General features: G+C 39.0%; 1 protein-coding gene and 1 long non-coding RNA gene across 2 annotated transcripts; one reads left to right on the forward strand and one right to left on the reverse strand.

Moving 5' to 3' along the window:
- Window positions 1–4,965: 4,965 nt before the first annotated feature.
- On the forward strand, window positions 4,966–50,302 carry si:ch211-127i16.2 (probable flavin-containing monoamine oxidase A). The gene is made up of 12 exons (XM_023286216.3): window positions 4,966–5,207; window positions 5,317–5,404; window positions 7,598–7,778; window positions 8,280–8,394; window positions 9,386–9,543; window positions 10,538–10,627; window positions 17,040–17,124; window positions 25,652–25,752; window positions 34,881–35,039; window positions 39,372–39,458; window positions 41,971–42,071; window positions 48,266–50,302. Exons 1-12 carry the CDS (start codon window positions 5,090–5,092, stop codon window positions 48,594–48,596), a joined length of 1,614 nt encoding a protein of 537 aa, XP_023141984.2. The 5' UTR covers window positions 4,966–5,089; the 3' UTR covers window positions 48,597–50,302.
- On the reverse strand, window positions 26,541–51,149 carry LOC129347318 (uncharacterized). Its single transcript, XR_008599348.1, has 3 exons — window positions 51,029–51,149; window positions 50,844–50,939; window positions 26,541–27,192 (listed from the first exon to the last, which is right to left on the reverse strand). It is a non-coding gene; the product is annotated as an uncharacterized LOC129347318 (long non-coding RNA).
- Between the last annotated feature and the right edge of the window lie 5,495 nt (window positions 51,150–56,644).

Raw genomic sequence — 56,644 nt, forward strand, 5'->3', positions numbered from 1 at the left:
TTTCAGATCGACATGCTATACAGTGACGTTTTTTGGAGCGACATGCTATACAATGACGTTGTTAGAGCGACATGCTATACTATCACGTTTTTTGGGTGACATGGTATACTATGACGTTTTTAGAGCGACATGCTATACTATGACAATTTTAGAGTGACATGCTATACTATGATGGTTCTTGAGCCACATGCTATACTATGACGTTTTTTGGGCGACATGCTATACTATGACGTTTTTAGAGCGACATGCTATACTATTACGTTTTTAGAGCGACATGCTATACTATGACAATTTTAGAGTGACATGCTATACTATGACGTTTTTTGGGTGACATGCAATACTATGATGTTTTTAGAGCGACATGCTATACTATAACGTTTTTAGAGTGACATGCTATACGATGACAATTTCAGAGTGACATGCTATACTATGCCTTTTTTTGGGTGACATGCTATACTATGACGTTTTTAGAGCGACATGCTATACTATGACGGTTCTTGAGCCACATGCTATACTATGACGTTTTTTGGGCGACATGCTATAATATGACGTTTTTAGAGTGACATGCTATACTATGACGTTTGTTGAGCTACACGCTATACTATGACGTTTTTAGAGCGACACGCTATACGATGACGTTTTTCGAGTGACATGCTGTTCTATGACATTTTTAGAGCGACATGCTATACTATGACGATTTTTTGCCAACATGCTATACTATGAACTACAGGCCATACTATGTTATTCTTGAAAAGTATACTATACTTTGACATTTTCTGAACTACATCCTATACTATGGCATTATACACAGAGTGCTTTGGTTACCTGTTGATTTATAATCTAGATTTTTTTCTCTTTTGTTTTTTGACAGGATTACCACAAACCTGACCGTGAACACCGTTGACACCCACCTGAGGGAGACGCTGCCTAAGATCTCAAGGCTGCTTGGTCATGGTCTTTCTGGTCCTGCTCCAGAACGCCTTTATCAACTACATCTTCTTTTGAAGAGGCCCTCAGACGCTGCAATCTCTGACCTTAAGGAGGAACTGCTACTTTCACTCTGTAACGAGATGGCGGTTATTTTAAAGACCCAGCTCCTGGCGGCTATGAGTGAAAGTTTAACACCCATCAAAACGGAACTACAGACAGTTAAATCTGAGCTGTCGGTCAGTATTTCAAACATCAAGTCCGACCCGGGCGTCCTAAAGCACGCTGTGGGTGAAACAGAAACTTCACTCTCCACATCACCGACGACATCGTCACACTCCAAAGCAGAGCACCTGTCTGCTGAACTTTTAAACGTGGACAATAAATGTGAAGAATGTGAGCAGCGGAACAGATGTGATCAGAGGGAAGTCATTTTCTTTTTTCTTTTCTTTCTGGTTGACTTGATGCTGTCAGATGCAGATGTTGGAGCTGATTCTGATCTTTCAGGATAAAAAGCTGCTTTTCCTTCACAGATTTTTCAGGAAATTATTCTCTCAGGTTTTCTCTGCTATTTATATTTGTATTATCTGTGATTATTTCATTATTTCATTATTGTAAAATAAAGTTTGAGGCATAAAGACATTTAGTTTTTTTAATCCTGAAATCTTTGATGTAGCAGAACTAAACTTCCATTTTCCTTCTTGTACTTCTGATACTAGAACTAAACGTATCTTCAGCACAGATCATCTGGATTTAATGAATCAGCAGCAACATCACAACAACAAATGAGACAATTTTCAACAAATTAATTAAACTGATGTCATTTAAAACTATCAGAGTCTGTTTTAGTGTCAAATTAATGCTGATTACTGACAACTAGAACATTAACGTTACTGTTTTAATCACATTTAAGTTTTCTGAACGTTACATTAATGTCAACCAGCCACAGTTTTATGAACTTAATGAACCACATTACAGGAACAGAACACACTTCAGCTGTTTACATGAAACTCAACACATTAGATTGATGCTACGTTAGCTTTAATCAAGCTACGACTGAGCAGCTAGCTCGGTTAGCATCGCTAACATTAAAGCTAATATTTACTATGCTAACTTTCTTCTCTGGTCAACACACACTGAAACAAACTCCACCAACTTCTGGAGTGCATGGCACACATTATATCTGACACTAAAGCTGCATATAAAGTGCATTAAAAGCGGCACCGATACGAATGTAAACATTTACTTACCGAACTATCAGAGTCCTTTCAGTGTCTGCTGGTAGAATCAGCTGAAGGTAGAAAACTGGTTCAAACAAGCCAACGGGCAGGAAAACTATCTGTGGAAAATGTTCTGCTGCTGCACCGATAAATAAACCAACAGTTATTAAATCAGAATTAATCCAAACAAGGAGAGCAGAGTCTCTGCTGCTTCCTCCATAGGCCCTGTCAATCATTCCAGACCAGACTGTCAATCAAGTAGTCCCGCCCCCTGGCTTCGCAAAACTTTCACGCTTTATAAAAAAAAAATCAATATTGATTTATTTTAAGATCGGCCACCTGATCTCTCATTTTGACCATGAAAACTCACGATAAAAATGTATGTACAGTCTATGCACCGTACTCTGTTTGGCTCCACACTTCCTGATGACCACTTCCGGTCTCAGAAAATGAAAAAACGGACCTTGTTTTGTTTCTCTCTTACTGATTTTACTTTCTTGTTATTCTAAATATAAAACGAAAATCGAAGCGTTTTTTAAAAAAATTGTATATCCCTTTTTGATCATGAAAAGGAAAAACGCCTTGTATTTCAATTTTAATTTTTGTATTTTAAAACGAAAATCAAATAACCACTCGTTTTTTGTTTTTCAATACCCGTTTCAGAACGGAAAATCCAGTTACCAAAATATACACAGACCGTAATTGCTAAGTATTTTGGTAATCAGTTAATTTGTTTGAGTCATTTTAGAGATAAAACCGGGCAGAAGTCTCAGATTCAATATTCTCAAATTTTAATATTTTCTGGTTTCTTTTCTCCTCGATAATATTTAATTGGCAATTGACAACTATTTTGATTAAAAAATGTAAATAATAATTTTGAGTCATTTTAAAGAAAAAAAAGTCAAAGTCTCTGATTCCATAATCCCGGTTTCTTTAATCCTCTCTGACATTAAACTGTATGTTTTAGGGTTGTGGACAAAACAAGGACATTTGAAGACGTCACTTTGAGCTTTAAGAAACACTGATCGATATTTTTCACCATTTTGTGACATTTTATAGACCAAACAACCAATCAATTAACAGAAATAAACCCTGAGAGTATTCAACATTAAATATAATGTCTTGTGGAGAACAGGCCACTGGAATCCATTTTCACTCACAATTTAGCCAACTCAAGTCAACAACCACTGACTAAAAGCGATGTACCAGATTCATTTGCCTTTTTTTTCTAGTTGAAGGTTTCATCAGTAATTTTAGCAGCGTGTTAAAGTTCGGACTCTCTGGGATTAATGTTTCTGGAGCTAGAAAACTGCTTCAGTGAAGGCAGACAGAAAAAGACACAAGGAAACAGGCAATCCAAACAAACACAACAGGGAGCTTCACTGTTTGGCCATGAGGAAATCAAACATACTAGTCCGACTTGTTCCACAAACTGTTGCTTGGTTTGGTTTTTAGTTACTGTATGACAGAATCCTGCTTTGCAAGAAATTCATCTTCCTTTTTTTGAACAAATATGTGAATGGCATTGTCATTTGATAAACAACTGTGGAGAAAACAAATGTAGCTCAGCGTATTTCTTTAAATTGTACATCACAGGTTGCAAAATGCTGAGAAGTTTTAACAAATAAATACATTAAAAGACACTTATAAAAAGTACTTAATAGAGCATATGAATACATGTTACTAGAGTTACATTGTTACACATTAACATTTATGTTTCTGTTATTTTGTTTGTTTTCCAGATATTATATTATATTATTTATTATTTTTATTATTATTATTATTATTATTATTTGTACATAACATACACATACATAGCACATGCCTGTGCTCAGCGCAAGTTCATTTTGTTTTTTGGGTACATCTACATTAAATGGCCACATTTTATGTTTATTTCTGATCATCAATAACTAATAAACAAATGCTGCATTTCTAAAAAAAAAAAAAAAAAAAGGTGCATTTCTAACAATGCCATATGGGAAGATGAACAGCCTTGGCGACGTACTGTGTGCTCTCAGTGCTTTTCTCATTTATTTATTTATAATTCAAATTAACATATTTATATATTTAGAAAGATTTGTTCTTTATGTTTTTATACAAAGACTTTATTACAAAAAATCATCAGCTAGAGGTACAGCTGAAATTGTTCTCAACTCTTCCTCAAACATTTGTTTCCAGGTTTACTTTTTATCCTGAGATTGGGGTCAAAAAATGTATGTTGGTAATTTTCCAGAGGTATTGTTTAGCATCTGCATTAGTAATAACATACATTTCAGTCTTAGCATATTCTCCAAACTCAAAGTCCTATTTCTTTTTTATTCGTGCAATGCTCTCCCATGTACTGCTGCACTGGCAGAGTATTTTTGGTACTGATTTACTATTAATTGCTCCATTCTCTGTATAAATTATAGATTTTTCAGTGGGCGAAGTATGTTTCAGCTGAAGTTTTACAACAAAAAAATTGTAAATTGTAAATATTCTACTCTTTAAAAGCAATGCAGACACATAAACACACTCAAAAAGGAATTCCAAAACATATTAATTGTTAACAATTAACAAAATGACAAAAAAAACAAAAAACCTATTAACTTCATTGTTATTTAATTACTCGTTTAAAATAGTTTTTCTGAACTTTTTTCTTGAACACAGCATCACAAATGCAAAGGCTTTCCATCTGACAATGTCTCCAGTGTTCAGAAATCAAAAGCCTCTCTTTGGCTTTATTTGCTGGAACTTGCACAGCCGATTCCCTGCCAAGTAGGTCACAAGCTCAGTTGATCACAGTTCCAAAGTGCACTATTATGAAAGCCGCCCAGGCTTTGCAAGATAACCTAATTGATACAGAGACAAAGTGGGAATACAAGCTGGATTTGCGTTTCTGACTCCACGGTTTACTAGCACTCACTTAGTTGGTACCAAAAAAACATCACTTGAACTCCAATATGACTGCTGAAATTTGGGACGTTGTTATTGTTGGCGCTGGACTATCTGGATTGAGTGCAGCTCATTTGCTCAGAAAAAGGAATGCCAAGTTGAGAATACTAATTCTGGAAGGAAAAGGTATGTAAAATTAGGTTATAATTGAAAGCATTTGGAAACCTGAAATGTTGAAGTAATGAGGTAGCGCATCGCTCTTGACAAAACTGCGTCTGGTGTTCTTGTTCTGCAGGTCGGGTGGGAGGTCGCACAGTGACCTCTGAAATACCAGCAGCCAATGGTGTCGATTGCTGGGACTTTGGAGGGCAGTGGGTTGGAAGGTAAAGCAGATCTTAGAACTTTAACTGAGTTCACAGACGTATTTAAAGAGCCCATATAGTGTTTAATTTCCTTTCTGCTTATTTGTATGTATGGAAGGTCTGCAAATGCACAAAGCCCAAAGTCCACAGCCAAGTGATTTGTTATCTCCCGCTGAAAACATTGCTCCTTATCTGCCTGAAACACTTTGTTTCAATTCCAGGCTTTACTTCTGTTGCTTATTTACATCACTGTGTAACATGTTTGCTTAACACCTGCCTAGCGGCTATTTCAAACAATGAATGAGCAGTTTCCCTCCTTGCTAATCCTTACTAAGTTGTTGGTTAAAAAGAAATGCTAATTTAATGTAAAGACAAAATGAACACAATCAGTCTACTGGAGAAGATAAGGTTAAGGACTTTGCTCAAGGACTCAACAGTAGCAGCACAGTGGTGCTTGGGCTTGAACCCACAACTTTGTGCTCAGAAACCCAGAGCCTGAGTCAACATTGCCCAAAAAAGACCCAACTCATGCCATATAAGTGTATGTAATGTGCATATGGATTGATATTTTCACTTTTGTTTAATTTACATAAAGTCATAAAATAGCAGTTTTCCTGTAAAAGCCAGGAGAAGCTGTTGCAATGGCAACTGCATTCAATGGCAATACAGATAAAAAAAGAGCAGCTGGCAAGAAAAGCATAGCATTTGTGTGTTTTCAGATCTTGGCATGTGTGTCATACTCAATTTTTTTTCAAGATTCTTCTATTTTTTTTATGCCTTTGTATGTGTGTCTGTTTTCAATTATTCATGGACACCTCTTTGTTAGTCGTTTTTTTTTTTTATCTTAGGTCCAGCTGCCAGTCTTTACCAAAACTTCCCCATCTCTCGAGGTCCTCAAGAATTATTGTACTGTAACTCAGCGAAAGTAGTGTTTGAAGAGGAGAAAAAGTCCTTCATAATAATTTACAACGCAGCTTCCTCTGATCAAAGTAAGAAACTGTAACATATTTCCACCCAGAGCTGTCGAGCGAGTACTGTAGGCTACAACCTCCAGTCAACCAATGACAACAGCGCAGCTCGCACAGAGAACTTGCAAAGTGCATTGTTCAACAGCTCTTTGATGGCAGTTTAATTGAAAGAGGAGGGAGCATCTCTCAGGTGCTTTACATCTACTTTTCCCGCTGTTCAAGAGCTCACTTACGGTATGTTGTTGACTTAAGCACACTTCTACAAAGTCTGTAAATACATTATACTGATCTGCCACAGCAACCACCTGCCTAACATTGTGTAGATCCTCTTTGAGCCACCAAAACAACTCTGAACCATCATGTCATAAGACCTCTGAAGGTGCTGTGTGGTTTCAAAGACCAAGATGTTAGCAGCAGATTGTTCAAAGTCCTTGAAGTTGTGAAGTTCTTACAGATTAAGATCTGGGGAGATCAGATCAACACCTTGAACTCTTTGTCTTGTTCCTCAAATCACTCCTGAGCTATTTTTTTCAGTGTGGGAACATGCATTATCCTGCTGAAAGAGGCCACTGCCATCAAGGACGAATGTTGTCGTGCATTTTTAGAAAGGTGGTACACTTCAAAGTAACATCCACGTGATTGCCTAGACCCAACGCTTCTCAGCAAACATAACCTCCCTTCTTCTCATAGGTAAAAAAAGCACATGTACCTGGCCATCCATGTGATTTATCAGACCAGGTGATCTTCTTTTACCATTTCACGGTCCAGTTCTGCTGCTCACATACCCATTGTGGGCACTTAAGGTGGTGGACAGGGCACCTCTCTGTCATAGAAAGCATTAAAGTTTTTCAACAATTTACTCTCCAAAATGGCAAATCCTTACATTTCCCCATTTTACCTTCTTCCAACACATCAGATCAACAAGGATAAGGATAAATTTTATTGATACCACAGTGGGGAAAGTTCATTGTAAGAGCAGCTCCAAAAGAAAAAGTATAAAGGCAGTGCAAGAGTAAATAAGAAAAAACAAACATGGTGCAAAAAAGTAATACTGGAGCATGCAAAAACAACTGTCTGTTTACTTGCTTATACCATTGCAACACTATAATAATTGTCACTAACTTCTCCTGTTAATGTTGTGGCTGATTAGTGAATGCAGTTATCATCAGAGAAGTCTTCCAATTCGACAGTATATCTTGAAACACTATGAACAACTTTTTAAAAAACAGCCTACTTTCTCTTTCAGCACCCAAACCCACATCTTGGAGCTCATTGAAGAGCTGGGCTTAGAGGTCTACCCACAATTCAGTACTGGCAAGAGGGTGCACCACATGGGTGGGCCAACTTCCAAAGTTCGCACCTACAGGACCAGTATCCCTGCTCTATCCCCAGCAGTGTTACTGGACTTCACCCAGCTCCTGTGGAAGGTGAGACAACAGACATGCACAGCAAAATTCTGTCTTCCTCGATGCTTGGAAATGTCTTATCAGCTAAATAACTCCAATTCTCAGAGGACAAATACTCGCAAAAATAAAGAGTGGTTTAATTCTGTGCATAGAAAGTAAAAGATGATAAATGCACATCCGATTTTCCAAAGATATATTCTATAATCAGCTTTATGGCCAATATTCTAACCGTGCTGGAAATGTTTATATGAATAATGAATACGGCAATGGTATTTTGCAGTGTGCTTTTGGATTGAAAGGATAAGTGAACATTTATCATACAGCAAAGTACCACAAAAATTCTAGTCCAGGATAAATGGTTAGAGTAGCAGTGGGAAGTAAAGAATGTGGGGGGAAACTGTACTGGCAAAATGATATTTGGCAGCCTCCAGCTATTCCGTTGTTATTATCTGTATCAATGGGATGCTTTTGGTTCACACTGGTAAATCGTCATGTGTGGGTGTGATTGTACTCTGCACTCAGATCGATAGACTGTGCGCAACAGTGTGCGTCCAGGATCCTTCGAGGACTCCCAACGCCGTGCAATTGGACAGTATGACCCTGCAGACGTATGTCGAGCAACACGCGTGGACTTCAGGTCAGTTTAAAGTTCTACCTTTAACCTCCTCACCTTTTCTGTTGTCATCAGGTGGATGTGTTGAGTTCCTCCTGCTTGAAGTCGGTCGCAGACACTCAGTACAGTGTTTCTCACATCCTCAATAAATCAAGTTTGATTGCCTTGATAACATGTCTGTATGGTGTTTTTTTTTTCTCTTCCCGAAAACACACAAAGAGCAAAATAAGCAGCTAACTCCATGGATTAAACAGCAGTGTACCAATTACAGTCTTAAAAACACTGATTCACGCATGCATGGAGAGAGATGAAGGCTTCATAGATCTGTAAATTGTGGGCAAAACATTAGTGCAGAGTTACTTTTAAGTCATTTTAAGGCAGGAATGGATTCATATCATGGAAAAAAAATTACTTTGTTATGCAGAAATTAGTTTTTAGAGGTTTTAGGGGTTAAATCACCCACCGAAGAGGGACTTTAATTACATTTTATGTGACAGCAGTTGAGAAGAGACTTCAAAAAACATTAAAATGAATAAAATATGAAGTCTAACATGGATCCTTAGCAATTCCAATAAAGTATGTGGAAGAATGCCATGCTGTAATGCTCACAGTGACAGTACTGGTCATCACAGGTTACCGTGCATTCATCCTCTGGGAGAAAATTTCCTGTTAGACATCATTCAACCAGATTTTGCAGTGCTTAGACATTACAGTTCATGCTCTCTAGTGTATAAATTTTCTAAGTATAGAGTGTTATTCATGATTAGATCAAAAGACTCACTGCAGGACCAGATTTAATTGGTTGCAAACTATAAAAAGAAAGTACATTTGTCTAGATGATTACAGAAATGTTAATTATCATCCTTCATTTGACAGAACACTCTGCCCATTCATTTTTTTTACATTCTACAGTACAACGATTAGTTTGGTACAACTTTGCAGAACACCGTCAATTCAGCCAAATGTGTATTATTACTGCATGTGTGAGAGCTCCGCTATGTATTCATCTCCCCAGACCTAAAAGAGGAAGTGGAACTGAGTTGCCGGGCTGTGTTTGGCATGGAGCCATCCCAGATGTCCTTCTTGTTCTTCCTCATGTATGCTGCAGCAGCTGGAGGGCTACTGCCTCTTCTGGAGAGCACTCCAGGTTCTGCACAGGAGTTAAAGATAAAGGTACACTACTCATATCACTCCCCTGGAAGTATATTGTTGACTCAAATGCTTTTTCTAAAACTGGAGCACCACACCGGATTTCTGTTTTACTTCAGTTAAACTTAGCATCAACCCCCCACCCCTCATGACAGTGTGCACATGTCCTTTCAAACATTTCTTTGTCCTCAGACCATGCATTGGGACCATACAGACACTTGAAGCCACGGTCTCGTATTGGATTTGTCCTACTTTCCTTTGTCCTAACTCATCATGAAACGTCTGATACGCTGCCTATTTTTTGTGCTTTTGCTTTTGAACCTTTATTCTCTCTTTCCCACACTGTCAGAGGGTTAAGAAAAAAAAGGGGGCTGAATGCCAAAAAGGGCTGTCAACACTAATGGAACAACAAGGGCTTTCAGAAAATGGCAGCGAGACTTTTGATTTCAAACTGGTGCATTAGTGCACTTTCTCCACTTTTTCTTTCAACTGCAGCAGTTTTCTCATGGTGGCATTCCACCTAAACGAATTACCGTGAGGAGCACTGTAAGTAAGACAACACCATGGATGCAGTAAAACCAGCATTAAGTGAACTGGGATGGCCCCTGCTCGAGTCTGTTGTTGACCATAAAAGAGTCAAGGCTAAGAAAGACACTGCTGCGGTATTTTATCTGATTTTGTCATCAGCAAAAGTGTAAAAACACATATTGGAAGCTTTTATGTTATTCTTTTTCACAGTTACTAGTATTAGCCAGTTCTCTAACTTATGCAGAATAACCAGGATAATGTTTTGGAAACTTGCTGATTTAAATGTCATTTTCTAATTGCTTGAGCACCACCAAAACAAAGAGCTTCATTGCATGTAGGGTGTCCTAGCAGAAGTCCAGCAGGTAAATAGATTACATCAACCACTATCATTGAATGATCAGTAGGGATTATCTGGGAATGCTCATAAATGCACGGTGGACGTCGGGGAGTTTGAAGCCCACCTTGTATTGTAATATCTGTCTCTCCACAGGGAGGCACCCAACAGCTTTCGGAGCGTCTGGCGGACGGTGTTGGGTGGAAGAATGTCCGGCTGGGTTCTGCTGTGACAGCCATATGGCAGGTAGAGTACAGTAACGGCTCACTCAGGGATTGATGAGGCGCGACACAGAGATAACAGCTTCCTCAGTGGGGAAACAGGCTGTCTCCTGTGAAGGCGCTGTCTGTTCCGCCTGAATGTCTCCCTTATCCACAGCTGAGAGACCAAGGAGGCTCCACGCAGCCTTAAGTGCACGGCCCCTCATCAATAGCATCTTTAGTGGGCCTATTCATCGACTGTTAGAGGATGTGACATCAAATTTTGAAGCTCTGATTAGATATTAAATGCATTAGATTATGTCATCAGTAAGTAGTCTGTCAACAAGCAGAATGCAAAGAATTAACTGGCTGCAGCCACTAAAGTGGGAGGATTTGGCGCTTATTTCAATGTCATTGTAAATCCACTATCTTTAGGTGTTTCACAGGCAATTAGAAGGCATCACCTTTGGTTTTGGGGAACCGTGAAGGTCATTTCTTGAAGTTTTTGGACTCTTTATTAGAGCGGGAAAAAAAAGTTTAATTGACAACAACCGATGAAGCCAACTGATACAAAATAAACCTGCAGGCACTTTGCTAATTGATTGATCTTCTAAGTAATTTCTTGCTAAAATTGACCTAAAACAACTGTCTCTGACCTTTCAAATGTCAACACTGCTGCATTTTTAAGCATAAAGTTATTATCGTCAGTTTTTAGAAAGCAAAGTGTATAAACAACCAATTTTAAGATTTCACATTTGGTTTTTGGGAACCAGTGACTGGCAGTTTTGCTAATTTTTCGAGAATAGTTAATATATTAGACAAGGGAATTATGAGAAGGAGTGAAAATTATTAGTCACAGCCCTGACTTTATACACTAAATAGTTAAAAAAATGTATATTTAAAATAATGAACTGCAGTCCTACTCCTTTGTGGACTATTTATGACAAGAATAGCAATGAGAAAAAGGGAAAAAGTGAGGAGTAAGATGTTTTTTCTATTCCCACTTTATCGTATACCCAGTGAACTATAGCCCATGCTAGTGTTCTATCTGATTAATTATATGCCAACTGATTCATAATTTAAGTCTTTTTCTGAGCAAACACTTACTCAAAACACCTTTGAAATCAAAAAATTCAAGTGTTCTTTTTAGTTTTCTAAGACAATAAAGTTAATACCTTTGGATTTTAGATAGTTGACTGCATAAACAACCAATTTCAAGAGTTAAACAGTGATGGGCAGTTTTACAGATTTTTCTGGAATGATTAATATATTAGGAAAGGACATTATGAAGACTGAAAAATATTAGCTGCAGCACTGACTCTATACGCTAAATAAATCAACAACTGAAAAAACACAGTCCCACTCTTTTGTACACTAATTTAAAGAATAACAATGAGAAAAAGGGAAAAAATGAGGAGTTAAATATGTTTTCGGTTCCCACTTTATCATGTACCCAATAAACTATAGCCCATACTAGCATGCTAACTGATTCATGAAATACCAAAAAAGTAATTATTTAAGTCATTTTCTCAGCAAAATTTCACCTTGTTTTTTTTGGGAAACAGTGATGGGCAGATTTGCAAATTTTTTTTTAGAATGATTAATATATTGGAAAAGGAAATTATGAGAAAGAGTGAAAATTACGAGCTGCAGCACTGACTTTGTACAATACAACAAAAAAAAATATTTACAAAATAATGAACTGTGTGTTTTTCTATCCCCACGTTACCATGTATGCAGTAAACTATAGCCCACACTAGCATGCTAACTGATTCATTATATGTCAAATGATTAATTCTTTAAATAATTTTCTGAGCAAAAATTCATCCAAAATACCTTAGAAATGTGAATATTCATGTGTTGTTTTTATGTTTTCCATGAGAGCGTACAAACAACCAATTGCGAGGTCGCCTTGGGTTTTTTAGGACAACTGTAATGGGCAGATTTGCTAATTTTTCTTGAATGATTAACATATTAGAAAAAGAAATTATGAGAAGGAGTGAAAACTACTAGCTGCAGTTCTGACTTTGCACATTAGATAAATCAAAAACTGAAAAAATATATATGTATATTGGGAAAAATCAACTGAAGTAATACTCCTTCGTACACTAGTCATGATAAGAATAAGAATGAGAAATAAGTGAAAACAAAGAGTAGAGTATGTTTTTCAATGCCCACTTTATCATGCAGCCAGTAAGATATAGCTCATACTAGGGATACGGCTATGGGTGAGAGGCAGGCCACATCCTTGACATTTTGCCAGTCTATCAAATTGCTAGCACATATTGACAGGCAAACACATTCACACTGACATTCACAGCTCCTGGCAATTTAGAGTTTCCACTTCACCTAAGCTGAAGTGGAGCACAGTGAGGAAACCCACACAGGCACGAGGAGAACATCAAACTTCACACAGAGTTGTTCTATTTGGCGAGATTGGGTTCACACAAAGGACCTTCTTGCCAAGAGGCAATTGTGCTGTGCACATACAAATCACAACTGTAACAACAAAACGTAAGTGAAAATAAAATTGCATGTGCAGAAGCTTTTAAAACAAACAGAATATTTAGAGACAGTCTGTTCAAACTTGCTCGGACCCTTTTGTTTTTTTTTTTTTGTTTTTTTTGTTTTTTTTACAGACTTGAGCTGAGATCTGATTCAAAGAGTTAAGGGTTGTAACGATAATGCTGCACGATATGAACTCAGAGCAGCTTTACTAGTTTAAAGTGGGCACTTCATGTCTGTCCTTTTGATAGTACACTGTTAAGGCTTCAGGAGTCATGGTTAAAGTTATTAAAAGGGAGGTGATAGTCTGTAAAAATTCAAGTGAAAAACTCAAGCTTCAGCCTACTCTGGAAGCCTTTTTCGTTAAATTAACTTAACCAGCACTGTTGTATGGGCCATCAAATAGGCATCTTAGAGGTGTAATATGCAAATGGTTTGACTAAGCCAGACTTTATTTGTGTTAGCTAGCTTAACAAAACCTAAAACGTCAATCAGAGACAACATCCACATGACAGTTTATTTTGCTATCCAGGTTTTCTACACCATCGCTGTGTGTTCCCATAGAAGAAGTTGTTGGAGAGCTATGAAGAACATAAACATTTAGAACTGCAAAAAACATTATTACTGCAAATGATGCAAGAGATGAATGCTTGTAGAAAATTGTTAATCGTTTAAGGTAATATATCTATTCTCCCACTTGATGCCTGACGCTGATTTCTAACAGAACGACTGCACATGAACGGTCTACTACAACTATGGTGATGCACAGCGGCCCTAAAAAACATTTTATAAAATCACTGTAAAAAAGTGAATATATTACAGATATGTTCGAAAACCCAGTGAATAAATTCTTTTTATCATCACAATTTTATTCCACTGAAAAGTCAGGAAAGATCTGTATTACTGCTTTATTTCACATTATTCGTGTGTGCAGTGAGCACGTCTTTGAAAATTCTTTCCTCGAATGAATGAAGCACCATTTTCAATCCAGTATCCACTTTATGTGAACCGAGGGAGGTTACATAGAGGGCCAAGGTGCGGATGACGCAATATCAGTTTGAAAATAGCCCAAAGACGTAGGGTGATGGCACCAAATAAAGGCGTTGAGAACATAAGCTGAGTAGTCGCCGACAACCCAAGCTGTATTTTTTTCCATTTTCACCAATCATGCAACAACTTCCACAGACACGGGGAAGCTAAAGATAAGATAAAGCATATTCCATCCATACCGTCCTCTCCATGCCACCTGTGCCAACATTACAAGTCGGTGTCAAACACACGGCTTTGGTTGCCATTATGTGTTTACATTCTTGCTTCTCTCACCATCACTCCCCTGCAGATAACACCATGCAGGTCATGGAAGACAGCAAGGTTTTGTCGGTGGGGGCTAGCATGTAGTCTGTCACGTGTCTCAGCCAAGTCACAGCAGGAATTTATGACTCTGTAATTATCTAAACACACATGGTGTCTATCTTGAGGAGGAATATTGTCGAGTTCTTTTGAACTGTAGATCACAAGAAGACGTCAGTAGAATAAAAATAGACACCTGGAAATATGTATAATATGTCATGTATATATGCAACGTTGACAAGTTACATGTCAGAATAGGGAAGCAAGATAGATAATAGTTTTGCAAAATGAGTCAATCCATTATACAAGAATGTACTGTATATAACGCTGTCACACTGCTGGTATCAATGGATCTGAGATAAAGCAACTAAGATGTGACTGAGGGTTAAAAAAGACATATTGTATTAAGCATTTAGGTATTCAAGCCTCTTATTTTACATAGCAATTGAACAAACTAACATAATTATAAGGATTATTTTTCATATTTGGATGTGAATCCTTGCAAATGTTTGTTCTTCATGGACATTATCAGATACTGAGTTTCCTCCCTCGAGCTATTTTGCTGGATCTTTGCAGTCGAATTCAGTTACTTCCTGTTTGTGGGTCTTTCTGCCTGGATAAATGAAAAGCTGCTCACGTAAGTTGATGTCAGTTGAATGATACTCCATTTCTTTGCCTGAGGAAGGTTGGCTTACCTTCACAGTATGTTTTGGGTCATCATACATCTGTATTGTGAAGTGCTGACTGATCAGCAATTGACTTAATCGGAGCAGGAAATATATGTCTAAGGACTTTAAATTCATCCTGCGACTTCTATCAGCAGCCACATCATGAATAAACGCCCAGTTCCATCGGCAGCCACACACATGTCCATGCATTAACTCTGCCTGCCTCTGCCATGTTTGGCAGATGATGTGGGTTGCATCATTCTGGTAATTGTTGGTTGGTTCCATCTGTTCAAAAAATGTTCTCGCCAGTTTCAGGAGGGTTTTTTTTTTTGGATGTTTTCTGACCTTTCAGTTCTGGAGTGTATCCAGTGGTTCTGGATTTACATTCATGAAGGCATCTCTTGCTACTAGACTTTAGCAATGATACCGCTTACTGTACCTGTCAGATGTTCAGGTTGTTCTCTTCTTGGACAGCGCACAGAGACTCACACACTTGTGGAGAATGTGGTGAGGGATGATTCATCTGATCATATCACCCCTTTTCCTGTCTCTTTAAAATGGTGCCTGTGGTTTTCACACTATAAGATCTTTCTCCATGTGTTCACTGCCCTCTTTTTCCTTGTGTGTCACACCAGTTACATCAGGTTATCAGGTGTTCACTGTCATCTATGGTTTCCAACCCAGTTTGCGGGTTTCTTTCACATAGATATGGAAGCAAATGCCGTTTTATTGCCAGTTACTTTGGCTGTCTTTGTGGTGAACCCTCTTTCAATGTTGCTTGAATCTTTTCCTCTTGCCATCTTAATGCAAAAACTGGTATTTCTTAACACCACAGAGCATTCCTGGCTGTTTACTGTTTGGCTGAACTGGCACTGTACTTGTGGGGATGCAATAACTGTGTTTCTTCACTCATTTGTTTGGGTTTTTTATAGGTATACTCTTATGTTCTACTCCTGTGTTCCACTATGCCATTTTGTTTGTCATGTCCTGATTAGTTATGTTCCTCCCTATGTTTTAAAAATTGAAAAACAGATATTAAAAAGAGAGACTGTTGACTTGCCTAAATGTTATGAAGAGGGTCTCTTGATCAAGAATCAAATAATTCTGTGATCACCCACTTCAGTTTGTCTTCCAGGTCTTTAGTTGTTTCAAGGCTTTCCCCCCTTTTTTTGTTCCAAATTGTGGCTTTGGCCACTCTTAAAGTTTTTTTTTAATCTCTCTTTCTGACAGATCTGTTTTCTTTTCTCAGCCTTATGACAGCCTCCTTCACTTGCATCAATACCCATTTGGACTGCACATTGAGAGCTGCCACGAACAGCTACCAAACACAGATTAAACACTTGGAGTCAGTGCTGGACCTTTAATCTCCTTAATTTGTCAAGAAATAGGGAGGAAATTGGCAACACCTGGCCATTAAACCGCTTATCAGTTGGTTGTTCAATTACTTCTGAGCATGTGAAAATGGAGGGACTACGGGAGAAAAAAAAATGTCTGTAATTTCTAAACGACTAATGCAATATTTTTGTTAAACCACTTGAATTAAAGCCACACTTTAATCATATTTTAATTGAACTGCAGTTCAAATCCATTGTGTTGGTGTACAGAGGTGACATTAAAAAAGATTGTGTCACTGCCCAAATACTTAAGAATCCAAACGTATTTAACGTTGAGTCTTGGTAGTAAGAATTTGGTTAATTCAGCAGATATAATTTCAAATATGCACAATTACATCTGGGTTCCGCAAGTGGAAAGAAGTAATTACTCCACTCATGTTTATCACAGTTTCTGCTGTCACACTCTATTTGGAATCCATTGCATCCAAAAATCAGTTAGAAAATTACAGCATCGCCACAGCAAACAAGCTGGAATTTACAAGCAAATGTGTGCAATTTGCTTATTGAATAAAACTGTATTTCTGTTTATATGTTTGAACAGGATGCTGAGTGGGCCCGGGTGACGACTGCTACCGACACCTTCTTGTGCAGAGCTGTGATTGTCACCTGCCCCCCTCATTTAGCAGGTCAGTGTGCGTCTCCCACCTCTGTCGACTCGCTAAATGAAATTCTCACTGATGCAGAAGGCAAATATCCTCCTCTCTCATCACGTCAGTCAAATGTGGCAAACTGTGCATCCATGCAGATAAATCTGTGATTTTCCTAAATCTTTTTTTGGCTCCCGGGTGTGGCAGGCAGTCACTTTGGCTGAAGTAGAAAACTCAGTCTGAGGTCAGGCCCTGGGCTCAGAATTCCCGTGGATTGGATGATGAACCAGAGCAGGACGCCGAGGCCAAAACTTTAAGTGGGAGCTAATGTGACATTTGCTACGGTTGGATGAAAGTGACAAACATGTTTTAACCAACCGCATTTCAATCAAGCTACCAAGATTGGAAAATATACACTACTGTTGAAAAGTTTGGGGTCACTTGGAAATGTTCTTATTTTTCAAAGAAAAGCAGTTTTTGTCAAAGATGGTAACATTAAATAAATAATAAATACAGTTTACACATTGTTAATATGGTAAATGACTGTTCTAGCTGGAAACAGCTGATTTTTAATGGAATATCTCCATAGGGGTACAGAGGAACATTTCCAGCAACCATCACTCCTGTGTTCTAATGCTACATTGTGTTAGCTAATGGTGTTGAAAGGCTCATTGATGATTAGAAAACCCTTGTGCAGTTATGTTAGCACATGGATAAAAGTGTGAGTTTTCATGGAACACGTGAAATTGTCTGGGTGACCCCAAACTTTTGAACGGTAGTGTAGGTGCCTATAGGTAACACAGAACCTATAAAATTAAAAGCATGCCATGTTGAATGAATGAAACCTCAAAATACATTACTATAAATATCATCTGTTTATTCTCGGCTGTGTCCATCCATGTGAACTGACATCATGTTGTGCAGCGAAGCAGAGAAAACACATCCAAGCCCTGAGCAGAATCTACTTTTGATTTCCTCACTAGAAAATCTTGCATTCCAACTTCTAATCAGCTACAAAGTGAAATAGCGTCAACTTTGTTTGGTGTTTGGATTTGATATTTTCTTGCCGTCCGCTTGATGCTTGTCCTGTGCAGAATGCACGCCAAGGCTGGGGTTGATGTCAGGTTGAAGTTGAGGCAGGGCTGGTTTTTGCCAGGTTTGGAAAAGGAGGGCTGAAGCTGAATGTGAAGCTCAGGCTTACACTGGGTCTGTGCCTATTTGTACTAAGCTGGCAACAGATCTGTCACTCAAAGCCTCATACACAGAGGCATGGACAATGGCCAAGATCCTTAATGAGACAGGTTTCAGAGCAGCGTTGAATTATGCAGCATGGATTGCTCTGGCTCATATGCCGCTGTGCCACACTTTGGCCTTAAATCAGGGCTGGAGAGGTTGACAGGGACTGTGAAAAGCCAAAGTCAGGCCAGTGATTGAGACGTCATCTCACCCAAAAGAAGTCGGGGGGATAAATTAAAGACGGGATTGCTGCTTAAAGTCATCCATGTGACATGCTTCATTTTAATTTTCTGGAAATGGGTACAGCTGAGCAGCTTTGCAGTTAGTGGGGGAGTGAAGGAACAAGAAAGGTGGGATTGACAGAAATGACTGGAGATGACTCCTCTTGGACTGCAGCAGTCTAAAGTGGTGCTCACTGTGGCCTCCAAACACGGCTTTTCTTTTACAAATGCTTGGTTCTGACAACTGTAATTCTCTGACAAGTCACCTTTTTCAGAATAAATTATGAAAAACTTGATAAATACTTTTAAAAAACATATTTTTTTAGGCATCAAAAGACACTGCTGTATTCACAGACCAACACAAACATTAGATATGAGCCGAGTGTTTCCTAATATATCATGTTTGTCCTGTTCTTGGCTTCTGGATTTATCTCCCTGTTCATCCATCCATCTTTTATAACGAGTTCCGTCAGGTTTTTTTCCTCATTTTTTTGTTACCACTTCTCACTCACCGCAGTGATTTATGAACTGTTTGGTCTCACTGTATATGAGACGGCGATGCATGAACAGAACGAGTGAGTAAATGCAAATGTTATGTCCTGCATTGACTTTTGAAAATGTGATTGAAGTATGCAGTTGAAAAAAAACTTATTTAGCTTGAAAGTCATGTCTTAAAAGATGGATTACTGATCAAGTATCAAGAAGATGTAGTGTCAGCTTCTTGACCATTCCCCTCCTCAACACTGTCCTTTTACAAAAAAAGAAGCTGAAATGACTTAGTTTAGTTTCTGATTCGTTGACCTTTTTAGTACATAGTATTTCAAATATCTCACTGACAGTTTTGCAGAGACAACCCATAGAATGCACTGTCTCTGCAAAGCATAGTTAGCTCCATCCTTTATCCAGCGCATAAATACAAAAGTGGAGAATTTAGTCAAAATTTACTACACAAGGGGAGAAGACAGTACCATTGGGGACCCAACTTCATGAAGAAATCAAACAAAAAAATCAACTTCGGGCTCAACTTCAGAAGAAAATGAAATCTTTGGCTGATCAGTTTGACTTCGAGATTCATATAGCCTTCACGTTTTCAAAGAAAAGAAAAAGAAATTTTAAGTTAATCAGTACTTTACTATTTATTTGGTTCACTAAGAAAACACAAATCGCTTAAAAAAACCCTATATATTTAAAGTAATTTAACAGCAATTAACCACACATTGTTTATGACTGACATAAATGTACCTTCAGTGTTGTTTATCAGGTTCAGCTTGTCCACTCTTCATTGTTGCATTATAGAAAAAAACGAGTTGCCTTTCATAGCATGCATTTAGACAATAACGTCATTAGGCATATTGTCTGAGAGTCTGCAATAATTACAGAGGCAGCTCGGCTGATGCTAAATTAGTATTTTGTTTTTAAATGTTTTTCTGTCTCTCTATATCACGCCAAAGTGTGCAATCTGGCTGTGGATGTGTGACTGTGTGGGCTTGTGCATGGGTGTTTATTGTAGAGTGGGTGAAGCTGAAGTTGTTGTAAAAACAAAAAAAAAAAATGTCAGCATACCTGATTAAGGAGGAGTAGTGGGGGTGTTCATGGGATGGCAACGGAACCTGACAGTCAGCCAAGCAACATTTATCTAAGATCTGTTTTCTCATGCAGATGGAGCTGCAGTAATGACAGCAGGTTTTTTGGGCAGCGGTGAGGAAACTATTACATCTGCCACTCACGGTTTAGTCCAGAGCCAGTTGTTTACGCCGGCGGAGGATGGCTAAAGCAGTGCATTAGCATTGATTTGCCAACTGACACTGTGTGAGCCCAGCATTGTAGGTCAGTGTCTGCTGCGCTTTGAATGAAACTAATGGAGGCCTAATTTAGGGATTAAACATGAAGTGGGAGCAAAAAGTGATTGTGAAGATAATTAACGGCGTGTGATTTTTATCTCGCTGGGTTTTTAGACTCGGTGGAAATGAATTCAGCTATCTACTCTGTGCATTTCTGCATTCCTCCTGGTGAGCAATATAGCTAAATTGTAGGGGAGCAGACAGAGTGAATGTGGTTTTAAATGGCTTCATTATCCAGTGGAAAATGTTAATTACGGCAAACGGTCAATTCAGCCTTTTGTGTTTAGATCCTGACCGTTAATGGATTTTTGACATCAATATCTGACAGCTACAAAACAGATAATATATTGTCAGATGATCATATTTTAACATTAATAACCAATATTTTTGAGAAGGATCCTACAAAATTAGTTGTGAAATCTGTGGGCAAAATATGTGGGATATTTTACACTGAAACATAAGACTCACTTAAAAGATGCATTACTATTACTGTCAGTACAAAAAGACTGTGTGTATTTGATAAGATTTAACTAACAGTGGTTTTTCTTGTAGCTTAAACAAACAAATGCACCAAATTCAACATATCTTATGCTAACATTTCTTATTCTCCAAGTATTTTTAACTGTTTTGACTCATCACCATGGTAAATTTTTGGACAATAAAATGCAGAATAGCAGATAAAGTGCATGCACATGATGGAAGAAGTTAGAATAGCGTGTTCTGCCCTTTTATATTTTAGAGTCTGAAAGTTTTATTGTCATTGTACCAAACACTACAATGATATTTAAAACAACCCAACACCCACACACTCTTTCACACAGCTGTACCTACGTTCAATAAATAGAAAAGTTCAAAATCATAATAAGAGCATCAAATTTGTGATTAATCCCATTTATTTCCAACATAAACTACCTAGAGCAGTCCAAACAAAAGCACAAAGTTGCTAATTTAAACAGCCGGTACAGGTCAGTTCTGATTTAAATAAGAGATAATAGCATCTTTATGTGCAGGAGGATCACATGACTTTTTAAAGAGAACCCGATTAAGAAGATAATAAAGTTTTCTTGGCTCGTCAAAATGTACCCTGTTTGTGACCCACCAGCTGTTTACAGGAGAATATAAAAGCCACTCAAGATTAAACAACAGTTATATTAATTTACTAACTAATGAGGGCAGTTTCAGCCAGAAGGGTCATCGTCTTCCTCGAGTCTATTTTCGTTTGAAACCAATAGCAGAAATTAAGAAGCGATACCGGAGCTCTAGGAAAGATGGGGGGAGGGCGTCTTCTTCCACCGCCAAGCCTTCAATTTCAATAAGTGTCAAGAGGCTACGTAGGTAATTCAATAAAGGATCTGTGATGTAACATGCCCATAGACACAGACCTTCTATCTTTAACATTTGGATTAAGTGGTTGGTAAAGAGCGCTGCCTATCTCTGATGGCCTTGCAGATTTATGACAGCGAGGGTTGCAATCTATTTTTTAATAGAATCCATTCGTCATTATTGCCTTTTTCTTTCTGAATTGGCCTTAGGTATGGATACCTGCCCAGAATTATGATCTAAGGGGTTCTCATCTCTTTGTTTTGATCAAAAAGCCTGATACATTAGATTCATGGAACATTAAACCTGCGGTGAAGGCTTTTTTCTTTTTTCACATGCAATTATCTCAACCACACCTACCAAGAAAGTGCCATTTCTTCTTTCCCATCTCCACTACGGCTTGTTATGCTGTGCTCTGTTGGTTTTTCAGCATGAAAGAGGTGATCTAATTTCACAGCACAAACTTTAGTTATATAGACGGCTCCAGCTATTTTCATATTTTCTTTAACTTCCCTCGCACCACACTTTGTAGATTGTCATTTGGAAGCTGCATCTGTGCATCACCATCCCCTTTGATGTTATGTGTTGATTTGAGTGGCTTTTCATGTCTCACTTCCCTCATCCCTCTGACACTCAAAGACCCTGAAAAAAAAAAAAGCCTGTGCACTTTCCTGAAAAGTTCAGAGTGAGAAAGTAATGGAAATTTCGAAGGCTCCTTGCTGAAGACTACCTCAGATGCGACTGGTCAGTGACAGGGGAAGTTGAGTAAAGTAAGGTCAATGTTGTTCAGTGGTGCATCCACTGGAATGAAGTCAGAGAGGATCAAATACCACATTTTTAAAAGGAAAAAGTGAGATAAAGACCGACAGGAAGAAAAATGAAAAGACTGAAATGAAACCACTCTGGGGGAAGCAGGCGTCCTTAGAAGTCGGAGTGTTAAAGGGTCAGGAACCAGCATTTGTACAGATTGCTTTGGAGTAATGAGACACTCTTGAACCTGCAGCTGTTTTGCAAAGATGACAGAGTAACGCAAAGAAAAAAAAAGTCAGATGAGCTGTCAAAGGAGAGCGCTTCAGAGGACGATAGTGCACGTCTGGTCAAAAGATAAATCCTATCTTTTGACCTTCAGCTTTAAAACTCTCGTCCAACTTTAATACAGAGACTGTTGGACTCCGATACTTGAGGATCCCATCATTGAAAACTGTTCCTATACTTAATAACAGAGCTGACTTACAGTTTTCAGCTTTCCAATATATAAATTAATAAAGTTGTAAATGTGGTAAAATTTGTCTGGCTGTGCACACATAAAGACATACTACAGTCAATAAGCACACAAATTTAAAAGTACACTAAAAATTCTTGACAAGCCCCACAGCTTTAGGACAAATCCAGATTTCATTAGGACTGACTTTCTTCCAAAGCTCCTCTTTTCTTGGTTGTCAGATATTTACATCGCTAACCTTTGTACCTTTAAAAGAGGTTTGTTTAATCTCTGGCAGGATGTTTTGACTAAAGGCCTTGATTAATAAAGGCCTTGATTAATTTGTCATGTTTTCTCTGGTTTAGCACCTCTGACAGAAATTTCTTCTAACCTTTTCTGTATTTTTTTTACCTTTATCTGTGTCTGTTTTCCTGTGTTTCTGACATGGCGTTGGGGTATCGCTCCTTGATGAACACTATAGCAACTCCCAGCTTTAGATCCATCATCCAATAAGTTTGAAATCCCTGTTCAACCAATTGACAATTGAAGTTCTGATTTTGGTTGAATAGATTTGTTTCCCTCGCGTCTTTGTCCATTTTGACTGTGACGAAGACCCCAAAGTGCTGAAACATTAGTCTGTTTGTTCCAGTCCTCTTTTTATACTCTGGAACTGTGCTATTCTCAACCTCAAAACCACCTGGTTTAGCCGCATTTTGCTGGAAGATATCTGAAAGACACCTGTTTTTACTAAACCTTCTCGGTATTTTGGAAACACAATGGGTATTTCTGCTAAAAAGTTCACCTACTTACAAGGTACAGGCAGAGAGGAAAAAATATGAAGATGCAAAGGTTCCCCGAAAAATACTTGGAAAAGATTAATTTTCCTTTAAATCTAAAGGTGGGTGCTTGTACACGACATGGGGCGCAAAATGTTAAAACACTTAGACCAGACTTTGTAAAAGCAATGAACTGACCTTCCCCAGTCTTGTGCTCCCTTTAAGGTCAGAGCACTCCAAACTAACACTACTTATAATAGTTATGGATGGTCCTCTCTCTGGATGGATACAGTTATGTTCTTTTCTCCCGTAGTTATGTTTTTGAAAGGGGAATGAAAACTCCAAGACATAATTATGAAGGGAAATACGACCGTAACAGTGCACTCCTGGTACAAGATAGTTTCTTTCTTTCTCTTGTTTACTGTTTTATATACATGACTGTATCATATTGTATTTTTTGTTTGGCTTACATGTCTTGTTTCACAGTAAAATAAAAACTTAAAAAAATTAAAAGGATAGGTGCTTGGCCCAGGTGAGTAGGAGATGATAAACATGCACGACACTGGTTTTCACCAAAGTTATGGACTGACTACCTGATCAAGAGACATTGCCGTTGCTAGAGTCATGCTGCCAGCATTACTGAAAGATGTGAATTCAATACATTCCCACTGATTCAAATTTTTAAAGGTCTTATCACCTGAGTGATGCTGTGAGGACATTTTTCAAGTTATTCTTTCACTTCTACTGTCAGGCATTGAAAATCTTAAGTGTTTATCATGTGGAGATGCAGACAAATAAGGTCGACATGGTGTAATTTACGCTGCTTTCTTTTGAATGTGTCAAAAGTGTCTTCGAAAGTTCAAGTGTTGCAGCCGCCTGGAACAATGCATAACAATAGTCCTTCTTTTGTGAGTGCTGCAAATAGCTGATGGCTGCGAGTGAAATTGTCTCTGTTGATCAGGTAATCAACTGTTGAGCCAGCAAACCAGACTTGTGTGCTAACTTTACTCATAAGAAGTGCCATTCTATTGCCCCCATTTGTTTGTGTCACCCTGATTTAACTGTGATGTGACGTTACGCAAATGTGTCACGATGGATTTGTGCGAATGGATGATTGCGTTATCAGCGCACTTTTGCGTTCAAAAGAATAAGGTGCCAGAATACATCTTATTTACTCATACGCAATTCAGCGGCTGCCTGACAAATAATAAGGTAGACGCTATTTTTTTGCTATCAACTTAACTCGTTTTGGTGTCAGAACAAATAGCACTATGGATACGACGCTGCTTGGCAAGTCTTATGTCATGTGTACAGTGGTGTCATTTCGACGTCTAGGTGACCATGTCAAATTAGTTTGGAGCCACTTATCATGTCGCTGTTTTTCAATTTTACTGCACCAGGCTCATCAATTTTGTTTTGCATTAAGGGCATTATTTTGAGGTTGCTGACAGCCCTCTGACAGTTTCAAAATGATGTTTCACATCTTCCACTGGTTCATTCATTAAAAGCCTGGCTTTGGGCCAGATGTCGCTCCACTTGCCAAAGCGAGCACAGAAATAGTCTGGCTTTCTCGTCACGCGTGACACACGCTACCTCAGGACGCTACTGATGAAGTTACACGACTGCTTTCACATGGGACAGATGGAGCTTTTTACAGATGTAAGTGGTGTGATTAGTACCCCGGAGCCGTGCAACAGGCAGAGCAGCATTAGGTCATGGGGATTTATTTGCGAGCCCATTAATACTAGTCAGTGATTCAAGATAAAGCCAAGCTGATCAATAGGGGGATTAGCTCAAGTGTGCCATCCGTCTTTACTTATTCTTATTTCCCTCTTTAAGTCTATCTCTTTAAATAAAGTATAGATTTGTCCTACATGTTACAGTATAAAGTGAGACCGGGGAGGGGGGTTTGGGGCTGAAAAAGAACATGGGGCTTTTGAGATTCATGGTGTACTGTTGTTTTTCCACCAGCAAAGATTCACTACGAGCCGGCGCTGACCAGCCAAAGAGAATACCTTACCCAGAACATGCCTGTGGGCCATATGATAAAGTTCATTATTACCTACCAGACGGTGAGTAACAGAAGATAACACACCGAACAGCACAACCGAACACACATTTAATGATTAAAGTAATGAAAATGCACTTCATTTTGAACAATCTGGCCTGCTGAGTTTTGCATACATTCCCTTTCAAATAACACTATAGGATCACATCCATATGGGCAAAACCCAGTTTGACTAAGCTAGATTGTGAAATTGGTTTTGAATACAAAAAAAAAATATTGTTAAATACTGTTAAACAGCATTTTGTAAGAGCTGCATTTCAAACTCAACATTTCAAATTTCACCACATGCTTGTCAGATTTTGATATTCTACAATTACAATACAGGCGCCTGTTTCACGAGAACAACTCGTAAGCAGTGTCTAAATGCAGAGCCAAAGTGGTGGCAAGTTTCACAGTAGATTGGCACTTGTAAATTGCAGATAAATGTGTGAGTCCAGCGGGGCTCCTTTATGCTCCTGCATGGGCTTTCAGTACACCTTTTTTTAAAACTTACTGTCAAAAAACTCACAAATTGACATGGAGAAGAAAAAAAAAACCTCATGCCATGTTGAAATTTGGTGAAATTTGTCTCAGGATTTAGACCAAGCTGTCAAAATACTAAAACATGTTGTAGTTTCTAGCCTTTCACAAATTTGCCAGCTGTGGCACCAAACAGGTGTCAGAAAATTGCTCTCAAGTATGTGTTTCAGAGAGCAGCAGCTTGTGTCAGACAGCAAATGATTAACTTGACAAGTTTATAGATTTCAATACTTGGTACAAAAGAGCTTCCAGCACATGATATTTAATTTGTTTAATTTTCTCCATTTGCACTTACAACCATACAATTAATTAGCAAAATGCTCGTGTACCCTGTTAGTAGATTAAATTTGTCAACTGTAATGAACACAAAATCATTTGAGCTCATGCAAACATTTATTAGATCTGGGCCTCGGTGCTTTGGCAAGATGCATTTAGATTCTGATAAACATGGAAATATTGGTGGGGGCTTGAGAATATGGTTTATTTGATGCTTTGCTCCTCTTTCTGTATATCTGTATGCAGCTAGCGGCCTTACTTTTATTAATAACAAACTACTAAACTGTTATGGCACTTAGGAAGTCAGGGCTCACACGACATGAAAAATGCATGTTGAAAAATTAAGGCCATGAAGATCAAGTGTGGTATAAGTGGAGTACATACATTTATTTGACAAATTGAAGGAAATGCAGGGAAGACACTGAAAAGCCGACTTCTTAGCGCCTGCAGCTCTGAAACATCAGGATACTACAGATCACAGAGAACCTTACTGAAGTGAAATGACAACAGAAAGCTTAAATACTGATCAAAACAAGTGCAGGAAAACAGAGCATCATGACCACGGCATCCACGGTTCGAGACACAGCTGGGAGGCATTTGTTGTGTGGCATACCCTCCTCTCCTCATGTTTCCAGTCACTCTCTAGCGCCTGTCAAACGAAGTCAGAATGCCAAAAAGAAGTTTAAAGCAGATTTACCACCTCTTGGTTATGCGCCTCTGCCGAAAACAAGATGCAGTTTGCATCCACCTCTGTCCGGATTTGACCTTTTGATTCTGAAATGTCATCAGTTCTTCATTTTGTCATGTTAAATATTCTGTCAATTCAATTCAATTTTATTTATATAGCGCCAATTACAATTCAGATTGTCTCAAGACACTTTACAGAATCCATATGCCTGAACCTCCAGAGCAAGCCTAAGGTGACAGTGGCAAGAAAAACTCCCTTTTAACAGGAAAGAAACCTTGAGCAGAACTCGGCTCATGTGGTGGGACCCATCTGCCGCTGGCCGGGCGGGTTGAGAGGGACAGACTGTCATAGAATTCTGTCATAATTAGTAAATGGATTCTCTCATTATGGCCAAAAATGTGTGTTGGGACTTCACAGTGACATTGACTTTTCAGCCCTAAAATTTAATTGGTTCATCCCTGAGTCCAAATGGACATTTGTGCCAAATTTGAAGAAAATCCCTCCAGGTGTTTAAGAGATATTCTGTTATGATCCCTGTTCCAGCCCCTGCCCTTCTTCCTCCTTCTCCCTCCCATTGATCCTCATCTGTCACAGACAGTTGGATGGATGGATGGATGATTGGATGGACAATCAAAGAAATTATGCCTTTGGCCTCTTAAGTTGCAGCTACAGACTTTGGTGGTCATGAAACATCCTTATCTTCACCATGATAAAACCATCCGACTTTTACTGAAGGTCTAGTTCTTTTTATCGTTGCTGTAGACATTTAAAGCTGCAAAGAGCAAATTAACCGTGTGGTAGACTTGCTTTTATGTTGTGAAAAAACATTAAACATGCAATTTTATGGTGAGAAAAGCAACTCACTTCCCTCATAACTGAACTTAAAACAATACTCGTCTGTTTGAATACACCGATTAACATTCCAATCTGTTTCCATGCCGTTTCCCTCCAAAGTATACCTCATGAACCTTATCCAAGCCTTTGCCCTCCTGGGTGAAGAAGCACTGATCAAAGTCAACTTGTTAAAGTGTTAGCGAGCAAAGTCCTTGCCTCTTTCTTGCTCAGACCACCATCCCTTGAGATGTACTGTCAGAACCCGACAAATGCTGTTCATGCTTGAAAACATCCAAATGTCATTGAGTGGAAGCAGCTCGGCGTGATAGAATGGTTCCGGCAGCGTGGCGAGAGACTATCTCTACAGGAAACATCTCGCAATTATTACATTTTATTAATATATTGTGACTCGCTGATTTCAGTTATAAAAGGAATTAATTAAAGGGATATTTCTTTTCACTCCCAGCCTCTTGCTTTAAAATGATGTTTCACAATAAATACTAGTCCAGATTTGCTGAGGTCATGCTCTGGGCAATTATTTTTTGTCCGCCTCAAATTTCTTGTGAATGCTTTAAGATTAGACACAAGCACGACGAGACAGAATCTGCATAATTGCAGGGTCACACTGCTCGTTTAGCTCACCTGCCATGTTTATTAATGAAGTTGGAGACTAACTGAACAATTTTCACATTTTAAGCATCATCTTTAAGTTTTTTGCAGACCCTTTCTTTTTTTTTTTAACAAGATGCACAGAAAAGCCTAAATTTCTTCAGCTACTAACTGGAGAAAAAGATTTTCACTTGTAAATTTAATGCATTTTACTCAGACTTTTTTAGCAAAAGCGTCACTGGGTTTGACCAAAAGCAGCTTGAAATGGAAGTTCTCAGTGCAGTTCCTTTTAAAGAATATCAAGAAGCAGCGGCGGTGCCCACTGAAGGGAGAGGAAGAGTGTGTTAAGTGCAGGAAGCTGCCATCTAACTCCCTGCATCGATGTCAGAAGCATAGAGTAGTTGAAAAACCAACCTCACACTACAACCAGACGGAACCATGAAGACACCTTGATATTAGATGGCAGCAGACTTTCGCTCCAGAACACTGAGCTGACTGTGCAGTTCCCTCGAATCCTCTTGTTGCATTGCTCGTGCAAACCCAACAGTTTTGCATTTTCAGCACAAACACTTGAAGTTATGCATCCTTGATTTGGATTATCTCTATAGAAGGGAACAATCATGGAAGCACCAGCTCATCCTTCCCTGGATCCGAGTCCTTGGAGGCTGCCTCGGGCTTTGCGTTGCATCTGTCTCTTCACTTCGCTGTGACAACGTTCCCCAGTGAAAGGTAATTTGCACAAGGCAATGCCTATAGCTGCTGAATCATCTCCACGGTATGTGGAACTTGAGGTTGGTGCGTGAAGAAATGAACATCAGCAAATTCTCAAGCATGTTTGAAGGTAGTTTGTGGGCAAGTCCATCCAATCTGGCAGCAGTGACCTGCCTCGGGGTAAAAATATCTATATGTACCTACTCAAATAGGGCCACAGTTAAGACCAGAGAAGAAGTAGAGGAAACTGAGACAATATCAGAATCCTCATGGCAGTGTTTGTTTGTAGCTCTACAACTTTGTCTAGCAAGCAGTGCATCCATATTTCAAGCAGCTGCCTCTTCTCCTCAGAGTGTCTGGAATAAGAAAAGAAGTTGTCAACACACCACATGCTTGTTGAACTCTCGAATTACCCTCTCTGACATTTTTCTTTGGCAGGAGAGAAAGAAGTGGATGGTTCTGCCCTGAAGAAGCAGCTTCAAAGGAACAATAGAATGGTTAGGTGGTTGGTTTTCCTGATTCATTCTTTTGTCAACTCTTTCCACTTGTGTCAAATCGTCAGCTTTTCTTTTTTATCATGTTTTTAGTCACGGGTAATGTTTTTATTCTATGCTCTAAGTTCAGCTTTGAGTTATTAGAATGAATAACTAAGCGATGAAAATGACATTTTTCAGCAATCATTTTGCAAGTCAAGTCAGACCAGTAAAAAAGTGAAAATAAAGAAATGGAAGCAGCATGCACAGAAATACACACCTGGACATACAGACATGAACAACTAAACACACGTTCCAGTACACTTGGATGTAAATGTGCCGGAGAACGCATATAAAGATGGAAATGATGGCACAAACATTGCTTATACAATCCCCCCCATTGCCACAAAATATTCTTGAATAAAACAGGGCAAAGTAAAGTGGCATTTTATGCAGACTCAAAATAGTCTGTGGTGCCCAAAAGCATTCGTTGCAGGTAAGAAGTCGCTTATTATTACATGAGGCTGCAAAGTTGCCAGAAGGCTACACATAGCGTGTACAAGAGAGCCAAATGCTGATTTTTTTATGAGGCAGATGTATTACATTTGTAGTTCTCATGCTATCCTAGGAGATAAAACAATCCTGACATTTATTCAAATGAGGTAAATATATATATATATATATATATATATATATATATATATATATATATATATATATATATATATATATATATATATATATATATGTTAATTGATTATTCTAAATTGTCCATAGGTGTGAGTGTGCTTGTTAGTCTGTATATGTAGCCCTGCAACAGACTGGCATCCTGTCCAGGTTGTTCCCTGCCTTCACCTGAGTCAGCTGGGATAGACTCCAGCTCCCCCCACAACCCTAATGAGGATTGAGCAGTGAGCAGTGTATCGATCATGGATGAATAGATAAATGACACTACTGTTCAAAAGTTTGGGGTCACTTAGAAATATCCTTATTTTTGATTTTTGAAAGAAAAACATTTTTTTTCAATGAAGATAACATTAACCCTCGTGTCATTCTGCGGGTCAAAACTGACTCATTTTAAAGTTTGAAAATGTGGGAATTTTTTATTTTTTTTTTACAGTGAAACTTCTGATGTCCACATTTTCAACATTTTTGGGAAATCTTTGAACATTTTTTGGTGGAAAAAAAAATGTTAAAAATGTTTCTTAACATTCACAAAAAAAAATCAACCAAAATCCAGTGAATTTCGCTGGATTTCGGTTGATTTTTACATGAATGCTCTTAAGAGAATAGTTGAAGTTTTACTGATATGTATGAAATCACTTTAGACATTTTTAGGATTTTTTGGGAAGATTTTTACTCATTTTTTGAAAATAATTACAAGAATTTTTTTGCCAAATTTGGGAGATTATTTTAAAGTAAAACTTTTAAGGGAAACTTTTAAGGAATTATTGGTATTTTCTTCCTGAAGGTTTTGCAAATTTTCAGAAATTTGGGGAATTTTTTTGCTGAATTTTTGGATTTTTTTCAGACAAGGAAACAGCATTATTTGGTGCCAGTAAATGAGGACAACAGGAGGGTTAAATTAATCAAAAATAAAGTCTACACATTCTAAACGTGGTAAATGACTACTCTAGCTGGAAACAGCTGATTTTTAATGGAATATCTCCATAGGGGTACAGAGGAACATTTCCAGCAACCATCACTCCTGTGTTCTAATGCTACACTGTGTTAGCTAATGGTGTTGAAAGGTGAACTGATGATTAGAAAACCCTTGTGCAGGTATGTTAGCACATGAACAAAAGTGTGAGTTTTCATGGAAAACATGAAAACTCACACTTTGCCTGGGTGACCCCAAAGTTTTGAACGATTGCGTATAATATACGTACATATACATATCCATATAATGCATGTAGTACAACATACGCATGCTGCACTCTGAATACTCAGACAGAGAAAACGTCCAAAGAAGGGAGGTCATGTCATAATCAGCATTCAAAACCACTAGCAAGTGACTGAATAAAATGTACTGTCTTGTTACAAAGCTGGAAAACCTTGGGTCTGGGCCTTTCTGTGGTAGTTACTTTGACATGTACCACCCACTTTAACACTGACCGAGTACCGGCCCCAAGAACCCCCCATAGCAGCAGTGACCTCCCTCAGCAGGACAGTGCGTCCCGCCAAACCACACAAAACTGCTCTGGGACATCTCTAGCAAAACAACAGAGCCCAATGCATTGAAATGCCCTCTAAACTCCCCATGTCCCAATCCAATCGAGCATCTATGGGCTGCGCTGGAACGAGCTCAACCCACGGAGGCCCCAACCCTGCAACCGACGGCACACAAAGGACCTGCTACTAATGTCCCTGTGCCATACATCACAGGACACCACTAGAAGTCCCCGATGGTTCCGACACATGGTAACACCCCTGGCGCAGTTTGGGTTAAGAAGACCAGGCTTTTATCTATATAAATGAGGAGAGATCTATAACAGCAATTTCAAAGGTCATCATCACACATAATGTGTCTATAAATACCAATCAGTGGTGACTTTGGCCTAAAATTAGATTTATTTTCTCAATGCAAGTCAAGTCAGTTTTGTTTATACAGTCCAGTATCACAAATAACGATCCAAAAATCCAAATTAGTCTTCAAATGGAGCAAATTTCTGCATTCATGACAGGCATCACTCAATAAAAGGCCTCTTCTGTATAAACTATTCATGATAACCTCATGTTAGCTGCAGGTTTGGGCATCGCAGTTGCTCTCTAGGGACTTAATAACCTCAGGGCATGATGGTGCCTGGACACCTGGCTTCTACCTGACTGGGTTAGAATTTACTGTTTGAAGGTCTGCTCTGTTAAAAGATGACATGTTGTGCGTTTGATGCTGAATATCACACAGTTATAGTCATATTAACATTATGCTGATGTTTGCCAACATTAGTACATGTGGTAAGTAGGATGTGAGTTTTCTGTACAGATGTGGAGCCCTGGCGGTCTGAACACTCGACACGACATCCGTAATTAAAACTGTTGTCTTGTGTTTGACTATTTATGTCATCGAGGTCTTTCTGTAGTTTGAGAGAGACAGAACTGTTTGGCTGATTTACATGAGAATTCATGCAAAATGGAGTTTGAACCATGAACAAAGATCACATCTCGCCAGTGCAGCATTTTAATAGGCTGCCTTGTCATGATTAAAGCCACTGGAGACTGTGTATGAACTGGTATATGGGCCCGATAGCTTTTTATTAAATCGGAATTAGACCTAACACGATATTAGTGTTTCTGTGGCAGACTGAAGGCTGCTAGAAGGTTCCTGAGGACAAAAGGAGATTAATTCACAGCCTTTAAATGTGCAAAAAAAACCCAGCATTTCAAGGCTACAGTGGCTTTATCATACAGATAAAGGCATGAGACAAACAGATGTATTCTGCCTGAACCAGCTGAATAACTGACTGGATAATTAGTTGAATAGGGTTTCAGATTCTTTAGATAAGGAATCTAAATGTGTTGCCTTCGTCACCAATCTAACACCATGTCAGAAAGAAAGAAAGTAAAGTTATGAGGATAAAGTTACATAAAAAACAAGTGTAAATATCTTTCAAGTGGGACAAATTAGAGGACACATTACAAATTCAGCACCGGATTAAGCTGCATTTCAGTGGGAGATGCACAGAGAACAGTGTTTTTCTCCCATCAGACTGCACAGCAGCTGTTCGTCTCTGCTGCTGCCGCCTGCTCTCGTCCACTTCCCAGGCGAAGCACACTTCATGTCGAATGAGCCCATTATCAAGTCATTCATGAAGCCACAAAAAAGAACCACTCAGCATCATATCTGTGAATGTTCCCCTTTGTCTCGTCCTTTGATTTCATTTGGCGATGTTTCTTCTTTCATTTCTTGCTCTCATTTTCGGGTGTTGGTCGAGGGCTTAGAGATACTTCATTTCATTTTCTTTTTCTGTCTCACTGAGCTGGGCGAGCTGAGGGAAGGGTGTGGAGGCACCCGCATAGGAATTATGGCATTGTTTCCTAGAAGTAATGGGAATTGGTGTTGGCCGTTTGGGGGTGTATGCCAAGGACATGCTTTTTAATCACACAAGCACACCAATCCTCACTTCACACAAACAAACGGTTCTGTCTCCCACATGCAAAACTGCATCACATGGATGGTGCTGCAGCAAATTTGTTACTCTCACACACTGATTTCTTGCAGCTTGTGTGACATATGTTGTCCTGTTCTGCCAACCAATGGGTGTACAGGGCGTGACTCTATGGACGATCTGAGGAACACCAACCAGCGACAGGGTCTTGGACACCCACTGATGGGAACCAAAGCCCGGCTTGTGTGGTCTGATCCCACAGAGGAGCTTCTGTAGCACAAACTGCTTAATGCAGGCTGTGACAGAAAGGTATCAGAAAATGCATTACAGCTTGCTGCATATGAGGCTGCAAATCTCTTAGAGTGTCTATCCTGACCTCTCTTCATCACCATATTCAGTAGCCACATGAGCATCAAAACTGGTGGCCTGGTCTGATGAATCAAATTTTGTTTTATATGTGGACAACGAGGTGCTGGTGCGCTATTTACTCCAGGAAGAGATAACAGCAGGATAGAAAGAAGGAAGTGAAATGATATGGGCAATGTCCTGCTGGGAAACCTTGGCATTCATGTGGATATTACTTTGACAAGTACCACCTAACAACGGTATTACCTGATGGCCTCTTTCAGGAGGACAATGCATCCTGCTATACTAAAAATACTGTTCAGGGATGATTTAAGAAACCTCACAAAGGATATGAGGTGTTGACTTGGCCTGCAAATTTGCAAGATGTCAATCTGTAGGATGTGCTGGAAAAACAAGTCCAATCCATGGAGATCCTACCTCAAAGGAAAGCAGCAAATTCAAATCCAAATTTGATGCTATTTCCCGAACATGACTTAGAGTTCTAGTTGGGCTTTGCTGTTACGCTACTGTCGTTATTGATGACGCAGGTGACGTATGTGTTTCTCTGCAGGCTTTCTGGAGGGAGAAGGGCTTCTGTGGGGAAATCGTGGCCGGATCCTCCACTGGATGTCCATTCTGTGTGACTTTCGACGCCACCAGCCCGAATGGTAATGCAGCTCTGGTGGGCTTCATTTCTGGCCAGCAGGCTACGTACTGGACTTCTAAAGAGGTGTGTATACTCATATAATATTATCAAAAGAGTGGTCCCTCACTATATCGCAGTTCACCTCTCGCAGTCTCACTGTATCGCGGATTTTTGAATTAGGTTTGGTTCTGTGGATGTTTCGCTGTATCACGGAATTTTGCAGTACAAATATTTATTCTGTAGTTATCGTTGTTGCATTGAAAAGTAAGACTGGAGAACACATAGCTGCTTTTCATGCACTATATGACTGCCAGATGCTTTTATTTTTGATAGACTATGGTACAAAATAAATGTGGCAGGAAGTCATCAAACACACTACACTTCACACTCATGGTCCTGACAACATAACACTTAAGCAAACACAATAAAACACAGTACTAATAACACTGGAACACTAACATAAACCACAATAATGACATTTAAACCCCCGACACCCTGAACTCCCATGGTGCATTGCAGCACAACAGTTCAGTCATAGAGACCAGCTCTGTCATCGCTCCATTATTTTAATATTTTTTGTGGTTAAAAAAAACATTTTCTAGCCTAAAAAATTTAAAACGATATAGACAATATATAAAAAAAATTAAAACATTACAAGAATATTTAATGTAAATAAAATGCATAGCGTACAGCGCTGGGCTCTGATTGGCTCAGTGACTGTAGTCAGTGTCCTCTGTCTCCCCTGAGTATAATGCATATGGTATTGCGGCATTCAATATCTGCATTTACTTTCATTTACATTTACTTTATTTTGTTTATTATTTTGGTATTTATTTATGTTGTGCCTTTGATCTTATTTCGCTGACTATTTGGTCAGATATTTTATATTGTTTTACGTTTCCTTATTGTCCTGCTCAGTGTCCCAGATGTTGGTTCTGCATTCTTATTGTTTTTGGTACAGCTGATTTAATTGTGGTACAGTGGGAGAACCGGTAAGAGCACGGTCCGTGTTTGTTGTGCTGAGCAGTGAATAAAACCTGCAGAAAACTGTCCTGTTATGCTGGGGATGTTTAGCATGGAAGACAGCAAAAGATATGAGCATAAAAACGCAAAAATAATTGTAACCGGCCTGACCTACAGCCCTGGAGACGGGTGAGTCGACCAATATTTAAGAGTTACAATATGGTTGCGGAAGGGTCTGGAACGTAACCCCTGCAGTAGACGAGGGACCACTGTATTTATCTAGAATTTAAAGATACCAGTGTTCTCCACTTGTATGCAGCTATTCATTGTGAAATTGTGTAGTTTTAGATACTTTTCACGGCAGTTCATTATGATATAATGTAAAATGGTAAATGAACAAAGTAACTGATCGATATTCTTCAATCATTGGGTTCTTTATAAGCTATAGAAGTTATAAAAGGTGGTTTGGAATGGACTGGCTCAAATGTTGGACTAGCATGAAATATTTCACTATTACAAGTTGTTCCAGCACAACTATGAAATCTAGTAGGTTTTAATACCAGGTATTGTGTCATTACTTGTTCCAGGCTGCAGATATCCAATGGGAAGCAAGACGGTGAAAATAATTGCAACATGCTTTGTGCTTTGTGTTTTATTACTTATTTTGCTGTAAATACTAAACTTTTAAATATGTCAGTGAAAACATTTTACTGATTAGGTTGAAGGTGTGCGTCCAGGGCAGGTGGTCACTTCCAGCTAGCTAGCTATTAAGAGGAAAAATGGCAGGAACAAGCTTTTTTACTGAGGCTGTTGATAATTTGCCCGCAGACAACGAGGATAATGGAGGCACTAAGAAGAAAATAACAAAATTCAAACAAAAATATGGTAACAGCTACATAAAATTCAGTTTCATCAGGTGTTTAGCAACCTACCCCACACCTTTGTGTCAGAAATACTGGGGTCAATATATAATTGAGGGACTTTTGAAGTCCATAGGATAAATCTTGCACACATTTTTTTTAAAAATAAAACAAACTAATGTTTCGACATTCATTATGATCATGTCTTTACAAATTCCATAATTATTTATCATGGAAACAATCACTTATTAATAAAAAATGACTGGATATCACTAAAATGTCAGCTAAATAGCACTTCGAATTTCATCAGAACCACCTTCTAATTAGCAAAATAATAATAAAATGAGCTTATTCAAAAATTGTTTTGCTTGTGTTCTTTTTTTTAGTTGAGATAATCATGACAGATATTTCTTTTTGGCAATATCTCAAATTATATATGGAAAATAACAAATTGTATCTGTGTCAGAGAAATCACTTTCAACTAAGTTCCCCATTACAAAAACACCTCTCAAGGAAGTGTGTTAATTCCAGATCACATGACCTGCTCCACATGATGTCATTTCCTCCTGAAGAAAAGTCTGGCCAGACTCCAAGGCTTTCTGAGTTATTTAATATAAAGTAGTCAACAGGTTTACTACAATATCTTTAGAAATAACTTTCAATTTCAATTTTACTCAATTGTATATATAATATTTAGAAGAATCTTTCTGTAAAAATGCGATGTGGTGTTTGGTTATAGGCGGTCATGTTGATTTTAGGCCTGAAAACAGCAAAGACATCAACTAAGATACCTGTCAACTATGTTACAAAAAAATCTCACAATTATATATTGACCCACTGCATATTTTCCAATGTCTGGTTCAAGATGTCAAAAAAGTCTCTGGTATATAATAAGTAATAGATTTAAAAAATGCCTGAGTTTCCAAGTAAATGTGGAAAAAAAATCCTCAAATATACCCAGCTGTAAAACTCAAAGGCCAAAAAGAACATTCTCAGGGTCAGTTTCAGAGGATTTTGAAATACAATTAGTGACAATAAGTGTCCTTTTGAAATAAAATAAGCACCACAATGAAGGGCTTAAGCCAAAAAATGTAATTTTCACTCCGCTTAATGGTAAATTAGAGCCTTATAACAACTAGTTAGTAAACAGTGACTTTATTGAATGCGTTCTAAAAATTCCCAACTCTGCAACTCTACCAAATTTGATGGAACAGGATGCAAAACTACTTTAGTGATCGCACTGTAATGTAAACCTCTTCTTCTGCGAATACTTGAGTTTATACAACAGGTACAACCTAGTGGAACAACCTCCAGAGTAGAAGAGGTTAAGCGTTGCTCAGTGCTTCATCTGTCTCATCTCATGCGTGGTTGATATTACATGCAGATAAAGAGGCAACACAGTGTGAATTGTCAAAATGATGTTCTTACTCAGGTGCGGCATTATGAAAATTGCACTCGGGGCTTTGCACCACCTGAACTCTGAACCAGCACAGCGCATATACATGGAGAGCTGTGGGGTGCTGCCGTCAGCTTTCAGTAGCTGTTGCTTCAGTAAATACGGGTCATAAAAACTGTTTTTCAAATGCAATAGATCAACAGGGCCAGAATTGTAGTTTTTCTGTGTTATTTTGCATTGGACGCTGGATGCCAACTGTTCATCCAGTGTTGATGACTTTGAAAATAAAGACGAGCTTTACAACCTCACTGGGTGCGAGGTGCAACCTCACTAAAAATGCTTACCAGAAATTGAAGCCACATGATTGTGGGTGGTCCTTTAATTGGCAAACAAATTATCTGAAAACCAATGGCTTGAAAAACACTTGAATGCCAAATGTTGTCTTAACGCTGGATCATACTGCACAGTGGGCTGTTTAATTAACCTCTACTTGCTTCTTTGCAAAAGGAAAACATGGTGGTAAAAGCTGAGGTGAATTTATTGTTTGTTTGAATAGCATCTTTCATTCACAAAGGCTATTCAAATTGCTTTACTTACTGCATTAAAATGATGTAAGGAGACTGGGCATCAAGGTTGAATTTATACGTTTTTTGAACCATTCAAGTACGATTCACTCAACGTAATTTATGTAAATGGCTGAATGCTTTGGTCTGAAAAAAAAGGCATTCAAACTCTGAAGGGTATGTTGACTATGTAATTCTGTTAGAATTTCAGTTGACACAATTAGAAATCATGTGACGAAGACTGGTTTTAATCGTGCTGCTGCATATTTTCTTTTTTTTTTCAAAAGCCATTTGAAACTATTCTTTTATTCCCTCGTTGCTGTTCTATAAGCAGAGAGGCTTTGAGTCGACTCCAAAGGGGTGAAGCTGAGAGCCGACTCAGAGTGACACGTAGATAAATAAGCTTTGATAATTTTGCAGCATCTGCCAGCACGTTTTATGGTGACCTGTCCTTTGGGTCCTCAGGTCTAAGCTGCTTCCTGCATAACTCACCATGTGTGCTACTTAAGTCCAGATTTCTCTAAGATGCATTTATGTTTCAGTAGCAGCATGTTGTAGTTGTGAGTGATAAGAAGGTGTAATGTAAGCATGGAGTTGGGACGTGTTTTTTTTTTTTTTTTCTTTCCGTTTGCAGGCTGGAGAAAGAAGAAATGCTGTTCTCTCCAGTCTGGTCAAATACTTGGGTCCTGAGGCTGCATCTTTCATCCACTATGAAGAGAAAGTAAGTATTTCAGTGGCAGATGTCTGGAGTGAGAAAGGAATATTTTTGGTCTTTTTTAGGAGCAGAATTGATACTTTTTTTTTTTTTTTTTAAATCCTAGAAGTTATTTTGTGCGATTGACATCTAGAAAAAAATCAATTCATGTAGACAATTAAACCAGCTGCTTCGCAAAAGTTACCATAATCCGTAACATTTTCTCACAAAACAATAATATAATACAAATAAGAAGCTGAATGCGATTCCAGAAAGCACCTGTGACACTCACACTTCATTACATGTCATTTATTTTTCATTGTAGCAATGCAATTAATAATCGTGTTCCATTAAAATGTGCTAAATTGCACCTCACACACTTATTATTGTCCATGCTTTAAAAGCTCCACAGTGAAAAGATGACAATATCCCAGATATAATTACAACTGAGTGCTTCTGAATCAAAACACTGCTGTCTTAAATTGTTAAACTAAGGAGGGATGCCAAAGAAAGATCACAAAGTGTACTGAATTTTAAATATGACTCAGTGACAGAAGACACTTTCTCAGCTATATGGCAGAAAAGTGAGTCTATAGAGACATACTGGGAAAAAAAAAAAGCGACTTGAACAGGCTGCATGCAAACTTCTGAAAGTGTCTTCATGTCGAATTCATTCAAACAAATGGAGAACATTACAGCAAATACATGAAAGGTTGACATGGCAGAGATGCACACACGAGTCACTACTATGTTACTGCTAATGCAAGCTTTTATACGCACTGGATACTCTGCTTCCTGTGATCATGCTGTGCCGTGCACAAACAGAATAGCTCCTTAGCTCCATTGCAAGATGTGCAGCGTACACTGGTAGTAAATCAGTCATGCAGATGTATGATCTCAACTGTTTTTATACACGGAACTGTTAGAAAGGCAATATGTAGTGGGAACTTGCCCTGAGAAAACTGGAGGCAGCGACAGTAAGGGAGACATCATGACTTTACTTTGTTGACTAAGAGACTCAAGGGGAAAATCATTTTAAAGTGCAATAGCAGCAAACAAGGAACTGAGCAAAGCGAAAGAGGCTGATAAATTAATGCCACATTGTCTGTCAGCAATATATTTTGTGGAAACCCACTGGGTATCCGATTTGTGTGATATTTTATGGTAAGTGTTTTTGCCTGCATTTGTTTGAACGGGAAACATACAGACAAGCCAACCCACAAGTTGCAAACAGAACTTTACCTCCTCTTTTTGTAGCCTACAAGACACAGTGGAGGGTTTCATTCTGCATCTCCATTCTAAAAGAGAAGCGGTTGATGCTGGCAAGATCACTAATTAACTATTTAATATGTGTATTTTTAGAAGCAGGTCATGTGACTGACAGTACTGTATATTCCTGCTTTCAGGCCTAATTGACATCTAACCATAATCATAAGTTCATAAAAGATGTCATACTAGCAAATGTCTTAAGTTTGCAAATCAGTTTTTGGTGAACATGCACTTGGAGTTCTGTCCATGGTTCACATTTCCAAACTTTGAAAGATGGGGTCGAGGTTGAGGGTGGCAGGTGGAATTTAGTAATTGCAGACTGACCTTTTGATTTGGCCCACTTTACCACCACAGCCAGCTGCAGCTGCAGCTCCAACTGGATTGAGAATCATCACTCAAGACTTGAGTCATAACCGCAGAAAAACAGGTTCAGTTCCTGCCTGGTTTCTGGAGGTAGTGGGGGCTGGATTACTGGTCCAAAGGGTCAAGGGGTCCAAAGCCCAGTTTCATTGTGGTTCCAGGGGAAGTTTATCAAGACTGACCCAATGATCTGACCCCAACTTCATGAACAAGCTGGGACACAGGGCAACAAGAATTTCCCAGTAGCTTCCTGTTCTTCCAGTGATAGTTTTTTGAACATACATGGGTGATTTAATCTCAATTCATCAAAATTTTAGAACAATTTCTGCTCTACCATCTTTGAAGCTTCTCTGAAACCCTTAGTATCTGAATGCCTCAAATTTCGCTTTAAAAGTTTACCATCTCCATCACAAGTAAATGTCCTTAACTCTACAGAAAAATCCCAGCAAAATAGTCCTTATAACTGTACATATATATATACTGTACACACATATATATGTAAATGCATAAACAATACTTTCAATATGAAATACTTGGTCACAAAAATGAAAAAAAGTGATTTTCATTGAACGTTTACAGTGGAGAGTGTTTGATATATTAAGCTAAAGTTTCACCATTTTAAATATCCAGAGTTTATGATTAAAAAATATCATCAAATCAGAGACGGTCGAGGAGAACGTGCCTGATGATTTGAGATGGAATAACCCACATGGGTATCTTGCAAAAAGAAAGGCTAAAAAAAGAGTGTTGTAAGGCTTTGCAACCCCTGGTCTGTGGTATAAATTGTGTTTTCAGGAGTTGTGCTGTTAAATAAAATCTGCCGTCGACGCTCATTTTGCTGAAACAAATATCTGTTCGTACTGTGCCAATGAAATAATACTGTGTCATCATTACACTATTTGTTTTACAGGACTGGGCTAAGGAGGACTACAGCGGCGGCTGCCCTGTTAATGTCATGGCACCAGGTCTGCTAACATATTACCACCCCAGCCTGAGGAGGCCCTGTGGCAGGTAATCACCCCTCTGATGACAAATATGCCACAGCATCACACCTCTTAGTCTCCCTAATACTCAAAATAGTCACCTTTCCTCAGCATTCCCACCAAAACAAATCGTTATGTAAAGGGATGTAATGCAGTAACCTGGTGTGACAGTTCTAAATCTTTCATATAAATCCCCCCGAGAGCTGAATTTAAGAGTTTATGGTTTCGCAAATTGTATCACTGTGCGCTGGGTGACAGCTTGAGAGATACCGAGTGTATTTGCTGGATGTTTCGCACTATTTTTATGCCACAGAAACAATGTGTGCACTTCTCCCTGCCAGCAAGGCATTAGTCACCAGCACCCAGTGCCTACAGATCATTGACATGAGACGTGGGAGTGATTATGCCTTCAATGATGCATAGTAGTCCAGTTCTAAAGAAATGGCAAGGGGTCATCAGGAGGGGTGTTCTCGTAGGAAAATATCCTATAATCCATTTCTAATGGCCTGTTCAAAGATGCACAAAGCTGAACAAATGAGAGCAAGAGCTGGGGAGAGGAAGAGGGGGGATATCCAGGTAATGCATTTCCATAATGACATCCAGTCCGTAGGGAGCAGAGAAGCTCATTACATAACGTGACTGAAACAGCAGCGAGGCGATGGCAGCCCTCATCCACATTCCTACCCCATATAGGAAATGGATCCTCAAGGACGAGCTGTGACCTTGACACGGATCCAGCACATGTAATAAAGGCAGGACCACGTTCGGCTGACAAGTAAAAAAAGGTGCCAGTGCTTCAAGCATCCTTTATTTAAGAGCACAGCAGATTACTGAACATTATTGGATTGAAATAGCCTCAGTACTGATCACATTGTGGCTTTTATAATTAGAATAATTATCCGAGGTGGATAAAACGTTGGACTGGTCAGCATGTGAGATGTTTACTGAGAGAGTGGAGAAGAGAATAAGTAGGGAAGGAAACACGAATAAATATGAATAAATTGACCACAGTGGGTTCCTACTTTACTAGGTTAACAGCTTTAAAACAGATTTAGAGCTGATTTGTAGGATACTGACTCCATTTTCCTCACATTGCTTGAAATATTACTGGCAACAGAGAAGGATCAGTTTATTCAACCTATGATACATAGAGTGTATCGATTTAAAAATCTTTTCCGAGATTATAATTAGTCGGTTTAAATACAGTGGACTTCAGTGTTTTGTGGAATTTAAGATGCTTCTGTCCTAATACTTTAGACATTGGAGCTCCAAGTGACAATTATGTTCAGCTAACTAATAATTACAGTTCTCCATCAGAGCTTTATAGGCTTAGCAGTACATGTCTGTGTGATTCCATTCATTGAACCACTGCAGGATTATCCTGCGAATCCTAAGCTATTCTCTTTTTGCAACAGCAACACTATTCTCTGTCCTGAAACACCCGAATGATTCCGCCAGGAACCCCAATTGTGATCAAAGAGGCACAATAACAATATGTTGATATGTCCTTAAAGAGGCTTCTACCTTGTACACAGCAATACCTGGAGTGTATTCAGCTATTATCAAAGGCATAACTGTAAACTAATATGCAACACCTCAGGAAGAAATGATCATCGCAAGTACCTTTCCTTCCTGCTAAGCACAGTTGTAGCACAAAGATCTGTGTAACAAGCACACGAGCCCTACAGAAACACAAAATACATGCAACAATGATATAAGAAGCTCAAGGGGACTACATGTGGTTAACGACGCGAGATGCACTGAGCAAAATATCACCATTGATATGTTTGTATAATTTGGATTTATTAAACAAAAGGAAAAAAACTTTCAATACAAGATTTAACTTTAGATTCTTTCTCCGTGTTAACAGTAAGCTTTGAAAGGTCAATGCAATAAAGTCTGAATTTGGAGCGCGGCGCTGGGCGACTCTTCTGCAGGTGAATCTTTCTGGTCCCCTTTTACTCACAAGACGTTGCCAGATCTCCAAAGTACAGACCTACAGCAACACTTATACACATCAAGCAGGTCAAGTCAGGGGAAGAAGCACTAGCTACTGTGCAGACCTCTTCTGCACATCATCCACTGATGCCTCCTCTAAAATTTGCATCAAACACCCCAGGGAGGGTCCATTCCTGCCAACATATATGACAGGATTTTGATATGACAACACAAAGCCAAAAGCAAAAACATCTGTTCAGACAAGGACAATCCATAGGAGCAAATTTGCCACCCTGCTTTCCCGAACCAAGGACGCTGTGAAGAAAAAGTGAAGGAAAAAGTCGTCAAGAAGCAAATAGTAAGATGCTTCACACACCAATGGGAAAGTAGGATAAAGATCTAGTAACTCCTCTGTTCTATTATAACTCAGTCCTGCTGCATCCTGCAAGGCGAATACATAAGACATAGTGAAGCATATGAGATCCCACTAGTGCTCACAAATAGAAAGGTTTCCCAATTTCTTTCAATTACAACGAAAATATAATATAATGCACCACCTCCAATAAACCAGGGAATTACACAACCGTCAAAAATACGGAAAGATATTGCTGCAGAGGAAGATAATTAATTCAATCATACTGAACATCCATCCACAGTCCTTACACCAAAAGTCGACAATACCGTCCACGGCCCTGAAACTTCAGCTTGCTTTTGTGAAAACTCTTCAGGGAAATGCACTTAGAGCAGATGAGATGATTCTGTTATATGCCTTTCTGGGTGTATTAAAAAGACTGCACAGCGGGAGCACTGAGGAGCCAATTGCAAGACACCCACACTCTGAAACATTAGAAAGCATCTCGCTGCAGAACAACTGTTGAATTTGTGCCTCAAATGCCATATAATCAGACACAAGGTGCTTTCGGATGGACGTCACTTAATCTGAAATAAGGATGGAAAAGTATCAAATACAGCTAAGTGTTAATTGCCAGACAGATTATACAACACGTCATATGTTCAGATTTCCACAGTTCAACACGTTATGTTGTTATTATTCATATTAAGTAGTGCCAATTTATTCCTGTGAATGCTGTAGTCAGAACAAGGAAGAGAAAAGTCAATGACAAAACAGAGCTTTATTCTTTGGAGAGTCTGTGTTTGTGTTTAATGTAACAATGTGGATCTTTCCATACCTGTTGCATTCATCTGCTGTCAGTTCCCAGTTTTAGAGATTGACTCTTATTGTTGTGCATTTTCAGAATCACCCAATTGTACACCATCGCACACCTACTGAGAGAAAACATTGCATGAACTTGACAGCGCGCTAAAATTACGACGGCATTGCCTTCAATTGATCAGCTCGGGTTGACTCTTATCATCCACTCACCTATTTAAACAAGACACCAGTCAAGTTCAATCAAGACCACAAGGCGGCCATTTTAATTTGACAAGCTCTCATTCTTCTCATCATAATGCTGCAGCTCATTATACTGTTTACTGCCACCTGCTAGGCATGCCTGCCGTAATAGCTGCTGCTGATTGATTTCTCCCTCCACCACTCTTGCCTGCTTTATTTTTTATTACCACACTTGCCGAATGCAACGCTTTCCTTTCTTCATTATCGTGTATATCCTATATCTCTGCCGTATAAATCCATTACAGAGCACCCTTGAGAAAGTCTATAATCACGAGCTGCAGTAAATGATCCAATACCCGGAACGACATCAGGCAAACCCCAGCAACCATTTTGGGGAACTGCTTTAAAATGCACTCTGTCTCTCAGCATGGCCAGGTAGACTGCATTACCAACGCCAAGCTTGTTGACATGTCAGTCTGAGGTCTCAAGGTCTCTGAGATCCCAGTTAATGATGCCTCTCATTAAGCCAGACTAAACAAAAATGCCTCTAGACTTTTCTTAGAGCACCTTTGGCACACACTGACCCTCTGTTTACTCCTGATTACTCTGCTTTCGTGGTCAATTCTTGTTAGCAACCTTGCAGAACAGTAACACCCATTCTTTGACATATGCTGCTTTTTTTAGACAGTTGTGTGAGTCCAGACTGAGCTTGTATGCTTCTGAGGCTTCTTCTAACTCTGTTGTTCAGATAATATAAATTAATCATCAAGGACAGATTAAAGGGGGAGCATTTCTTCAGTCTGAGATTGCATAGTTCCTGCAGCGCTTTGAAAGAAGTATAATGGAATATTGCATAAATGGTCAGTAGCTTGTTACTCGTACACCATCTGTTAAATAGTACATTAGTGGATTGTCCTGTTCTTTAGCATTACAGACATGTGAAAGTAAGAATGCACAAGTAATTACAGATAGAACAGGTGTTACATTTGTGCAGGTTCCCTTCGTACTGCCAAACCGGGACGTCTAGGGGTTTTCTGTGTTGTCTGGTACAAGGACATTGGCAGCTTGTCCCCTGGGTCCTGTGGGTTGTGGAGTTCAGCAACATTTTAAAGTTGCTCAATATGATTAGAGATATTTTAAACCTGGGTCAGTGCCTCGGGCTCTTGGTAGTGTTCCTCGAGACATTCCTGAACACTTTTTGCAGTGGTACGGGGTGCATTGTCTTTCATTGGGGAGGCCTTGATGCCAAAGAGTGCCATTGCCATGGGGCTTGCAAAAGTGCATAGGTGGGTGGTACATGTCAAAGTGAAGGGAAGCCAGCATGCACAGCTCCTGACTGGTTGATACATCTCCTCGTGGGAACTGGGTTCAGAACAAAAAGCATTTAAAAAAAAAATCTGTTAAAGAATAAAAGAAAGTCGTTTCTAAACGTCTAACCAATGCAAGTACCTGCCTCGAGGCATGCAGAAACACAAGCTATCTGAGGACGCAGATCATCATCACTTCTGTTTTTCCACGAGTAGCAGAAAATAATTGCACTACAGATAATAAATAACAGAGCTGAATCACTCTGCTTTCTGTAGAGTAGTTAACCCACTGGAGATGGCATTCGTTTTATCTGGAGCGACTTTGAGTAACTCCTTTAGCTCACTTGACAGGAAAACAGAACAGCATGGCTCAATCAAAATCTCCCTCTAATCCACTAAATCATGTCATCATATGAGATAATATCCACCCAGGATGGACTGCTGTCAGGTGCCTCTCGCTTGCAAATTCTGCTCTCACCTTTGCCACACTGAACCCAACAGGCAGATTATTCTAGGGAGGGATAATGTTATGTATCATTCATGCTGGGCTTTGTGTCAGCTACATCTCACCAATCAGCAGAGCTACAGAGGCTAGCCAGGACACCATTCTCTCTATCTTTATCAGAAAACTGTGAGGTTTGTCTTCTGGTGAACCTGCAGAGCCAAGTCAGATTGACAGCCTGTCTTTTTCACTATTCCGTCCATAGTCCTGTGGGGGTTGATTCTCAAGACCATGGAATGGAAAAGGCTGAATATTATTGGGTTTCTCCAATGTACTCATAATTGGTTCCCAGCCTCCCAGCTAGACAGAATACTGAGAAAGTTATTTAATACTCCTCTCAATCTTGCTTCCACAGTCACTGGATTAAGGCCTTGAGAAAAGCAGCTAACCTTTGTCCAAGGTGTCGACATCTCAGGGTTGATTTTCACTATGCCACTGGTGAAAAGGGACAATAATGGATCATCTTTGGTTCTACAAAACCATTGTCTTCTACCTTTTGGGGTTTGCAGTTGGTATTAAAAGCACACATAGCCACAGTGTACCTCCAATGTTGTGCCCCCAGTGTTTGTCTTTGCCATTTTTCTCGGATTACTCTGCACGATCTTCTACAAGACAGTATTTTTTTTTGAGAATGTCTGTTATACAATTACAACCACACTGTGACAATCTCACCAATGACACAGCCTCGAAGCACTCTGTTCATTTCAGCACACAATGTGGACTGATCTTGACAATAAAACTTGGCAACATAGTAATTTGTAAGGTTTATAAGGCGTCCTTGACTATGTTGTCATCACACAGAGCAGAAGAAAAGTGAATGAGGGGCAGCGTTGTTACTGCACCTTTCGAGTGAGACTTAACCTAATTTGCCAGGAATGTGCTTCCAAATTTCAGCCCACGCTTTGCAATTTGCAGCTGTCTCTTTGCCACAGGGACATGGAGACTCTAAGCTAACAGAGACTTGTTAAAACAGTTTGTTCCAGAGAGGAAATGTTGTCAGTCATATGTGTACCCAGTAAAAATAACAATGCAAATGAGTGTTTACAGCTTGACACGTCAGACTTAAATGTGCTGATAGGTATGTAAAGCAAACACTGAACTTCCTGTTTCCTTACTTGCAGGATCCACTGGGCAGGCACTGAAACAGCCACCCAGTGGTGTGGATACATGAGCGGTGCAGTGCAATCTGGCCAGCGAGCAGCTCTGGAGATCCTGGCTGAAGTTTGCCACGAGGCCCTGGCCAAGGAGGAACTGCAAGCACTGCAGTCCATTCAAACTGTCGATGCTAAGCAAACGACATCATCCAAACTCCTGCACCCGTCTACAGGCAAATCTGTTGTTATAGCAACACTGATGATAAGTGCTGTTATTCTGCTGGCTCGGCGTCAAGGTGCATTGCTGAATATCAAATCTCACTTGACAAATGCCTTTTCAAACATATCGCAAAGGTAATGTAATGCAAAAACCCTCAAAAGACGAATTTTTGGGCATTGTTCTAACCCAAAATCCTCAGTCTGACTGCAACAAGTCTCGACTATCAGTTACCAAACTGACGAAAGCTTTAAACGCTTAAAATGCTTCCAAAACCAGTTTGTTAAAAAGACCAATGCTCTTGACTTGGACCAATCAGAGTCCTTCACGTCCAATATATCCAACATGCTTAGGAGCTAATGAGATCCAAGCAGGTTTATAATAATCAGAATAACAATAATAACGATTCTATTGCTTGTTGTATAAAAACATCAGCAACCATTTCATTTCATAATTTTTGTGTTTTTGAGGGTAAACAGTAAAATCACAATTCTGTCATCTGAATAAACAACAAAAAAACATTACAAATCTGGTATTGCAACTTACAGAAATCACTAAGCAGCACCTTGGTTCTTTTTTATCATTCAAAATCTATAAAATTAGACTGTGCTCGTAAGCTTAGAGTTTTGAGGCAGTCGTGGTGTGTTAAAGAGATTCTGCAGCGAGAATACGGAGCTCACGAACTGCATGTGTCCTGGAGAGCCATAAAACCCGCTTAAAAAGGCTTGGAGTGGAGCCATGACCACGTTTGTACATCCACGAAACAAGCGACAGACACCGGAATGAGCGTAAGATAGATGAAGCAGTCACACAATGAAAACATCCAAGAGAAAGTGATTTAATCGCTATCACTTGATTGCACAGTTGATTGAGAGGATTTTTGTCAGTCCCCGTGTCTCCTCTGGAGAGTGTCTCAAATGCCCACTAATCATGGGCATGGTAGTCCGTGACTCCATTGGTGCCACGGCTTGCTATTTGTCTTTGTTATCACTAGCTTGCACTGAATCAACTGCTTGTTCTCCCTGGTTTCGTCTAGGCCAGGCCAAGCTGAATCAAGGACAACAGCCCAACATCTCTACACATGCTTGAGGCTTTCTTTTTGCAGCATTTCAACACTGATTTGATCACTTTTTTCCTGTTTTCATACACTTCTCTTTTCTCTGACTTGCCCAAACTATAAGGAAGGGTAAAAGGCATTGATGCACTATTTTAGGGTATCCACAGTGTTGCTCAGAGGTGCCTTCGTATGGTATATGTCATCGCCAGCTCAAGACACACATGCGGTGATGTACCATCTGGGAGACTGGCAGCTTGCCTTGTCAGATGCTATTTTTTCATCGTTCAGTGCAATCCGCCTTTCAGGTTCAGTGATGAATGCACGGCCGGTGTGAAATGATGAGCATTTATTAGAAGGAGCCGACCGAACCGAAGTGTTCATGAGCCATAACGCCAGCATGACATGAGGCTCACAAATGGCTCAAGTTTTGAAGGCCAGAGTCAGCATATACCGTACACAATAAAGGATTAAAAAAAAAAAAAGTGCAAGGGTACAGGAAAAACCAGAATTACTGCTTTGTAGTTGTATGCAGGGGCAGACAGGCAACAAAAGACAGCCAGACACAGACTTAGCTGTCAGACGCCAGTTTGATGCATCAAATTTAAACTGACACATGATTGTCAATTATTGAATCAAAATAAAAAAAGACTGTGTTTATTTGCTTTTTGTTTCATGTAAAGGTAAATGATGAAACTCTGTACAGAAACTAAAAATGTAATTATTGTAATGAGAACCTAATTTGACTAAATAACCTTCTTATCATCAACATAAATAAAATTTTGCAAAAATCTGTCATTTTTTCTATATCCAATCTAACCTGATCATATGAATGATGCATTGCGCTCTAATTTACTGTGACACAGTAACATTAAATAGTTCCCATCGTTGTTGCTGGACTTAATTTCAATAATTTTTTGACTTTTAAATGGTTGTAATGCAAATATATATAAGAGAGAAAAGTATAATGTAAGATGGCAAACATCCCACTTGTGGCTCTATTAGTGCACAAGCCATCAAATCAAAAAAAGAGCTTATAATAGATAAGCTCAAATAAAAGCAATGCTAAAATCATAAACTTACAAAGGAAAAACATATATAGCTGTCCAGATACACAATCTTAATTTCAAATGAGATAAAACGGTTTTAACAGATCAAAAATGTTACAAAACAAACACATGTGGGACTGAGTTGGATAATAGACCCAAACATGCTGGGACCAACATAACTAGCATGAAGACAGCAAAGCAGGGCTGGTTCAAAGAATATGCTTGAGGAAATACTGCTAGCAATTAAAAATATATAAAATAAAAAAAATAAATAAATACACAAACCTGTACTAAAGCCTTCATTCAGCCTTCCATAGGTTGTCATTTTAGTTCAGTCCACCAGGTTTCTGCTGTAAATGCTGACCGTCATCGATGGAATGTCTGAAATACATACATATGACATGTAAATACATACATATCCATAATCACTTCATATGGCTATAATGCAAAAAAGAATTGGTCAAATTTACATGTTTATTTTAGACGTTTACAGTCGAAGTTGACACACTTTCGAGAAATTTGGTAGAATCTCCTCCAAAGCCTTGTGCTCTGAATCTGGCAGTTCCATGTTGACAATGATGAAACCTGCAGCAGGACTTGAAATGAAAGCTCAAGGTTAAAAAAAAAGCAACATTCGGTTGGTTTATTCAGCTAGTTCACAGCATGTAAGCCTGACAAAACACCTGCTCCTTGCTAACTCCTCTCTGATGTTTCTGCCTTTCTGCTACTGTCCTCATCACCTGCAAACTGCTTAAAAGCATCTGTTATATCTTAACCTTGCTTTGTGGCATCAGCAAGCAAAGCCAATTTCTTTTAGTTTGGTGCCTTCTCAGTTGTATTGTTTCTTTTTCAATGTTTTGGCAATGAAGTTGAGTGTTGTAAACCTATTGAATATCTGTATACAGGCATTGCTGTAATAGCACTGAACCTATTACAGTAATGCCTTGGTTAGGGAAAAAGTACCAGCTATAAACAGGGCAGTACACCAAGAAATGTCCCAATAGCCTCTGGCAACCAGTTACAATACTGTTTACATCTACATCTGTCCAGACTCATTCAATACATACACCACCGTTCAAAAGTTTGGAGTCACTTGTCCTTAGTTTTGAAAGACAAGCAGTATTTTTTTTCAGTGAAGATAACATTAAATTAAGCAGAATGTTACGAGGGGCAGTCTGAGAAACCAAATGCAGGCACAGAAACTGGCAGGCACGAGGGAAATAGGTAATACTAGTTTTATTTTACTCACGAGAACAAAAGCAGATAAGAAAATTTAAGCAGCGGGGAAGAACAAATCTAAACAGGCTACCAAACAATCAGAATTCTACATAAACTTTATCTAATCAACAGAAATGCCAAAAAAAAAAATCATCAACAGAACATTACAGACACAAGCAGAGGTAATCAACGAGGGAAAGGACTGAACTGAGGCAAACTGAGCCTGTTAAAACTGAGAAATAATCACTAACCCTATGAAACCTAAAGATAAACTTAACAAGGCGAGAACCATGGAAAACCAATCAGAATACAATAAGACACACTAACCATACAGGGAATACTCAAAAAAGGGGAACAAAAACTGACAAGGAAGCAGGGTCGGGGAGTCCAGAAACAGAATGAAGGCTGGGACGGGGCTGGGTAGAAGACAAGCTGGCAGAGGCAAGAAACCAGGGAGAGTACTGAGTCTTAGTGTGGGAAAGAGAGTCCAAAAGAGAGTCCAAAAGAGAGTAACGGTCCATGACAGAGTGTGAGTCTTTGTGATCCAGCAGACAGTATGTGAATGAACAAGGCTTAAATAGTGAGCAGGTGATATTGTGGGCAGGTGAGCTGATTACTGCAATGTGTGTCACCTGCAGTAATCAGCTGAGTGCAGACAGGTGAAGCAGGGAGAGAGAGGGCGAGTGACAGGGAGAGAGAGACAGGAGGGAGAGAGACAGACAGACAGAGGGAACCAAAGAGAGACAGATCAGAAGAGATAGACAGATACAGAGACAACAGGAGGAAGAAGGAGAGAAACAGGAGCTGGAGCAGGGATCATGACAGAAAAACAGTCTAGACATTGTTAATGTGGTAAATGACTATTCTAGCTGGAAACAGCTGATTTTTAATGGAATATCTCCATAGGGGTACAGAGGAACATTTCCAGCAACCATCACTCCTGTGTTCTAATGCTACATTGTGTTAGCTAATGGTGTTGAAAGGCTAATTGTTGATTAGAAAACCCTTGTGCAATTATGTTAGAACATGTATAAAAGTGTGTGTGAGTTTTCATGGAAAACAGGAAATTGTCTGAGTGACCCCAGACTTATGAATGGTAGTGTGAAGTGAAGACTCTGAGGGGAGAAAATTAGTAAAAGCGGATTCTGATGGAGCACAAGTTCCAGCCAAGACAATGCTTCAAGTGTGGCTGTAGCTGGAAAGATGCTAAAAAGGCGAAAACATGGACCCTTCACATACATCTTCAACCCGGCAGCACAGAAGATCAACACGATCACATGAGTTCAAGATAGACTTCCAAGATTAGTACAGAATATGAAATCAGAAGGGCATACTAGTGATCAGACTTTCTGCTTCAAAGTCTGAGCACATTCACATAAAAGGGGGCGTTTAGCGCATCATTCGATGCTTCTTCTGCACAAAATAAAATGATCGTGTGCAGCTGCTTCAGTCAGAAGGTTGTTTTAATGGAGAACAATGAGGAATATAAAAATGTATGATTGCAAATGTGCTGCAACTACAAATGATGCAGGACAGTAATGGTGGTGGAAAACTGTTTAACGTGCGTCATACACTACCGTTCAACAGCTAACACAATGTAGCATTAGAACACAGGAGTGATGGTTGCTGGAAATGTTCCTCTGTACCCCTATGGAGATATTTCATTAAAAATCAGCTGTTTCCAGCTACAATAGTCATTTAGCACATTAACAATGTCTAGACTGTATGATTCATTTGCTGTTATCTTCATTGAAAAAAACCTGCTTTTCTTTCAAAAGTCAGAATATTTCTAAGTGACCCCAAACTTTTGAAGAGTATTATATATTTATTTTATCGATCAATGCAGCTGATTATTGATGACTGACAGCTGCACATTAGAGCTGTTAAACTTCAGACTTCATATATGTAAACATGATAATGAAGAAGTGGATTTAGGTCTGATACTGTCCCATAATGCAGAAAATCCCTGTAATTTTTGGACAAATCAAAGTGAAATTAATGTTACTGATTGAATATCCTCTGTCATAAATACTCAAAATAATCAATGTTCTAATCTCTGTTCTATCAGCTGCAGACCAAACTTAAAGCCTATTTATACTATTTCTGCATCACCAACTAAATACATGGGTTCCCATGGCAACGAGATGTATTCAGTGTATAATACTGTTACCACGCAGCTTCATTCAGTGGTTTTAGTAACATGTGTTGGAGCTCAATCCCAATGTACCAGCAAAATAGACTATGTGTGAGATCGCTCCTGCGCGTTCGTTGAATGAAGCAATTGGAGAAGATAATTAGGTTTCACTACAAATGTTAAATTTAGCAGAAGATTGAATATAACAGAACAGAATTCTAAAATAGCAGAATTCTAAAATAGCAGTCATCCTTGTGAAACCGAGAAAAAATACAGACGGAAATTCTGTTACTTCCAAACATAAATGATCTTTACAAGCTTCCTAAGAAAGACAGAAGCAGATACAACCTGAAGATAGCTTGTTGTTATTTGGAGGTTCCTAAGATTCAGATGAAATTTCAGCAAGAGGTGTTTTAGGCCATGAAAGTTTAAATGCCCGTAATACAGAACATACATTTATAACAGAAAAGATGGTTCAGCATTTTCTCCTCTGCTCAGTGGACTGTGTATAGTTGTGCAGATTTTGCCTTTTTTTTTTTTTTTTTTTACATATCCAATAAAAGATTTCCAGTAAAGGCTCTAAGTAATGTTGCTGTAATTACTGTAGCCTCTGTAAACACCTGTCAAAACACTTGCCTTAGTGTTTGCCTTCAGGCATTAGCACCAACTTTAAAAATTCATACTTTGCAGTGCAGCGTAATCAGTGTTTGTGACCATAAACAACTCCTTTCACACAGTAAAACCAGAGCTCAGTTCTTTAAGCTTACTTTTGCACTACGCATTATTCAGACTTATATCTAGACATTCAGGCGCTTGTGATAAAAAGAATAGCTTTAATGCAGTCTTGCTGCATGGGAATAAATACTGCCTTTTTGACATATATAGTCATTTATTTTAAATTATGTCAGCAAGAGGTTGATTCAACTCTTGCAATTGTGTTTAGGCTGCATTTTGTATTATTGTTATGCAAATATCCCACCAAGAGCCATTCACTTAATGCTGGCAAGAGTTTTATTATGGCCTCTGCTCCTCCTTGCCAAAGCTTTTTGCGGTATTTAACATAAATCATGATTTTTGAAGACTTCTTATAACTTAATGAGATGCTTGTGCACCTGTCTTTGCAGCTGTGATTTACTTGTTTCAAAGTTAAAAGGCAGTTTTTTATGGAAGTATGTTCATACCAGGGTTTCTACCTAGAGATGTTTTTACGTCCAGCAGCTGGGACACGGATGCTGCATGTGCTAACCAAAGGTAAAAACACAGACAGGGCAGATAAAAACTCCTTTTTCCTGTGGGCTGGAGCAGACCAACAACAGACTGGTGGTACCATTAAGATAGACTCCTGTATATTCTGTGATAACATCAATGATGGGGGCTCAGCTGTATGGAGGATGAGGCACATGTCAGCTTCGCTTTAAGAAGGCTGGAGTCATGTTGTCGGCTCAGCAGAACAGTGAATATCAGATGTTGCCGGCGAGTCCTCCAACCATTGTATCCGTTTTCCAACTGAGCCCCCCACTGTAGTCTACAAAACATCTTCCCCGATGCTAAAGCCCAGCAGAGTCAACTTACTCCCTGCAGGAAACCACATTTGTATTGCACCACCTGAATGCCAGCATGCTATGATCATATGGCAGCAATTTGTGTCCAGTAGCAACATCCAAATGTGTTCTTTATCTTCAGAGGCAAAAAGGAATAGTGTGGAAGTCAGGGGGGCTGGCTCTTGATGTTGGTATACACAGTGTTTGGACAGAGAGACAGTTTTGAGTTGGCTTTGAAATGAAGAGTTAAGATGATTGAAACATAGATTTTGAGCTTTAATTCAAGACATTTTTAGGAATTGATTGACCAGTGAGCAGTTTTATGGCCAGATGGTGCGTGTTTCCTCCACATTTCATGACAAATTTGCAGTCTGAAGTTGATTTCAAGTGTTTGGTAGCTGCTGATGGGAACTCTCAATGTGCAGTCTAAAGATGCGTCAGTGCAAGTGAAGGAGATAATTAGGCCGCAAAGAAGGAACGCACTGGTGATTTCAGCACCACCCTGAAAAACCAACGAAAACTACATGAAAATGTCTGTAATTCCTAAACAGAGCCATTTTGTGAAACCCCTTCGATTAAAACTGAAACGAAACGCTTCAGTCACATCTTGATTCATCTTCGTTTCAAATATGTTGACATAGATGTAAAATTACAAAAATTCTGTCACTATCCAAATACTTGAGTTTTTTGTCACATTCTGCCAGTTTAGCACTAAACTCCTATAACATTATGGTTCTGAAAAAAATAATCCAAATCTATGCAGCAAAACCGGAGACACAATGTTTTGTTTTGTAATTTTTTGTCAAAATCTGGTGCTTTGTGTACCCATAACTCAACCAAGGACAGCTTGGTGAGATATATGACTGTGTGATGAATAGAATGAAATGAAAGGAATTTAGCAGACTATAACTTCACTAGACTCAAGAGATCTGCTGTGTTTGCTTCTTTCTACAACTGCAGCACTAGATTTGTGTAATTTGCAGACTTTTCAGCTCAAATATATCCATAAAAAAAAAAAAAAACAGATGCCAATATACAATCAAAGCCATGCACAATGTGGAATTAGCCATACCTTACTGCTTTTATATTTGCAATGCACAGATATTTTGTGAGGACAGGGGTACTTCTTCTTGATTTAACTGTAGAAATCAATCATGCATTGAAAACATCCAATAGAAAGTGACTCAGTTGTT

Source organism: Amphiprion ocellaris, chromosome 17, assembly GCF_022539595.1.
Source record: "Amphiprion ocellaris isolate individual 3 ecotype Okinawa chromosome 17, ASM2253959v1, whole genome shotgun sequence".
Taxonomy (NCBI): domain Eukaryota; kingdom Metazoa; phylum Chordata; class Actinopteri; family Pomacentridae; genus Amphiprion; species Amphiprion ocellaris.

Coding starts and splice junctions, on each gene's coding strand:
- si:ch211-127i16.2 (XM_023286216.3), top strand. CDS start 5,090: ATGACTGCTGAAATTTGGGACGTTGTTATTGTTGGCGCTGGACTATCT. Junction 25,753..34,880: donor TCATTATTACCTACCAGACG/GTGAGTAACAGA, acceptor GTTTCTCTGCAG/GCTTTCTGGAGGGAGAAGGG. Junction 35,040..39,371: donor CGTACTGGACTTCTAAAGAG/GTGTGTATACTC, acceptor TTCCGTTTGCAG/GCTGGAGAAAGAAGAAATGC.